Genomic DNA, 72,089 nt, shown 5'->3' on the forward strand with positions numbered 1-72,089 from the left:
GATCCACAAGGCCCTGCAGCTAGAGACCCCAGGACCCAGAAACACATACCAGTGAGCAGGAAGCAGACCCAGAACCCCTAGCTCCACTCATCACTGAGCCTGTTTTAGCCTCAGGACCAGCCTACCCCACCAGCAAGCAGACACCAGCTGCAGGACATTTGCAGCACCACAGCGTGTGGACCCAGACAACCCACCAGCAAGTCAGATCCTGACCTGGGACTGGGTGGGTCCCAATCTCACACACTAGCAGGCCAACACAAGCTCCAGGATACCATGCACCCTGCAGCCAGCTATGTCAGGAATTGGGCCCACCCTCCAGCAGGGAACCCTGGGCCCTGCAGCCAGACCCTAGGACCTAGCTCTGACTGCCAGAGAGACAGCTCTAGCCCCAGGACTGGGCTATACTCACCAGTGCATGGGCACCAGCCCCGGGGTCTCCTATACCCTGACCCCACCCACTAGTAAGCCTGCACTAGCCCTATGGCTCCCCAGCGTTCTGCAGCCAGCTCTCTCATGACCCAGCCCCTCCAAACAGCAGCCAGCAACTGGCAGGGTCTGGAAACCAACCAGACATGGGACCAACAAAGCCCACCTGACCACCCACCATAGTTAGCCTGTCACAAGAGAAGGACCCATGCAGCCCATATAGGGGTCACCCCTAGAGCATTTGGCTCTGGTGACCAGAGGAGAGTGTACTGTTGGGACACATAGGACATCTTTTACAAAAGGCCATTTCTCCAAGGTTGGGAAATGTAACCATTCTACCATCCATGTGGAAATAAAAACAGCAAGTTAGGCAAAATGAGGTGACAAAGGAACATGTTCCAGACAAAGGAACAAAACAAAACCCCAGAAGAAGAACAAAGTGAAGTGGAAATAGGCAATCTACTCAAGAAAGAGTTTGGGGTAATGATCATAAAGATAATCAAAGAACTCAGAAGAATGGATACACAGAGTGATAAGTCAGAAGTTTTTAACAGAGAATTAGAAAATATGAAGAACAATCAAACAGAGATGAAGAATATAAAAACTGAAATGAGATACACTAGAAGGAACCAACAGTAGACTAAATGATCAATGGAATGGATCAGTGAGCTGGAAGATAGAGTAGTGGAAATAATTGATGCTGAACATCAGGAAAAAAACATGAAAGGAGCATTTAAGAGACCTTTGGGACAACATCAAGCACACTAATATTCTCATTATAGGGATTCTGGAAGGAGAAGAGAGAGAGAAATAGGCCAAGAACATATTTGAATACATAATAGCTGAAAACTTCTTTAACCTGGAAGAGGAAACACACATCCAAGTCCAGGAAGTACAGAGAGTCTTAGACAGGATTAACCCAAAGAGAAACACACCGAGATGCATTGTAGTTATAATGGCAAAAATTGAAGATAAAAGAGAATATTAAAAGCAGCAAGGGAAAAGCAACAAATAACATACAAGGCAACTCCCATAAGGATATCAGCTGACTCTGCAAGCCAGAGGAGTGGCACGATATATTTAAAATGATGAAAGGGAAAACTTACAACCAGGAATGCTCTAACAGGCAAGGCTCTCATTCAGATTTGATGAAGAAGTCAAAAGTTTTACAGACAAGGAAAAGCTAAAAGAGTTCAGTACTACCAAAACAGTTTTACAACAAACGTTAAAGGAACTCCTTTAAGTAAAAAAGAAAAGGCCACAATTAGAAACATGAAAATTATGAAAGAAAAATGCTCATCAGTAAAGGCAAACATACAGTAAAGGTAAAAAATCAGACATGCACAAAGCTAGTATAGGAAGGTTAAAAGATAAAGGTAGCAAAATCATCTATATCCACATAAATAGTTAAGGGATACACAAAACAGTAATCATGAGGGAAGGAGAGTACAAAGTGAGGGTTGTTAAAATGCATTTAAAATTGAGATTATCAACATAAAACATTCATATATATATACATAGATTACTATATAGAAACTTCATGGTAACCACAAACCAAAAATCTATGATAGATAAAACAAAAAAGAGAAAGGAATTCAAACACAACACTAAAGATAGTCATCAAATCACAAGAGAACAAAAGAAGAAGAAAGGAACAAAAAAGAACTACAAAAACAACCCCAAAGCACTTAACAAAATGGCAATAAGGGCATACATATTACTAATTACTTTAAATGTAAATGGACTAAGGGCTCTAACCAAAAGACATATAGGACTGCATAGATACAAAAATAAGGCTGCCTACAAGAGATGCACTTCAGATCTAAAGGCACACACAGACTAAAAGTGAGGTGATGCAAAAAGGTATTCCATAAAAATGGAAATCAGAGGAAAACCAAGGTAGCAATACTTATATCAGACAAAGTAGACTTTAAAACAAAAACTGTTACAAGAGACAAAGAAGGATATTACATAATGATGAAGGGATCAATTCAAGAATATATGACAACTATAAATAAACATACACCCAACATATGAGCACCTAAATACATAAAGCAAATATTAGCAAACATAAAGGGAGAAATTGACAGTAACACAATAAAAGTAGGGGACTTCAACACCCTACTTACATCAATGGATAGGTCATCCAGAAAGAAAATCAATAAGGAAACAGTGGTCTTAAATGACACATTAGACTAGATAGACTTAATAGGTATATAGAACATTCGATCCTAAAGCAACAAAATACACATTCTTTTCAAGTGCACATAGAATACTCTCCAGGATAAATCACATGCTAAGACACAAAACAAACCTCGGTAAATTTAAGAAAATTGAAATCATATCAAGCATCTTTTCTGACAATGACAACTAGGTAAATACCTAGTAGTGGGATTGCAGGGTTGTATGACAATGGAGGCAAGACTATACAATGGAGAAAACACGGTCTCTTCAATAAGTGATGCTGGGAAAACTGGACAGCTACATGGAAAAGAATGAAATTAGAACATTTTCTCACACCATATACAAAAATAAACTCAAAATTGATTAAAGACTTAAATGTAAGACCTGAAACCACAAAACTCCTAGAAGAAAACATAGCCAGAACACTCTCTGACATAAATCATAGCAATATTTTTTGGATCTGCCTCCTAAGGCAAAGAAAACAAAAGTGAAAATAAACAAATGGGACCTAATCAAACTTATAAGCTTTTGCACAGCAAAGTAAACCATCAACAAAATGAAAAGATAATCTGCTGAATGGAAGAAAATATTTGCAAATTATATGACCAATAAGAGGTTAATATCCAAAATACATAAACAGCTCATACAACTCAACGTCCAAAAAACAAACACCCTGATTAAAAAATGGGCAGAAGACTCGAACAGACATTTTTCCAAAGAAACATACAGATGGTCAGCAGGCACATGAAAAGATGCTCAACATCATTAACCATCAGAGAAATGCAAGTCAAAACCAAAATGAGATATCATCTCACACCTTTCAGAATGGTTATTATCAAAAAGAAGACAAATAACAAATGTAAGGGAGGATGTGGAGAAAAAGGAATCCCTGTACATTTGTTGGTGGGAATGTGAACTGGTACAGCCACTGTAGAAACCAGTATAACGATTTCTCAAAAAGTTAAAAATAGAACTACCATATGATCCAGCAATTCCACTCCTGGGTATACATCCAAAAAAAACCCCACTAATTGGTAAAGGTACATGGCCCCCACCCCAGTGTTCATAGCAGCATTGCTTAACAATTACCAAGATATAGAAGCAGCCTAAGTGTCCATAAACAGATGAATGGATAAAGAATATGTGAGATAAATAGACAGATAGATAGATAGACACACACACACAATGGAATACTATTACTCAGCCATAAAAAGAAAGAAATTTTGCCATTTGCAACAACATGAATATATTTGCAGGGTATTATGCTTAGTGAAATAAGTCAGACAGAGAAAGACAAATAGTGTATGATATCATTTACATTTTGAATCTAAAGAAATAAAACAAACTAGTGAATATAACAGAAAAGAAACAGACTCAGAGATATAGAGAATATCTCTGAGTTGCCCAGTCTGCAGTGCCTTGTTATGGCAGTCCTAGCAAACTCATACAGACACTGAAAACAGTCTTGCACTGTTTGAAGTAAAATGGACCTTGGTGCTGCAGAAATAGTTCCACTTACATGAGCTAAGTTTATGGGAAAAGGAGGGTGACCACGATGCTAGTTGTTACCATCTTCTTATTCAAGATCTAAGTGTAGAGCCTCAGCTGAGAGAAGAGGCAGCCCAGACACGATGTTCTATTGGTCTGATCTAGCTTCTCCCTTTCTCCTTTCACTTTCTCAGCCCCAACACTCACCTTGGTTCTGCCTTTTCTTTTTTTAGCATTAAGCCATGGATCATACACTCCCCCCCACCCAATGGTTCAGGTGAATTGTTCCATGGCCTCACCTGGCTTTGGTCCCTCTCTGACCTCATCTGCCATTGCTTTCCCATTTGCTCTCTGGTGGTGTAGCTCTACAGATGCTTTTCCATTCTGTGGGCCCGCTGTTCTCTGAACCCCACACCTTACTCTTAGCTGGTTCCTTCTGATCCTGCTGACCTGGGCTTAAATATTTCTACCTTGGAGAGTCCTTCCCTGATCATCCTACAGAGTTGTTAATCTCCTTCCTCTCTCTCCTTCACCTGTACTGGACCATCACATCAGGAAGGATGGAAGAGAAGAGGGGAGGGAGGAGGTGATGATCAGAGAAAGGGAAGGATAGAAGGCAGGAAGAAGGATGGGGAAAAAGGAGGGGAGATGGGGGAGTTGTGAGGATTAAATGAGTTAATATACGTTAAGAACAAAGGAAGCAATATATTTGTCAGCAGTTTTTATCTTTCTACAAAATATGCCTCGAGTAACAGCATCTGTGCCTAAGGACTCAACGCCAGTTGTAAACACCTTGGCCTACTGAGACCTTCCACCTGGAGGTCTTCTCACCACCCTGTCAAAAGTCTGTGGCCCAGTGCAAATGCCACCTCTTCCATAGATTTCCCACTTATTCCCACCCAGAAAATGTTCTCCCTTACAATCCTGTAGAACTTCCTTTGTGCTTTTTTGGAATGTCATTCCATTCACCTTCATTCATTGTCTTTTACCTTGTTCTTGGTTCTAGTATCTGAGCGCTGGGGACCCACACACAGCCCAGTGCCCCGAGGGGCTGACCAGTGAGGCAGACTCCTGATCATTCTGCTCCAGATTTGCAGTGTGATGGGCCTGGGCTGTAGGCTGCCCAGGCTTTGCTTTCCATGGGGGCGCTCCTGGAGAAGGACACGTGATTCCAGTGAGTTTCTGTCCACCCTTCCCTCTCTCTCATTTGGCTTTACAGTGATAAGCTGATAGCTATCAGTGGTTAAAGATTTTTTAAATAGGAAGCTTTCTTGGTCAAGAATGCTCATCAAGCAAGAAATCTCTGTTGCAATAAATATAGGGCCAAAGCTTTAATCCTTGGCTCTTCTGACATGGAGGTTAAACAAATATGCAGTCAAATATGCAGTTTGGCCAAGGGCCTGCTGAGTCATTCCTCCCATCCAGACACTCTAAAGGCTTAGCAGCAATAAGTTGTCATCTTGCTGTAAGTGACCAAAAAATTATTATTTCAGGAGCAAAAATTCTTCAAAACTTTTTTTTTTCTGTAACTCTTTGTCTATGTACAGAATATAGAATTCGGTTAATTACCTTGAGGAGTGAGAAGCAAAAGGAAGATCCCTCCTTTCCATGGGGAGGTCAGAATAACTGAAGAGGATTTTTAAAATTGCACATGCTCCTTCAGTCTTTGACATAATCCCCCCAACACCTCCTTCCTGGCTTCCTAATGGGCCCCATGCCTTCAGACATTAAAGTAGAAAGAGGTCAAGAGCCAATGATTAAATAATTCAATCCCAAAGAGACCCCACTGCCAAAAGTTTCTGAATATTGAAGCAAATTTAACTCCTTGAATTAAAACTGTGATCTGCTTTTCAATTAAATGTATGACACTTAAACAACCAATAATTAGTTGTGTGAGTGTCTACATATAATTCCCCAAATTATTTGGAAATGAATAAGTATGGTACAATTGATATTTTGGTATCACAATCTCATTTCAGCCCTTGCTAAACTTATAATTCACTCACTTTCCTACACATAAAATATATTATTTTAGCAATATTAAGATGCAGGGTTTTTTGTGCAGAGTTAAGTCTGATTTTATAATAAATTCAGTTATAATTCCCCCAAACCAATCTTTTTATCCCACTGGTTACACCAACTTACAAGATCTTTCACTGATCTCTCAAAACAAAATTTTTTATTGTTGTAGAGGTTGGTATCCTTCACTCCAAAGTTGCTTTTTAAAATGATGCTTAATTTAACTCTGTTGATAATCTGAAGCCAATTTCATGAAAATCATGCAACAGTGTCGCTTTCTATTCTCAGTGGTTTACTTCTAAATAGTTTTCCTGATTTGAATTTCAAGTCAACAAGAATTATGGAGTGCCTGCTATATCCCAGACATTGGGCCAGTAGGAGGGCTGCAAAGGCATATAACTAAAAACTGTCCCTTTGACAAATGACCTCTGAAGAAAGTAAAGATGTCCTGAAGACAAGTAATTCTCACACTGTGCATTCAATGCTCTGGAGACCTGGATAAGAGAGCAATTAATTCTGCCTTAAGAGGAGATTGCAGAAAATATCATAGCAGTATGTGATGAGAAAATCTGTTAATTTATCATCGTGGAAAGAATAAAATTAAAAATAGCACATTCTACTTAGTGTAAAGAACTAAGTGCGGAGGGGGAAATGATGTTACTATAAGTGGAGATGTGAATCATGATTTTCATATTTCTTTAAACATCCATAATTCTGTTTATGAATGAAATTCACTCATCAGTGCAAAATTTTGTAAACTGAAAGTCCCATTTCCTTAACTTATATGGAAAAAGCTATCATTGGTGTCTGAGACTCCTTGCAGAAAAACCACCATTAAATGGGTAATTTTATTTTCAGGAGACTTTTAATTGCAAATTCAATTTCTTAATGATTATAAGACTATTCAGATTATCTATTTCATGTTGGTTGAGTTTTGGTAGTTGAGGTTTTTGAGGAATTGATTCATTTCTTTTAAGTTATTAAATTTACAAGTGTAAATTTACTCATAGTATTCCTTTATTATTCTTTTAATGACTGCAGAATCTGTAGTGACATACCATATTTCATTCCTGACACTGATGATTTGTGTCTTCTTTTTATTTTTGTTAATCTTACTAGAGGTTTATCAATTTTATTGATTTGTTAAGGAGCCAGCTTTATTTCATTGATTTTTCTTGTTTTCCTATTTTCAATTTCAAAGTAACTGTATTGTTTCCTTCCTTCCTTCTGCTTGCTTATTTTGCTTTTTTATTTTTTAGGTTCTTGAAGTAGAAACTTTGACTATTATTTTGAGATCTCTCCTCATTTCTAATGTAAGTATTTATGGCTATAAGTTTTCCTCTCAGTGCTTAAGCTGCGTTCTACATAGGTTTGATAGTCTGTATTTTCATTTTCATTCATCGTTTGGTTCTACATTTTTTAAAATTTCCTCTGAGATTTTGATCCATGGATTATTTAGAAATGTGTTGTCACACTGTAATTAATCTCTAATTGATTCCATTGTGGTCAAAGAACACACTCTATGATTTCAATTTTTAAAAATTCATTGATGCTTGTGTTTTACAGCCCAGAATATGGCCAGTCTTGGCAAATGTTCCATGAGCACTTGAAAAAAGTGTGTACTATATTGTTGTGTGTGGAGTGTTATACTATATATAACATTTTTATTAAGGTAATTATTTGATATGTTAGGGGTTATGTCTATTATTTGATTTTTGGAACATGGAACATTTACCAACGTAAAACACATTCTGAGTCATAAGACACACTTTAACTAATTTAAAAGAGTAGAAATCATACAAATATGTTCTCAGACAACAGTGGAAGTAAATGAGAAATCAGTAACAGAAAGGAAGATGGAAGATCTCCAATATTTGGAAATTAAACAACATACTTCTAAGTAACACATGAGTGAAGGAAGAAATCTCAAGAGAAGTTTAAAAATATTTTGAAGTAAAGGAAAATGGAAATACAACATATGACAATGTGTGGAATTCAGTGAAAACAGTGCTTAGAATATTATAATATTAAATACATATATTAAAAAAGAAGAAAATATAAAAACAATAATCTAAGTGTCCACCTTAGGAAACTAGAGAAAGAAGAACAATTAAAGTCTAAAGTAAGGAGAAAGATATAAAATTAAAGCAGAAGTAAAGAATGTGGAACACAAGAAAAAATAGAGAAAAATCAATGAATCAAAAAACTGGTTCTTTTAAAAAATCAATAAAATTGATAAAGCTTTCACCAGAATAATCAAGTGAAAAAAGAGAAAAGATAATAAGTTACCATTATCAGAAATGAAGGAGGGATCATCACTAAAGATTTCATGTATGTTGAAAACTTAATAAAGGGACACTATGAACAACTATATACCTACAAATTTGATAACTTGGATGAAATGGACCAATTTCTTGAAAGACAAAAACTGCCAGAAACTCACAGGAAGAGAAATAGATCATCTGAATGGACCTGCATCTATTAAAGAGAATGAAGCAATAACTTTCCAAAAGAGAAATCACCAGGCCCAAATGGGTTCACTGTTGACTCCTACCAGAGATTTAAGGGGGAAAAAAAATGATACCAATTCTCTACAATCTCTTCTAGAAAATAGAAGCAGAAGGAATACTTCCTCACTCATTCTATTTGGCCAACATTACCCTAATACCAAAATCAGACAAAGACATTGCAAGAAAGAAAATCTATAGCCTGATATTTCACCTATATCTATATTTGAACATAGAAAAATCAGTAAAATATTAGTAAATAAAACACAATAATGTATAGAAAAACTTTTACACCATGACCAAGAAGGATTTATGCATGACTGCTTTAACATTGGAAAATAAATAAATGTAATCCACCACATCCAAAGGCTAAAGAATAAAAATCATATGATTCATAAATTGATGCAGAAAAAAATTAGCGAAATTCAACATCTGTTCATGATAAAAACACTTAGCAAATTAGGAATAGAGAGGAACTTCCTCAATTTTATAAAGAACATCTACAGAAACCCTTCAGCTAATGTCATACTTAAAGATGAGAAATGACCCTTTCCCTCCTAAGACTGGAAACAAGGCAAGGATGTCCTCTCTCAACACAGCTGTTGAGCTAAAGACCACAAAAAGCAATGAAATACATACAGATTGTAAAGGAAGAAATAAAACTGCCATGATCGTCTATGTAGAAAATCCCTCAAATTGACAAAAATGTAATTGAAACTGATAAGCTAGTATAACAATTTGCAGTATATAAGGCTAATATACAAAAGTCAATTTCTTTCTTATATACCAGCAAAGAACAATAAAAATTTTAAATTAAAATAAACATTCACAATAGCACTCAAAAAATGAAATCATCAAGTATAAATATAACAAAAGATGTATGGGATCTAATATGAATAAAAATATAATAGTCTGATAAAAAGATATCAGCATAAGAGCTACATAAATGAAGAGATAGTCCATGTTCAAGAATTGGAAGACTCAATATTGGTAAGATGTCAATTCTTCCCAACTTGATCTAGAGATTCAATGCAATCCTAATCAAAATCCCAGAAGTGTATTTCTTAGATATCCACAAACTGGTTGTAAAGTTTATAGAAAAGGCAAAAGACCTAGAAAGCCAACATAATGCTGAAGAAGAACAAAATTGTCATACTATTAAATTTCAAGACTTACTATAAAGCTATAGTAACCAAGACACATAGATCAATCAAACAGAATAGAGAGCCCAGAAATATACCCTCACAAATATAACTGATCTTTGACAAAGAAGCAAAGGCAATCCAATAGAGAAACAAATGGTGCTGGAAACTCTACATATTAAGAAAGTGAATATAGACACAGATCTAGACCTAGACCTTACGCCTTACACAAAAATTAACTCAAAATAGATCATAGACCTAAGTGTAAAATGCAGAATTATAAAACTTCTAGAAGAAAACATTAAAAAAAAAAACTATGTGACCTTGAGTTTGGTGATGAGCTTTTAGATACTACACCAAAATCACAATTCGTAAGAGAAAAAATTGATGTGAGAATTTATTAAATCTAAAACCCTTCTCTGGGAAAGGTACTGCTAAGAAACTAAAAATACAAGGCACCGATTGGGAGACGTACAAAAACATGTATCTGGTAAAGGCCTTGTATCCATAATGTACCAAGATTTCTTAAAACTCAATGATAAGTAAACAAACAACCCAAGTAAAAATGGGTAAAAGATCTGAACAGACACCCCACTAAAGAAAATAGACTGATGGTCATTGTATAATTCCACTTATATAAAAAAAATCCAGAATAAATAAAACCATAGGAACAGAAAGGAGATTATTGGTTGCTAGGGTCTAGGGGAAATAGAGGAATTAACAGTGATTGCTTAATAGGTATAGGGTTTCTGTTTGGGGTGATGAAATGTTCTGAGACTAGATAGTAGTGATGGTTGCACAGCATTGTGAATGTACTTAATGCCACTGGATTGTACAATTTAAAATGTTTTAAAAGATAAATTTTATTTTATGTGAATTTTGTAATAAAATACATGAACCATAAAGTATATTTTTTAAAAAGTTACCAAAATAAAAATGAGAGGAAGGGAAAAAAAAAGAAAATAGACTGATGGCAAATAGGCATATGAAAAATATTCAACATCATTTGTCATTAGGAAATTGAAAACTTATACAATTAAAGTTATACACATTTAAATGGCTAAAATTTAAAAACTGACAACATCAACTACAGTTGATGTGGCAGAACAAGAGGAATTGTCGTTCATTGCTGGAGAAAATGCAAAATAGTACAGTCACTTTGGAAGACAGTTTATTGGTTTCTTATAAAACTAGAGATATTCTTACAATAAAATACAGAAATCATGCTCCTAGGTATTTACACAATTGATGTGAAATTTTATGTCTACACAAATTGCATGGGAATATTTATTCAAGATCACTCAAAACTGGAAAGCAACTGTCCTTCAGTAGGCAAATGAAAAAACAAACTGTGGCACATCATGAAATGGAATATTGTACAGTGATAAAAAGAAATTAGCTATTAAGTCATAAAAATATATAGATGAATCTTAAATGCATATTGCTAAGTGAAAGGAGTCAGTATGAAAAAAGCACATGCTGCATGATGCCAATTATATTGATATTCTGGAAAAGGCAAAACTATGAAGTTGATTTTTAAAAAGATGACTGACAAGGTTTCAAGGAAAGAAAAAGAGTTGCAGATGTAAGCACAGGAGATTTTTAAGGTGGCGAAACTATTCTGCATGATTCTGTGATGCACTATGCATTTGTCAAAACCATAGTACTTTACAACATAAATAATGAGCCACAAAGTATGGAAATTTTAAAAAATCATTTAGGATATTAGGAGAATCCCAGGTTGAAATGATAATATGACAGACAGTCTAACTGTATTACAAATATATGAAACAACCTCACTGAAGGAGTTGAGGGGAAAAGGTGCTGACTTAAGTAACTGGTAATTAGTAGAGGTTATGAGTTATCACAAAATGATCACATGCTTGTAACTACCACATTGGTCAAGAAATAGAAAATTATCAGCTCCCAGAATATTCCCTCATTTTTCTCCTGATTGCTACCCTCTCTCCCCAAAGTTAAACATTACCCTGACTTCTAACACGATGGACTAGTTTGGCCTAATGAAGAATTTTATATAAATAAAATCATATAATATGTATTCTCCTGTGTCTGGCTTTTATCATCCAGAATTACGTTTATGAGATGCATTCAAATTGCTGCATATGGCTACAGGTCATTCATTTTCATTGTATAAATGTACCACAATTTATTTACCAAAATTAGTGTTGGCAGATATATGAGTGTTTCTAGTTTAGGGCTATTAAGAATCATGCTGTCACTAAGATTTTTATACATGTTTATCTTTTGGTACATGCAATTCTGTTGGGTTTATATCTAGGAGTAAAACTGGAAGGTTACAACTAAAGTTTCATTTTCAGTTATAGTAACATTTATTGTCAACAGCTTTGCAAACTGCTTGTATTAATTTCACACTCACATTTTTTGTGAAGTGCCTGTTTAAATCTCCTACCCATTAGTTAGTTGGTTTGTCTACCATTTTCTTGATTTGGAGAAAATATATATTTTCTGGATATGAGGCATTATCAGTTGTAAGTGTTGCAAATATCTCCAAATCTGTGGTTGGCCTTTTAAACCCCTTAATGGTGGTTTTGTTTTGTTTTTGTTTTTGTTTTTTTGTGGTACGCAGGCCTCTCACTGTTGTGGCCTCTCCCGTTGCGGAGCACAGGCTCCGGACGTGCAGGCTCAGCGGCCATGGCTCACGCGCTGCTCCGCGGCACGTGGGATCTTCCTGGACTGGGGCACGAACCCGTGTCGCCTGCATCGGCAGGCAGACTTTCAACCACTGCGCCACCAGGGAAGTCCTGTTTTGTTTTCTAACATGAACTACTTCATTGTTTTCTCTTTTTAAAAATATTTATTTATTTATTTGGCTGAATTGGGTCCTAGTTTTGGCACATGGGATCTTCTTTGTGGCATGCAGGATCTTTCGTTGTGGTGCGTGGGTTTCTCTAGTTGCAGCATGCAGGCTTCTCCCTAGTTGTGGTGCATGGGCTCTGGAGCACGTGGGCTCAGTAGTTGTGGTGCACGGGTTTAGTTGCCCCGTGGCATGTGGGATCTTAGTTCCCCAATCAGGAATCAAATATGCATAACTTGCATTGGAAGGCAGATTCTTAACCACTGGACCACCAGGGAAGTGCCCCTTAATGGTGTTTTTTATTAGCAGATATTCTTAGATTTAATGTAGTTCAACGTCACAATATTTTTATGGTTAATGTTTTGTGTGTTAGTGTTTTCTGGTTAGTGTTTAAGAATTCTTCGCCTAGCTCAAGGTCATAAAGATTTTCCCCTATGTTGTCTCCTAGAAGTTTTTTGTTCATACTTTCTTATTTACACCTATCAAGTTCATGTCTGGAATTGAATTTAAGTACATAGTGTATAGTAGAACCCATTACTTTTTCTGTATAGATATCCAACTGACCCAGCAACATTTCTTAAAGTAAACACCTTTTCCCACTATGCTGGAGTGCCACCTTGTCATAAATCAGGTATCCATATAAGTCTTCTGTTTCTGGACTCCAAATTCTATATTCTGTATATTCCATATACATTTGCCAATTCTTCATTCATTGTAACCCTTTCTTAACTATAATAGCTTTATAATAAGTCTTGTTTTCTAGTAGTTTAAGCTCATCCATGTTGATATATTTTTTCAAGAGTTTATTACCTGCTTTTGTCTATTCATTTTCATATAAATGTCAAATAAGATTGTCAATTTCCAAAAATCACCATGCTGGGACTTTAGTTAGTACTATATTTAATCTATAAATCAATTTGGGGAGACTTAAATCTTTATAATGTTCATTTTCTAATCCACGAATATGGTATATTTCTCCATTTATTTAGTTTCTTCATTGATTTAATGTTTTGTAGTTCTCTGTGTAAAGGGTTAGCATAATTCTGTTAAATTTATTCCTATGTGATGTTATTATTAATGTTATATTTAACTTTTACTATGAAGATATAACTTACATATCTAATTCACCCATATGATTGTACAGTTCTGCAAGTTTGGAGAAATACACAGTCATCAATTCAGTGTACATAAAGGTGCCATCAACCAAAAAATTCCCCAAGTCCTTTTGCAGTCAACCTCTCCCACTATCACCAACCGCTAACAACCACTGATCTTTTTACTATAAAAAGATTAATTTTTCCCTTTCCAGAATGTCATATAAATGAAATCATATAGTATGGAGGCTTGAGTAAGGCTTTGTTCACTTAACATGATATATTTGAGATTTATCCATTTTGTTGCACACATCAATAGTTCATTTCCTATTTTTACTGAGATGTGTCCTATTGTACCACAGTTTGTTTATTCACTCACCACTTTAAGGGCATTTCAATTGTTTCCAGATTTAGGAGATTATGAATAAAGCCATTGTAAACATCTGAATAAAGGTTTTTTATGTGAACATAAATTATCATTTTACATGGGTAAATGCCTAATAGTGGAATTACAGGATTGTGTGACAATTATATGTTTAACTTTATGAGAAACTGCTGAACTGCTTTTCAAAGTAGCTGTATTATTTTGCACTTTCACAAACAATATATGAGAGTTGTAGTTGATCCACATTCTTACTAGCATTTGGTATTGTCACTTTTCTTTTCAAAAACATTTTAGCCATTTTTAATAGTGAAGTGGTACATCCTTGTGGTTTCACTTTGCATTTCCCTAATGACTAATGACACTGAACATCTTTTTTTGTGCTTTTGCCATTTGTGTCATCTTTTCTGCTAGTCTGTGTTTTGTCCTTTCATTTCCTTAACAGTGATTTTTTTTTTTTTTTTTTTTTTTTTGCGGTACGCGGGCCTCTCACCATCGCGGCCTCTTCCGTTGTGGAGCACAGGCTCTGGACGCGCAGGCTCAGCGGCCGTGGCTCACGGACCCAGTCGCTCGCGGCATGTGGGATCTTCGTGGACCGGGGCATGAACCCGTGTCCCCTGCATCGGCAGGCTGACTCCCAACCACTGCACCACCAGGCAAGCCCAACAGTGATTTTTAAAATGAAGAAGTTCTTAACTTTGATGAAGTCCAATTGATTAATTTTTTCCTTTTATGAATCATGCTTTTGGTGTTTTATCTAAGAAATCTTTGTCTAACTCAAGGTAACAAAATTTTTCTTCTATGTGTTCTTAAATTTTATAGTTCTAGTTTTACATTTAGGTCTATGGTCCTTATTGAGTTAATTTTTTATATGATGTGACGTATGGATCTAAGTTTGTTTGTTTATTTATTTATGCGTGTGGACATTCAATTGTTTCAGCACTATTTGCTGAAAAGACTATATTGTTTCAATTAAATTGTCTTTGTGCCTTTATAAAACATCAGTTGGTTGGGACTTCCCTGGTGGTGCAGTGGTTAAGAATCCACAGGGGACATGGGTTTGATCCCGGTCCAGAAAGATCCCACATGTCGTGGAGCAACTAAGCCTGTGCACCACAGCTACTAAGCCTGCATACTAGAGCCTGTGAGCCACAACTACTGAGCCCATGCACCACAACTACTGAAGCCCACGCACCCTAGAGCCCATGCACAGCAACTACTGAAGCACGCATGCTCTACGTCCTGCATGTTGCAACTACTGAGCCTGCATGCTGCAACTACTGAAGTCCGTGCCCCTAGAGCCCATGCTCTGAAACAAGAGAAGACACCGCAATGAGAAGCCTGTGCACCACAATGAAGGGCAGCCCCCGCTCGCCGCAACTAGAGAAAGCCTGCACGCAGCAACGATGACCCAACACAGCCACCCCCCGACACACACAAATCAGTTGGCCGTATATGTGCATGTCTATTCCTAGACTCTCTCTTTGCTGACCTTTTGCCAAAACCCCTCTGCCTCAATTACTGTAGCTATACATAAAGTCTTGAAATCAGGTAGTATGAGTTGTCCAAATCTGTTCTTTTCCAAAATTATTTTAGCTTTCCTAGTCCTTTATCTTTCACTTATAAATTTCAGAATCAGCTTGTTAATTTCTATGAAAAGTATATCTAGAAATTTAATTGGAATAACAAGAAACCTATAGATGAGATTGTGAAGAATTGACAGCTCAATCATATTGAATAATCCAATCCATAAACATGATATCTGTCCATTTATTTAGGACATCTTAAGCTTTCATCACTGACTTGCAGTTTCAACATACAGACATAGCACATACACTGTTAAATTGTTACATGATTTTTGATACAATTGTACAGGTAATATTTTACTTATCAACTTCCAGTTGTACATTGGTACTATATAGAAATGTAATTCACTTATATTGACCTTATATCCTGCAATTGTTCTAAACTCACTAGTGTTGCTAAACTCACTAGTGTTCTTTTTTAGATTCTTAGGAATTTTCTGTATAGACAATAATGTCAGCTGCTTATAGAGACAATTCTATTTCTTCCGTTCCAATCTGTATGATTTTAGTACTTTTTTTTTTTGCCTTAGTATACTAGCTAGAATCTCCGGTACAATGAAGAATAAAAATGTGAGTGCAAATATCCTTGCCTTGATACTGATCTTAGGGAGAGAGAATACCATCTTTTATCATTAAGCATAATGGAAGCTGTATGACTTTTTGTAAATGCTGTTTTTGTTAAGTTTGCACATTTTAAAAATCAAAAATGGACTTGGGTTTTATCAAATGCTTTTTCAGCATCAACTGAGATGATCATATGTATATTTTTAAGTCTGTTGACATAATGAACTACACTTATTTTTTAAAAATATTAACCAACCTTGTATTCCATGAGATATTATCCTTTTTAATTATCTTAGCTAAGTTTTTTATCTTCATGTCTATGAGGAATATTAGTCTGTAGTTATATTATAATGTCTTTGTCTAGTTTAGGTATGAGGGTAATGCTGTCCTCATGGACTGGGTCAGGAAATGTTCCCCCTCTTTAGTTCTCTGGAAGAGTCTGTGTGGAATTGACATTATTTCTTCCTTAAATGTTTAGTAGAATTCACAAGTGAAACCATGTTGGCTTAAAGGTTTTTTTGTGAGAAAGATTTTTAACTACAGATTCTATTTCTTTAATAGTCATAGGGTAATAAAAGTTATCTATTACTTTTTGGATGAGCTTTATTGCTTTGTATATTTGAAATAATTTGTTCATTTCATCTGAATCATTGAATTTATTGGCATAAAGTTGTTCATAATATTGTTAATATTTTCTTAATGTCTATAGGAGCTTAGTGATAGACTCTAATGTCTGACATTTGTAATTTTTACTTTCTCTTTCTTTCCTGATAAGTCAGGCTATGAAATTATCAATCTTATTGATCTTCTGTAAGAAGCAGCGGTAGTTTGTTTGATTTTTCTCTCTTATTTCAATTTTCTATCTCATTGATGTCTGTTCTTATCTTCCTTTCTTCACCTTAATTTGTCCTTCTTTTTCTAGTTTCTTAAGGTAGAAACTTAGATCTTTGATTTGAGATCTTCTTTCTAATACAGATTAAAGGTAAAAATTCCCTCTAAGCACTGTTTTACCTAATCTTATAAATTTTAACATGGTTTATTTTCATTTTAATTCACTTCAAAATATTTTCTAATTTCCCTTTTGATTTATTCTTTGATCCACAGGTTATATAAAACTGTGTTGTTTGTTTTCCACATATTTAGGGATTACAGGTATATTTCTGTTAATAATTTTTTATTTAATTGCATTATGGTGAGAGAATGTTCTTTGATATATTTTAAATTTGAGACTATTATGACCCAGAATGTAGCAAATTATCCACAGACATTTGAAAAGATTGTGTATTCTCCTACTTTTGAGTACAGTGTTTTATAAATGGCAATTAAGTCAAGATAGATAGTGCTGTTCATCAGTGGAACAGGATAGAAAGCCCAGAGATAAACCCCCACACCTATGGTCAACTAATCTATGACAAAGGAGGCAAGGATACACAATGGAGAAAAGATATCCTCTTCAATAAGTGGTGCTGAGAAAACTGGACAGCCACATGGAAAAGAATGAAATTAGAACACTCTTTAACACCATACACAGAAATAAACTAAAATGGAATAAAGACCTAAATGTAAGATTGGACACTATAAAACTCTTAGAGGAAAACATAGGAAGAACATTCTTTGACATAAATCACAGCAAGATCTTTTTTGATCCACCTCCTAGAGCAATGGAAATAAAAACAAAAATAAACAAATGGGACCTAATGAAACTTAAAAGCTTTTGCACAGCAAAGGAAACTACAAACAAGATGAAAAGACAACCCTCAGAATGGGAGAAAATACTTGCAAACAAATCAATGGACAGAGGATTAATTTCCAAAATATATAAACAGCTCATGCAGCTCAGTATTAAAAAACCAAAGAACCCAATCCAAAAAAGGGCAGAAGACCTAAATAGACATTTCTCCAAAGAAGATATACAGATGGCGAAGAAGCACATGAAAAGCTGTTGAACATCATTAATTATTAGGGAAATGAAAATCAAAACTAAAATGAGGTATCACCTCACACCAGTCAGAATGGCCATCATCAAAAAATCTAGAAACAGGGCTTCCCTGGTGGCGCAGTGGTTGAGAGTCCACCTGCCGATGCAGGGGATACGGGTTCGTGCTCCAGTCCGGGAAGATCCCACATGACATGGAGCGGCTGGGCCCATGAGCCATGGCCGCTAAGCCTGCGTGTCCGGAGCCTGTGCTTCGCAACAGGAGAGGCCACAACAGTGAGAGGCCCGTGTACCAAAAAAAAAAAATCTAGAAACAAGGAATGCTGCAGAGGGTGTGGAGAAAAGGGAACTCTCTTGCCCTGTTGGTGAGAATGTAAATTGATACAGCCACTATGGAGAACAGTATGGAGGTTCCTTAAAAAACCAAAAATAGAATTACCATATAACCCAGCAATCCCACTACTGGGCAGAGAAAACCATAATTCAAAAAGACACACGCATCCCAATGTTCATTGCAGCACTATTTACATTGTCAGGTCATGGAACCATCCTAAATGTTCATTGACAGACGAATGGATAAAGAGGAAGTGGTATATATATACAATGGAATATTACTCAGCCATAAAAAGAACGAAATTGAGTCATTTGTAGAGACGTGGATGGATCTAGAGACTGTCATACAGAGTGAAGTAAGTCAGAAAGAGAAAAACAAATATCATATATTAACACATATATGTGGAATCTAGAAAAATGGTACAGATTAACCAGTTTGCAAGGCAGAAATAGAGACACAGATGTAGAGAACAAACGTATGGACACCAAGGGGACAAAGTGGCAGTTGTGTGTGTGTGTGATGAATTGGGAGGTTGGGATTGACATATATACATTAATATGTAAAAAATAGATAACTAATAAGAACCTGCTGTACAAAAAATAAATTAAATTAAATTTAAAAAAGAAACCTTGCTGAGATGTCAATAATAAGTACATTAAATCTATGATCAGTTTAAGGATAATTGGCATGTTTACTATGTTGAGTCTTCCAAATCATTAAAACAATGACTCTTCATTTACTTAGATCTGCTTGGTTTCTTTCACCAGCAAGTTATAGTTTTTAGTATACAAGTTCTATATATATTTTATTAGATTTATACCTAAGTACTTCATTTTTTTCAGTCATTACAAGTGGTGTTTTTAAATTATGTTTTCTGAATATTCATTGTTATTATATAAAAATGCAGTTGATTTTTGAATGTTAATCTTGCAATGTTGCTGAACTCATTTATTAATTCTAGAAGTTTTTGTAGATTTTTTTAAATCTACATGTACATAGATAATCATGTCTCCTGCAAATAGCAATGATTTTATTCTTCCTTTAGAATTGGTGTGCCTTTCCTTTTCCTTGCCATTTTCAGTATCTATAATTTCCAGTACTATAATGAATAAGCATACTGAGAGTGAACATTCATGTCCTGCTCTCAGTCTTAGGAAGAGAGCATTCAGACTTTCATCATAAGGAATGGTGTTAACTGCAGACTTTCTATAAATGTTCTTTATCCATTTGAGTTAGTTCCTCTATAATCCAATATTGCTGGGAAAGAGTTTTTATCACAAATTTGTGTTGGGTTTGTAAAATAACATTTTTGTGTCAATTGATATGATCGTATGATTTTTCTTCTTTGCCTAGTTGGTATGGTGAATTATATTTCTTTTAGAATGCTATGACCCACTAGGTCATAGTATATAATTTCTTTCATAGGTTGCTAGATTTGGTTTGCTAATATTTTGTTGTGGTAAATTCATGAGAGATATTGTTTTGTAGTTTTTCCATTTTTAAACTGTCATTCTCTGATTTTGGTATCAGAATAATACTGACCTAATCAAATGAATTTAGGAAGTGTTCCCTCCTTTTCCATTGTCTAGAAGCACTTGTGTTAAAATTGTGTTAATTCTTGTAAGTATTTAGTAGAATTCTCCAGTGGAACACCTGGGCTTGGAGGTTTCTTTTTCAGGAGAGATTTTCAATTATGAATTCAATTTATTTAATCATTATAGAACTATTCTGACTATCTGTTTCATCTTGTTAGAGTTTTGTCAGCTTTAGGTTTTTAAGGAATTGGTCCATTTCTTCTAAATATTCAAATATTCTAAATATTCAAGTTTATAAGCATAAAGTTATTCATAGTATTTCTTTATTATCCTTATAATCCTTTTTAATGGTTGCAGGATTTTCTGTGATAGTCTCACTTCATTCCTGATATTGGTGAAACCTCTTGCTGAAGGTTTATCAATTTTACTGATTTTTTTTAAAGAATCAATCTTTAGTTTTATTAGTTTTCTCTGTTGTTTTCCTATTTTCAATTTCAGTGGTTTCTGCTCTGAACTTTATTATTTCCTCCCTTCAGCTTGCTTTCAGGTCATCTTGCTCTTTGTTTTCAGTTTCTTGAGGTATGAACTTACATTTAGATATGGGACTTTTTCTCTTCTCTAATGTAAGCATTTAGTGCTAAAAATTTCCTCTCAACACTGTTTTAGTCACATCCTATATATTTTCATATATCTTTTAAAATTAATTTATTTTTTAACATCTTTATTGGAGTATAATTGCTTTACAATGCTGTGTTAGTTTCTGCTGAATAAAAAAGTGAATCAGCTATATGTACACATATATCCCCATAACCCCTTCCTCTTACATCTCCCTCCCACCCTCCCTATCAAACACCTCTAGGTGGTCACAAAGCACCGAGCTGATCTCACTGTGCTATGAGGCTGCTTACAATCTATTTTACATTTAGTAGTGTATATATGTCAATGCCACTCTCTCACTTCGTCCCAGCTTAACCTTCCCCTTCCCCATGTCCTCAAGTCCATTCTCTAGGTCTGCGTCTTTATTCCTGTCCTGCCCCTAGGTTCTTCAGAAACGTTTTCTTTTTTTTTAGATTCCATATATGTGTGTTAACATACGGTATGTGTTTTTCTCTTTCTGACTTACTTCACTCTGTATGACAAACTCTAGGTCCATCCATGTAACTACAAAAAACTCAATTTCATTTCTTTTTATGGCTGAGTAATACTCGATTGTATATATGTGCTACATCTTCTTTATCCATTCATATTTCAATGGATGCTTAGGTTGCTTCCATGACCTGGCTATTGTAAATAGGGCTGCAATGAACATAGGGGTGCATGTGTCTTTTTGAATTATGGTTTTCTCTGGGTATATGCCCAGTAGTGGAATTGCTGGGTCGTATGGTAGTTCTATTTATAGTTTTTTAAGGAGTCTCCATATTGTTCTCCATAGTGGCTGTATTGATTTACATTTCCACCAACAGGGCAAGAGGGTTCCCTTTTCTCCACACCCTCTCCAGCATTTCTAGTTTCTAGATTTTTTGATGATGGCCATTCTGACTGGTGTGGGGTGATACCTCATTGTAGTTTTGATTTGCATTTCTCTAATGATTAGTGATGTTGAGCATCCTTTCTTGTGTTTGTTGACAATCTGTATATCTTCTTTGGAGAAATGTCTATTTAGGTCTCTGGACCATTTTTGGATTGGGTTGTTTGTGTTTTTGATATTGAGCTGCATGAGTTGCTTGTATATTTTGGATATTATTCCTTTGTCTGTTGCTTCATTTGCAAATATTTTCTCCCATTCTGAGGATTATCATTTCGTCTTGTTTATGGTTTCCTATGCTGCGCAAAAGCTTTTAAGTTTCATTAGGTCCAATTTGTTTATTTGTGTTTTTATTTCCATTTCTCTAGGAGGTGGGTCAAAAATGATCTTGCTGTTATTTATGTCATAGTGTGTTATGCCTATGTTTTCCTCTAAGAGTTTGATGGTGTCTGGCCTTACATTTAGGTCTTTAATCCATTTTGAGTTTATTTTTGTGTATGGTGTTAGGGAGTGGTCTAATTTCATTCTTTTACATGTAACTGTCCAGTTTTCCCAACACCACTTATTGAAGAGGCTGTCTTTTCTCCATTGTATATTCCTCCCTCCTTTGTCATAGATTAGTTGACCATGGGTGTGTGGGTTTATCTCCAAGCTCTCTATCCTGTTTCATTGATCTATATTTCTGTTTTTGTGCCAGTACCATACTGTCTTGATTACTGTAGCTTTTTAGTGTAGTCTGAAGTCAGGGAGCATGATTCCTTTAGCTCCATTTTTTTCCTCAAGATTGTTTGGCTATTCGGGGTCTTTTGTGTTTCCATATAAATTGTAAAATATTTTGTTCTAGTTTTGTGAAAAATGCCATTGGTAATTTGATGGGGATTGCATTGAATCTGTAGATTGCTTTGGGTAGTATAGTCATTTTCACAATATTGATTCTTCCAATCCAAGAAAACACTATATCTCTCCATCTGTTTGTGTTGCCTTTGATTTCTTTCATCAATATCTTATAGTTTCCAGGGATACAGAGGAAGATGGCGGAAGAGTAAGACGCGGAGATCACCTTCCTCTCCACAGATACACCAGAAATACATCTACACGTGGAACAACTCCTACAGAACACCTACTGAAAGCTGGCAGAAGACCTCAGACCTCCCAAAAGGCAAGAAACTCCCCATGTACCTGGGTAGGGCAAAAAAAAAAAGAAAAAAGAGACAAAAGAATAGGGACGGCACCTGCACCAGTGGGAGGCAGCTATGAAGGAGGAAAAGTTTCCACACACTAGGAAGCCCCTTCGCGGGCAGAGACTGTGGGTGGAGGAGCGGGAAAGCTTTGGCGCCACGGAGGAAAGCACAACAACAGGGGTGCGAAGGGCAAAGCAGAGAGATTCCCGCACAGAAGATCGGTGCCGACTGGCACTCACCAGCCCGAGAGGCTTGTCTGCTCACCCGCCGGGACGGGTGGGGCTGCGAGCTGAGGCTCTGAGGCTCGGGTTTCGGTTTCGGAGTGCAGGGAGAGGACTGGGATTGGCGGCTTGAACATAGCCTGAAGGGGTTAGTGCACCACAGCTAGCCGGGAGGGAGTCCGGGGAAAAGCCTGCACCTGCCGAAGAGGCAAGAGACTTTTTCTTCCCTCTTTGTTTCCTGGTGCGTGAGGAGAGGGGTTTAAGAACGCTGCTTAAAGGAACCCCAGAGACGGGCGCGAGCCGCGGCTGAAAGCGCGGACCCCAGAGACGGGCGCGAGCCGCGGCTGAAAGCGCGGACCCCAGAGACGGGCGCGAGCCGCGGCTGAGGGCGCGGACCCCAGAGACGGGCGCGAGCCGCGGCTGGAGGCGCGGACCCCAGAGGCGGGCGGGAGACGTTGGGGCTGCTGCTGCCGCCACCAAGGGGCCTGTGTGCGAGCGCAGGTCGCTCTCCACGCCCCTCTTCCGCGGAGCCTGTGCAGCCCGCCACTGCCGGGTTCCCGGGATCCGGGGACGACTTCCCCGGGAGAGCGCACGGCGGGCCTCGGGCTGGTGCAGGGTCACGCCGGACTTTGCCGCCGCAGGCCCGCCCCGCATTCCGTGCCCCTCCCTCCCCGCCGGCCTCAGTACGCCAGAACCCCCGAATCAGCGGCTCCTTTAACCCCGTCCTGTCTGAGCAAAAAGCAGACGCCCTCCAGCGACCTACACGCAGAGGCAGGGCCAAATCCAAAGCTGAGCCCCTGTGAGCTGTGAGAACAAAGAAGAGAGGGGGAGGTCTCTCCCGGCAGCCTCGGAAGCAGCGGATTGGAGCTCCACAATCAACTTGATGTACCCTGCATCTGTGGAATACATGAATAGACAGCCAATCATCCCAAATTAAGGAAGTGGACTTTGGGAGCAAGATCTATGATTTTTTTCCCTATTCCTCTTTTTGTGAATGTGTATGTGTATGCTTCTGTGTGAGATCTTGTCTGTATAGTCTTGCTTCCACCATTTGTCCTACGGTTCTATCCATCCATGGTTTTTTCTTAAAATTTTTTTCTTAATAATCAATTTTAATTTTAAGAACGTTATTATACTTTACCTTCGTCCTTTCTTTCTTTCTTTCTTTCTTTCCTTCCTTCCTTCCCTCCTTTAGACAACGAATCATCCCAAATTGAGGAGGTGGTCTCTGACAGCAAGATTTATGATTTTTCCCCCTTTACCTCTTTTTGTGAGGGTGTATGTGTACGCTTCTGTGTAAGACTTTGTCTGTATAGCTCTGCTTCCAACATTTGTCCTAAGGTTCTATCCGTCCCTTTTTTTTTTTAATTAAGAATTTTTTAATTCAATAACTTTATTATACTTTATTTTATTTTTACTGTAACTTCTTTCTTTCTGTTTTTCCTTCTTTCCCTCCTTCCTTCCTTCCTCCCTCCCTCCCTCCTTTCGTTCCTTCTTGCCTTCTTTCCTTCTTTGCTTCTTTCTTTCTTCCTTCCTTCCTTCCTTCCTTCCCTCCTTCCTTCCCTCCTTTAGACAACGAATCATCCCAAATTGAGGAGGTGGTCTCTGACAGCAAGATTTATGATTTTCCCCCTTTACCTCTTTTTGTGAGGGTGTATGTGTAAGCTTCTGTGTAAGACTTTGTCTGTATAGCTTTGCTTCCAACATTTGTCCTAAGGTTCTATCCGTCCCTTTTTTTTTTTTCCTAATTAAGAATTTTTTAATTCAATAACTTTATTATACTTTATTTTATTTTTACTGTATCTTCTTTCTTTCTGTTTTTCCTTCTTTCCCTCCTTCCTTCCTTCCTCCCTCCCTCCCTCCCTCCTTTCGTTCCTTCTTGCCTTCTTTCCTTCTTTGCTTCTTTCTTTCTTTCTTCCTTCCTTCCTTCCTTCCCTCCTTCCTTCCCTCCTTTCCTTCTTTCTTTCCTCATACTTCTACTAATTCCCTCTACTTTTTCTCCCTTTTATTCTGAGCCACGTGGATGAAAGGCTCTCGGTGCTCCAGCCAGGAGTCAGGGCTCTGCCTTTGAGGTAGGAGAGCCAACTTCAGGACACTGGTCCACAAGAGAGCTCCCAGCTCCACATAATATCAAACGGCGAAAATCTCCCAGAGACCTCCATCTTAACACCAGCACCCAGCTTCACTCAACGACCAGCAAGCCACAGTGCTGGACAACCTGTGCCAAACAACTAGAAAAACAGGAACACAACCCCACCCATTAGCAGAGAGGCTGCCTAAAATCATAAAAAGACCACAGACACCCCAAAACACACCACCAGACGTGAACCTGCCCACTAGAGAGACAAGATCCAGCCTCATCCACCACAACACAGGCACTAGTCCCCTCCACCAGGAAGCCTACACAACCCACTGAACCAACCTTAGCCACTGGAGACAGACATCAAAAACAGGAGGAACTACGAACGTGCAGCCTGCAAAAAGGAGACCCCAAACACAGTAAGATAAGCAAAATGAGAAAACAGAAAAACACACAGCAGATAAAGGAGCAAGATAAAAATGCACCAGACCTAACAAATGAAGAGGAAATAGGCAGTTTACCTGAAAAAGAATTCAGAATAATGATAGTAAGGTTGATCCGAAATGTTGGAGATAGAATGGACAATAGAATGGACAAAATGCAAGAATCAGTTAACAAGGACCTAGAAGAACTAAAGATGAAACAAGCAACAATGAACAACACAATAAATGAAATTAAAAATACTCTAGATGGGATCAATAGCAGAATAACTGAAGCAGAAGAACGGATAAGTGACCTGGAAGATAAAATAGTGGAAATAACTACTGCAGAGCAGAATAAAGAAAAAAGAATGAAAAGAACTGAGGACAGTCTCAGAGACCTCTGGGACAACATTAAACGCACCAACATTCGAATTATAGGGGTTCCAGAAGAAGAAGAGAAAAAGAAAGGGACTGAGAAAATATTTGAAGAGATTATAGTTGAAAACTTCCCTAATATGGGAAAGGAAATAGTTAATCAAGTCCAGGAAGCACAGAGAGTCCCATACAGGATAAATACAAGGAGAAATATGCCAAGACACATATTAATCAACTGTCAAAAATTAAATACAAAGAAAGCATATTAAAAGCAGCAAGGGAAAAACAACAAATAACACATAAGGGAATCCCCATAAGGTTAACAGCTGATCTCTCAGCAGAAACCCTACAAGCCAGAAGGGAGTGGCAGGACATACTGAAAGTGATGAAGGAGAAAAACCTGCAGCCAACACTACTCTACCCAGCAAGGATCTCATTCAGATTTGATGGAGAAATTAAAACCTTTACAGACAAGCAAAAGTTGAGAGAGTTCAGCACCACCAAACCAGCTTTACAACAAATGCTAAAGGATCTTCTCTAGGCAAGAAACACAAGAGAAGGAAAAGACCTATAATAACGAACCCAAAACAATATAGAAAATGGGAATAGGAACATACATATCGATAATTACCTTAAATGTAAATGGACTAAATGCTCCCACCAAAAGACACAGATTAGCTGAATGGATACAAAAACAAGACCCTTATATATGCTGTCTACAAGAGACCCACTTCAGACCTAGAGACACATACAGACTAAAAGTAAGGGGATGGAAAAAGATATTCCATGCAAATGGAAACCAAAAGAAAGCTGGAGTAGCAATTCTCATATCAGACAAAATAGACTTTAAAATAAGGACTATTAAAAGAGACAAAGAAGGACACTACATAATGATCAAGGGATCGATCCAAGAAGAAGATATAACAATTGTAAATATTTATGCACCCAACATAGGAGCACCTCAATACATAAGGCAAATACTAACAGCCATAAAAGGGGAAATCGACAGTAACACATTCATAGTAGGGGACATTAACACCCCACTTTCACCCAAGGACAGATCATCCAAAATGAAAATAAATAAGGAAACACAAGCTTTAAATGATACATTAAACAAGATGGACTTAATTGATATTTATAGGACACTCCATCCAAAAACAACAGAATACACATTTTTCTCAAGTGCTCATGGAACATTCTCCAGGATAGATCATATCTTGGGTCACAAATCAAGCCTTGGCAAATTGAAGAAAATTGAAATTGTATCAAGTATCTTTTCTGACCACAACGCCATGAGACTAGATATCAATTACAGGAAAAGATCTGTAAAAAATACAAACACATGGAGGCTAAACAATACACTACTTAATAATGAAGTGATCACTGAAGAAATCAAAGAGGAAATCCAAAAATACCTAGAAACAAATGACAATGGAGACACAACGACCCAAAACCTGTGGGATGCAGCAAAAGCAGTTCTAAGGGGGAAGTTTATAGCAATACAAGCCCACCTTAAGAAGCAGAAAACATCTCAAATAAACAACCTAACCTTGCACCTCAAGCAATTAGAGAAAGAAGAACAAAAAAACCCCAAAGCTAGCAGAAGGAAAGAAATCATAAAGATCAGACCAGAAATAAATGAAAAAGAAATGAAGGAAACAATAGCAAAGATCAATAAAACTAAAAGCTGGTTCTTTGAGAAGATAAACAAAATAGATAAACCACTAGCCAGACTCATCAAGAAAAAAAGGGAGAAGACTCAAATCAATAGAATTAGAAATGAAAAAGGAGAGGTAACAACTGACACTGCAGAAATAAAAGAGATCATGAGAGATTACTACAAGCAACTCTATGCCAATAAAATGGACAATCTGGAAGAAATGGACAAATTCTTAGAAATGCACAACCTGCCAAGACTGAATCAGGAAGAAATAGAAAATATGAACAGACCAATCACAAGCACTGAAATTGAAACTGTGATTAAAAATCTTCCAACAAACAAAAGCCCAGGACTAGATGGCTTCACAGGCGAATTCTATCAAACATTTAGAGAAGAGCTAACACCTATCCTTCTCAAACTCTTCCAAAATATAGCAGAGGGAGGAACACTCCCAAACTCATTCTACGAGGCCACCATCACCTTGATACCAAAACCAGGCAAGGATGTCACAAAGAAAGAAAACTACAGGCCAATATCACTGATGAACATAGATGCAAAAATCCTCAACAAAATACTAGCAAACAGAATCCAACAGCACATTAAAAGGATCATACACCATGATCAAGTGGGGTTTATTCCAGGAATGTAAGGATTCTTCAATATACGCAAATCTATCAATGTGATAAACCATATTAACAAATTGAAGGAGAAAAACCATATGATCATCTCAATAGATGCAGAGAAAGCTTTTGACAAAATTCAACACCCATTTATGATAAAAACCCTGCAGAAAGTAGGCATAGAGGGAACTTTCCTCAACATAATAAAGGCCATATACGACAAGCCCACAGCAAACATCACCCTCAATGGTGAAAAACTGAAAGCATTTCCACTAAGATCAGGAAGAAGACAAGGGTGCCCACTCTCACCACTCTTATTCAACATAGTTTTGGAAGTTTTAGCCACAGCAATCAGAGAAGAAAAGGAAATAAAAGGACTCCAAATCGGAAAAGAAGAAGTAAAGCTGTCACTGTTTGCAGATGACATGATCCTATACATAGAGAATCCTAAAGCTGCTACGAGAAAACTACTAGAGCTAATCAATGAATTTGGTAAAGTAGCAGGATACAAAATTAATGCACAGAAATCTCTGGCATTCCTATATACTAATGATGAAAAATCTGAAAGTGAAATCAAGAAAACACTCCCATTTACCATTGCAACAAAAAGAATAAAATATCTAGGAATAAACCTACCTAAGGAGACAAAAGACCTGTATGCAGAAAACTATAAGACACTGATGAAAGAAATTAAAGATGATACAAATAGATGGAGACATATACCATGTTCCTGGATTGGAAGAATCAACATTGTGAAAATGACTCTACTACCCAAAGCAATCTATAGATTCAATGCAATCCCTATGAAACTACCACTGGCATTTTTCACAGAACTAGAACAAAAAATTTCACAATTTGTATGGAAACACAAAAGACCCCGAATAGCCAAAGCAATCTTAAGAACAAAAAAAGGAACTGGAGGAATCAGGCTCCCTGACTTCAGACTATACTACAAAGCTACAGTTATCAAGATGGTATGGTACTGGCACAAAAACAGAAAGATAGATCAATGGAACAGGATAGAAAGCCCAGAGATAAACCCATGCACATATGGACACCTTATCTTTGATAAAGGTGGCAGGAGTGTACAGTGGAAAAAGGACAGCCTCTTCAATAAGTGGTGCTGGGAAAACTGGACAGCTACATGTAAAAGAATGAAATTAGAACACTCCCTAACACCATACACAAAAATAAGCTCAAAATGGATTAAAGACCTAAATATAAGGCCAGAAACTATCAAACTCTTAGAGGAAAACATAGGCAGAACACTCTATGACATAAATCACAGCAAGATTCTTTCTGACCCACCCCCTAGAGTAATGGAAATAAAAACAAAAATAAACAAATGGGACCTAATGAAACTTCAAAGCTTTTGCACAGCAAAGGAAACCATAAACAAGACCAAAAGACAACCCTCAGAATGGGAGAAAATATTTGCAAATGAAGCAACCGACAAAGGATTAATCTCCAAAATTTACAAGCAGCTCATGCAGCTCAACAACAAAAAAACAAACAACCCAATCCAAAAATGGGCAGAAGACCTAAATAGACATTTCTCCAAAGAAGATATACAGACTGCCAACAAACACATGAAAGAATGCTCAACATCATTAATCATTAGAGAAATGCAAATCAAAACTACAATGAGATATCATCTCACACCAGTCAGAATGGCCATCATCAAAAAATCTAGAACCAATAAGTGCTGGAGAGGGTGTGGAGAAAAGGGAACACTCTTGCACTGCTGGTGGGAATGTGAATTGGTTCAGCCACTATGGAGAACAGTATGGAGGTTCCTTAAAAAACTACAAATAGAACTACCATATGACCCAGCAATCCCACTACTGGGCATATACCCTGAGAAAACCGAAATTCAAAAAGAGTCATGTACCAAAATGTTCATCGCAGCTCTATTTACAATAGCCCGGAGATGGAAACAACCTAAGTGCCCATCATCGGATGAATGGATAAAGAAGATGTGGCACATATATACAATGGAATATTACTCAGCCATAAAAAGAAACGAAATTGAGCTATTTGTAATGAGGTGGATAGACCTAGAGTCTGTCATACACAGTGAAGTAAGTCAGAAAGAAAAAGACAAATACAGTATGCTAACACATATATATGGAATTTAAGAAAAAAAAATGTCATAAAGAACCTAGGGGTAAGGCAGGAATAAAGACACAGACCTCCTAGAGAACGGACTTGAGGTTATGGGGAGGGGGAAGGGTGAGCTGTGACGGGGCAAGAGAGAGTCATGGACATATACACACTAACAAACGTAGTAAGGTAGATAGCTAGTGGGAAGCAGCCGCATGGCACAGGGATATTGGCTCGGTGCTTTGTGACAGCCTGGAGGGGTGGGATAGGGAGGGTGGGAGGGAGGGAGACGCAAGAGGGAAGAGATATGGGAACATATGTATATGTATAACTGATTCACTTTGTTATAAAGCAGAAACTAACACACCATTGTAAAGTAATTATACCCCAATAAAGATGTTAAAAAATATATATATATCTTATAGTTTCTGTGTACAGGTCTTTTCCCTCCTTAAGTAGGTTTAGTCTCCTTAAGTCAGTATATTATCATTTTTACTACAGTGGTGAATGGGATTTTTTCTTTAATTTCTCTTTCAGATATTTCATCATTAGTGTATAGGAATGCAAGAGATTTCTGTGCATCAATTTTGTATCCTGCTACTTCACCAAATTCATTGATCAGCTCTCGTAGTTTTCGGGTAGCATCTTTAGGTTTCTCTATGTATATTATCATGTCATCTGCAAACAGTGACAGTTTTACTTCTTCTCTTCCAATTTGGATTCCTTTTATTTCTTTTTGTTCTCTGACTGCTGTGGATAAAACTTCCAAAACTATGTTGGATAATGGTGGTGAGAGTGGGCAACCTTGTCTTGTTCCTGATCTTAGTGGAAATAGCTTCAGTTTTTCACCATTGAGAATGATGTTTGCTGTGGGCTTGTCATATATGGCCTTTTTTATGTTGAGGTAAGTTCCCTCTATGCCTACTTTCTGGAGGGTTTTTAGCATAAGTGGGTGTTGAATTTTGTCGAAAGCTTTTTCTGCCTGTATTGAGATTATCATATAATTTTTCTCCTTCAATTAGTTAATATGGTGTATCACATTGATTGATTTGCATCTATTGAAGAATATTTGCATTCCTGGGATAAACCTCACTTGATCGTGGTGTGTGATCCTTTTAATGTGCTGTTGGATTCTGTTTGCTAGTATTTTGTTGAGGAGTTTTGCATCTATGTTCATCAGTGATACTGGTCTGTAGTTTTCTTTTTGTGTGACATCTTTGGTTTTGGTTTCAGGGTGATGGTGACCTCGTAGAATGTGTTTGGGAGTGTTCCTCCCTTCACTGTATTTTGGAACAGCTTGTGAAGGATAGGTTTTAACTCTTCTATAGATATTTGATAGAATTAGCCTGTGAAGCTATCTGGTCCTGGACTTTTGTTTGTTGAAAATTTTTAATCACAGTGTCAATTTCAGTACTTGTGATTGGTCTGTTTATGTTTTCTATTTCTTCCTGTTCAGTCTCAGAAGGTTGTGCTTTTCTAAGAATTTGTCCATTTCTTCCAGGTTGTACATTTTATTGGCATAGAGTTGCTTGTAATAATCTCTCATTATCCTTTGTATTTCTGCAGTGTCAGTTTTACTTCTCCTTTTTCATTTCTAATTCTGTGGATTTGAGTCTTCTCGCTTTTTTTCTTGATGAGTCTGGTTAATAGTTTATCAATTTTGTTTATCTTCTCAGAGAACCAGCCTTTAGTTTTATTGATCTTTGCTATCATTTCCTTCATCTCTTTTTCATTTATTTCTGGTCTGATCTTTATGATTTCTTTCCTTCTGCTAACTTTGGGGGGTTTTTTGTTCTTCTTTCTCTAATTGCTTTAAGCGTAAGGGTAGGTTGTTTATTTGACATTTTTCTTGTTTCTTGAAGTAGGATTGTATTACTATAAACTTCCTTCTTAGGACTATTTTTGCTGCATCCCATAGATTTTGGGTCAACATGTTTTCATTGTCATTTGTTTCTAGGTAATTTTTGATGTCCTCTTTGATTTCTTCTGTGATCTGTTGCTTATTTAGTAGTGTATTGTTTAGCCTCCATGGGTTTGTATTTTTCACAGTTTTTTTCCTGTAATTGATATCTAGTCTCATAGTGTTGTAGTCGCAAAAGATATCTGATATGGCTTCAATTTTCTTAAGTTTACCAAGGCTTGATTTGTGACTGAAGATATGATCTATCCTGGAGAATATTCCATGAGCACTTGAGAAGAAAGTGTATTCTGCTGTTTTTGGATGGAATGTCCTATAAATATCAATTAAGTCCATCTTGTTTAATGTATCATTTAAAGCTTGTGTTTCCTTATTTATTTTCATTTTTGATGATCTGTCAATTGGTGAAAGTGGGGTTTTAAAGTCCCCTACTATGATTGTATTACTGTCGATTTCCTATTTTATGGCTGTCAGCATTTGCCTTATGTATTGAGGTGCTTCTATGTTGGGTGCATAAATATTTACAATTTTTATATCTTTATATTTATAATTTTTATATCTTCTTCTTGGATTGATCCCTTGATCATTATGTTGTGTCATTCTTTGTCTCTTGTAATAGTCTTTATTTTAAAATCCATTTTTTTCTGATACAAGAATTGCTCCTCCAGCTTTCTTTTGATTTCCATTTGCATGGAATATCTTTTTTCATCTCCTCACTTGCAGTCTGTATGTGTCCCTAGGACTGAAATGGGTCTCTTGTAGACAGCATATATATGGGTCTTGTTTGTGTATCCATTCAACCAGTCTATGTCTTTTGGTTGGAGCATTTAATCCATTTACATTTAAGGTAATTATCAATATGTATGTTCCTATTAAGATTTTCTTAATTGTTTTGGGTTTGTTTTTGTAGGTCTTTTACTTCTCTTGTGTTTCCTGCCTAGAGAAGTTCCTCTAGCATGTGTTGTAAAGCTGGTTTAGTGGTGCTGAATTCTCTTAGCTTTTGCTTGTCTGTAAATGTTTTAATTTCTCCGTCGAATCTGAATGAGATCCTTGCTGAGTAGAGTAATCTTAGTTGTAGGTTTTGCCCTTTCATCACTTTAAATATGTCCTGCCACTCCCTTCTGGCTTGCAGAGTTTCTGCTGAATGATCAGCTGTTAACCTTATGGGGATTACCTTGTATGTTATGTGTTGCTTTTCCCTTGCTGCTTTTTAAAAGTTTTTTAACATCTTTCTTGGAGTATAATTGCTTTACAATGGTGTGTTATTCTCTGCTTTATAACAAAGTGAATCAGTTATACATATACATATGTTCCCATATCTCTTCCCTCTTGCGTCTGGAATCTAAAGAAAAAAAAGAAAAAGGTCATGAAGCTCCCTTGCTGCTTTTAGTATTTTTTTCTTTGTATTTAATTTTTGATAATTTGATTAATATGTGTCTTGATGTGTTTCTCCTTGGATCTATTCTGTGTGGGACTCTCTGCACTTCCTGGACTTGGGTGACTATTTCCTTTCCCATGTTAGGGAAGTTTTCAACTATAATCTCTTCAAATATTTTCTCCATCCCTTTCTTTTTCTCTTCTTCTTCTGAGACCCCTATCTTTTGAATGTTGGTGCATTTAATGTTGTCCCAGAGGTCTCTGAGACTGTCCTCAATTCTTTTCTTTCTTCTTTCTTTATTTTGCTCTGTGGTAGTTATTTCTACTATTTTATATTCCAGGTCACTTATCCATTCTTCTGCCTCAGTTATTCTGCTGTTGGTTCCTTCTAGAGAATTTTTAATTTCATTTATTGTGTGTTCAACATTGTTTGCTTGCTTTTTAGTTTTTCTGGTCATTTTTTAAATGTTTCTTGTATTTTCTTGTATTTCCTTCATTCTGTTTCCAAGATTTTGGATCATCTTTACTCTCATTACTCTGAATTCTTTTTCAGGTAGACTGCCTATTTCCTGTTCACTTGTTTGGTCTGGTGGGTTTTTACCTTGCTCCTTCATCTGCTGCATATTTCTCTGTCTTCTCATTTTGCTTAACTTACTGTGTTTGAGGTCTCCTTTTCGCAGGCTGCATGTTCGTAATTCCAGTTTCTCAGTTGCATGTTTTTGAAGGCTGCCCCAGTGATAAAGTTGTTTCAGTGGGTTGTGTAGTCTTCCTGGTTGAGGGTACTGGTGCCTGTGTTTTAATCAGTCAGGCTGGATCTTGTCTTTCTGGTGGGCAGGACTACATCTGGTGGTGTGTTTTGGGGTGTCTGTGAACTTATCATGATTTTAGGCGGCCTCTCTGCTAATGGTTGAGGTGTGTTTCCATCTTGCTATTTTTTTGACATGGGGTGTCCAGCACTGGAGCTTGCTGGTCATTGAGTAGAGCTGGGTCTTAGCATTGAGACAGAGATCTCTGGGAGAACTCTCACCAATTGATATTACGTGGGCCCAGGAGGTCTCTGTTGGTCCGATGTCTGGAACTTGGCTCTCCCACCTCAGAGGCTCAGGCCTGACACCCAGCCAGAGCAGCAAGACCCGGTCAGCCACACGGCTGTCTGAAGCGAGGTTCTAGAGTAACACCCCACTCTGTGTGGCAGATGGTGAGCAAGACCTTCATATAATTTTTTTTAATTTCATTCATCATTCGGTTATATTTTTTAAAAAGAGTCCTTCGAGACGCTCTCTTTAGTCCATGCATCATGCAGAAGCATGTTGTTTTATTTCCATATGATTAGGGATTTTCCTTTTGTCTCTGTGTTATTGACTTCTAGCTTGATTCCATTATGCCCACATAATACATTCTGTATGATTTCAATTCTTTTAAATGTTTTGATATTTGTTTTTGTTCCAAGATATGTTCTATCTTTGTGAATGTTCATGAGCACTTGAAAAAAAATGTGTATTCTGCTGCAGTTGGTTGGAGTCTTCTATATATGCCAATTAGATCCTGCTGTTAGATTCTGTTGTTCATATCTATTTCCTTGCTGATTTTCTCTCCAGTAGTTCTATTAGTTGATAAGAGGTGGACATTGAAGTTTCCAATCATTATTGTGGATTTATCTATTTATCCTTTCAGTTCTATCAGGTTCTGTTTACTTCATGTATTTTGAAGCTCTATTGTTTTTTGTGTACACAATTAGAATTATAATATCTTCCTTTTATCTTTATGTAATGTCGCCCTTTGTCTTTAGCTATTTTCTTTACTCTGGAATCTATTTTATTGGATATTAATATAGCCACTCATGGCTTTTTTTTCATTGATATTCTCATGGTATGTCTTTTTTCATTCTTTTACTTTCAGCCTACCTAGAATTGTTGAATTTGAAGTGAGTTTCTCAAACAGCAAAAGTTAGATCATTTTAATCTGCTCTTCTAATCTTGCCTTTTAATTTTAATTGCTCTGAATAGCAGTGTCTGATGCAACTCTTTGCAGTGGAATGCTGAATGTCTCCCAGTTAGGCTGTCATGTAGTTTTCAGGAAATGCCAAGGCTACCTTGAGCTGATTAGTGCTGTTTATAATCTGGCTCAGAAATGCAACCTAAGAATCTCCATCTGCTGTAGATTTGGAATTACAAGCTTTAAATGTCATGGAAATGACTTCCTTGCTCAGCCCCCACCCGCTCCCTGGTGCTGGTCTCTCTCTGAGGGAAATTTCCCCAGCACCACCAGATGGGATTCACCTTTTTTCTCTTTATTTTCCCAGGGAATAGAGCATGGGACGTATCAATTCAGATTCTGTCCTAAATCTGGAACTCATTTTATATAATCAGGCTCTCTGCTGTTTAACCCTTGAGTGCTGGCTCACATAGAGCAGTAATCCAGGGCTAACATTATCGAGAGGTTTCTGGAGACTTGCAAGGGTAACAAGGAAAAAGGGACTCACCACTTAATTTACACACTCCCTTCAAGGTCCCATATAAGTGTCCCTGATCTGGAAAAGGTTTCCTGCCCACATTGCACCAAAAACATCTCTCCCTTCTCTAAAATATTGCAGTATTTATTTATACCACTTGTTTTGGTAGACTTTTTTTTTGAATTTTTGAATTTTATTTTATTTATTTTTTTATACAGCAGGTTCTTATTAGTTTTCCATTTTATACATATTAATATATATATGTCAATCCTAATCTCCCAATTCTTCACACCACCACCACCACACTCCCTGCCACTTTTTTTTTTAAATTAAGAATCATTCATTGATGATCCTCTGGATTCTTAGTACTCTGTTAGGTGTTAAGGTTGTGGAGAACAAGTCTCTTGGCAGTGTCCTTGTGTTCCACACAGTCCAGATGAAGAGCAGGCACTCAGGTTATTCAACGGCTATAGTGAGCACTGGGCAGGTAGGTAGAATGAGGTGAGGCTTCACACTATTCTTTTAATATCCTCCCAGTGCTCTTATGATGGAATTGCAGAGTGCAGGCATACTCTGAATATTTACTGAGTGATTTGCTGAAAAGCAGCCAGCATCAGTGTCCTCCAGAGGGTCCTTTCTGATGTCTTACACCCCAGCCCACACCCCACATCAGGCATGGCACTCCAAGTCTTCCCTGCCTGCATGTCCCACTGTGGCCTAAGGTGGAGATCAGATGGAGGTGAGAGGCTGTATACAGGTACAGACCAAGCAGCCATGGGAATTGTCTCCTTGCTGCCACCAGCACTCCACCTTGAAGCTCGTCTACCCCAGCCCCCCAAAGAAGATTTCACCTCCAAAAGGGCAGAAATGTGAGAACAAAATAACTGGATGGAGTAATCAGATCAATATGTACCCCTGGTGTGGCTGACAAGTAAACAGAACTTCACCCTCACTGAACTTCACCCTTAACTCAGCCCTGGAGAGCCTGAGAGACCAGGGAAATGAAAGTTCCCATTCTCGTTACTTTCAATATAGACCAAGCCCAAACAAAAAATGAACACCCAGAAACCAGTACCTCCAAATAGGAACCAAAAAGCATTCTTGTTTTGATGGTGAGAGAGAAAAGTGTTCAGTCTCCTTATAAAGAATGCAGTGAAAACTGCTGCCTCATAAACTTAAGCCATGTATTAGAAGCCATGTATTATAAAATGATCCATACAAAATTGAATAGATGTAGCTACCATTCAGTCACTCATCCATTCAATGTATTTATTAATATTTTTTACTGTCTGGAGACAAGGTCCCAGTGCTCTAAACACAGACATGCCCTATGTGCACCCACTGTGGGTCCTGTGTTAGTTGAAGTAGCTGGTTGAGTGATGGTAGCATTGAGCATAGGGAGAGCTTTCATTTTGGCATCACCCAGCACAAGACAACCATCCCACTAACATTTTGCCCACAACAGGAAACCTGCCCACCCACCAAACAGAGACCCCAGGGTAAGACACCATTCTTGAGGAAGCATAGGCATGAGAACTTGTGTCTGTATTTTGGGGTCCAAAACCTTCCCAAAGGGGAATTTCACTGTCAAAACCTACATCAAAGAAATGGAATTTCACATCTGTATTCATATATAAAATGACAAATTAAAACAATTTTTTAAAGTTTTATATTCCAGTATTTTCAACAAGTGGTGCTGGAGTAATTGGACACTCATAGGCCAAAAAAAACACAAAAACACATTGATCTAAACCTTTCATGTTATACACACCTTAACTCAAAATGGATAATAGATTTATATGTAAAACATAAAGCTATAAAACTTTTAGAAGAAAACACAGGAGAAAATCTTCAAGGCTCAGGGGAGGTGAATGGACATGACACCAAAAGCATGATCCATCAGAGAAAAACTCAGTAAATGTGATCTTATCAACACTAAGGACTCTTGGTCTGAGAAAGCCCAGATGAAGAGGTTGAAAAGACAACCTACAGACCGGGATAGATAATTGCAAATCACACATCTGACAAAGGATTTGTACATAGAAAATTCATGGAACTCTTAAAATTAAACATTAAAAACAAAAGCAAACAATACAATAAAATATGAGCAAAGGCATGAACAGACATTTCACTGAGGAAGATACAGATGGCAAAGAAGCACATGATTTTATATATATATTATATAAATATATTTAACATATATCTCATATAATATATATGTAAATATATTATATATTTTTTATATATATCACCTATTACCACAGCTAGAATAAAAATTAGTAACAACACAAAATGCTGGCAAGGATGGGGAGAAACTGGATCTCCCATACATTGCTGGTGTGAGGTGCAGCCACCTTGGAAACAGTATGGTACTTTCTTAGAAACCTAAACATACATGTAACATACAGCCCAGCAATCCCAATTCTGGGCATTGATCCCAGAAAAATAAAAATTCCACACAGAAACTTCTGTATGAATGTTCATAGCAGCTTTATTTGTGATATCCAAAAACTGGGGGAAAAAAATCCTCAAAAGGTGATATTTAAACAATTGTGGCACTTTTCTACCATGGAATACGACTCACCAGTAAAAAGCAATGAACTATTGATACGAAATGCAGAGGGATCTCTGAGCAAAAGATCAATACTGTACCATTCTATTTATAAAGCATTTCAAAATGACACAATTACAGAGAGAGAACAGGTGTGTGGTGTCAGGTGTTAGGATGCTGTGTGGGTATGGGTATGACTATAGCAGCAGCAGGAGGGAAGAGCAGCCTGCACCTCCATTGTGGTGGTGGCTACAGGAATCTACACAGGTGATAAAATGATATCGAGCTGCACTTGTACACAGTTACCAAGGTCAGTTTCCTGGTTTTGATGCCGAACTGTAGTTTCATAAGATGTAACCTTCAAGGGAACCTGGGTGAAGGGTACATGGGGCATCTCTCTACTGTTTTTGTAACTTCCTGTGAAGCTATAACTATTTCAAAATTAAAAGTTTTCCAAAAAATCTCATATCCCGTAAGTTTCATTGAAAAGGAATTTTATCTGTTCTGAAAATGACTATAAATTGTTGAATTAAGCTTCTTTTGGTGTTTTACAACTTGTCAAGGACAGGAAGCTTAGAGTTTATAGGGCAGCGGCACCGAGTTTTCCCATTTGTTTATTCTTTAGAATTATTTTGGCAGAATTAATGTTTGAATCAGTATTATGTTTGTATGGGCAACTGCTTTCCCGGATGAATCTGGTTTATCACTTCTACAGACCTTGGGGCTGCCCCGAATAGGGTCCTAATCCTCCCCCCATCCATTGGCCAATCCAGGAAGGTACTGGGATTACCTACAAACCACACACAAGGTAGGGGCCAGTGTTGCAGAGATGCCAGTGTTGGCACTGCCTTGCACACCTGCGTTGGCATTTCACACAGGCATGGTGGGGACTGTGAGTTGAGACCAAAGACAATGCTCATGGACAAGGAAGTCAGGGGCAGTACTCTCTTCTCCCTCACCCTCTGCTAAAATAACTCCTGTTATTTCTGTGAGGGGAGAACCAGAGCACTTTCCTGGTTTCCAGTCACATTTACCAGGGCAAAGGACAGGGTGCATGGGTGGGTGGGGGCTGCCTTCAAGGCCTTCCATGCAGAATACCAAGGATGGAATGTGCAGTGGGGCATGGAGGTGAGAAAGAGAGCATTTGGGAAGGGCTTTGCAGCTGCTTCTTTCGCATGGGCAAATCAAGTCTTTAAACCTCATTTTCTGCCTAAGTGAAGGGAAGGTGTTGGAATCACAGCATGTAACCTGAAAGCATCCAACCTGAAAGGTCCTCAGGCTTGTGAATGCTCTGCTTTGTGGCCTGCAGTGGTTGGTGCCTATGGGCATCAATTTCTACCTACCTGCTACCGCTAAGGCTCTAGGCTGCTTGCCACAAGAGGTCTCCGGACCCTGACTCCCGGAAAGCAGAATAACTCTCCATTCCTCTGGGCTGGCAGAGGTGCTGGATTCCCTAGATATGAGAACGGGTTCATTGATCTTTTGTAGCAGATTCAGGAAAAGAAAAATGCTTCTGAGACAATGATATAGCAAGAAGGCAAAATAGCAGGAAATTGTGTTCAGCTTTCTGTGTGTTTATGCAAAGTTATATCGGACACCCAGAGTCAGATACAGGCGATGGAAACTGCAGAAAGGGAACCACCATTGACTGGGGGCACAGTACATGCCTATGGGGCTCTGTGTACTGACATGTAATCAGGGAAGTATCACCTCCCCACAAACAGTTTACAGGCACGGACCCAGCACTCAGATGCAGGGGTAACTAATTCAGTTAGCTCCTGGCCAGGCAGCCTTGAGGCCCAAGCTTGCCCTGCTCCTACACTGATGCCACCTTAACATGAAATACACCGTAATAACACCTAAATCAGACTTGCAGATGGGGTCCCTCTCCCAGCCTGGATTCTAACCTCACCCAGAATGGCTATTTCACTAGGACCACTTTCCATTTCCCAGCACATGCTTGCAACACAGTGGGCTGCGTAGAGACACATCCATTTCACTCCTGTCACAAGTCCTGGTTCCCAGGCACTTCCGAGATCCCTTTTTCACGTTTAGATTTCAATCCCTGCGTGGGAATATTTCAACAGAGAGCTTACAAGGAAAGCCTGACCTATAATTATGGAAACCCAAAATGGAAATGTTTCCATTAATACCGGTCCCAGATAAGCCACTTATTCTTTCAGACAAACATTATCTGGCAGAGGATGAGGTGGGCCAGAGGCACAGGGTTTGGGGCCTTCCCACACAAAATCCCAGTCCCTGTTCACTGCCGAAGTCCTGCTTTCAGCTCTTCAATCCTCAAGCTCCAGAGGGTTGGAGAAGTTCCTCGACCTAGTTTTTGCAATCGCTGGAACCCAAGTCCAGCTTCATTCTCCCTGCACATCAAAGGTTTTCCGACAGTCCAGCTCTGCTTCCAAACCAAGCAGCTCACAAAAGTGTTTACTGAAGAAGAAAAGTGAATCAGGAAACAGCTGTGCCAAAAGGCCCAGCGCCGTGTCCCCTGGGGGTCACACTTGGCCATCTGTATCTCCTCTTATGGCTAATCTCTCTGGTTCTCAGAGAAGCAACCCATTAACTCAGACAGCTGGGAAAATGATGGAAACCATCTTTTTTAAAAAAAAAAAAAAACCTCTTATTATGCAGTGTTTATGTTTCAGGATCCAGGGGGACTTTTGAACGTCGACCTTTTGTCAGCCGTCCGAGCCCAAAGGCATGGGTGCTGGGAACTTGAATGGGGCCTCACTGTTACTACACAGACCCCAGACAGGTCCACAGACAGCCGGCTTAAACCAGGGGTGTGTGTGGGCTGACTGGTGAGCGGCTTGACATACATCATTTAGTTGGTTTATAATTTAGACGCAGTGACTGCCTAAGGGCTGGTCCAGTTCCTTGAAGCAAAGTTTCCCTGCAGAGTGTCACAGAATTCAATAGGTACGGCGGGAGTTTCATCACCTCACAGCATCTAAAGCAGGTGGGAATGGGGTTCATGAGGAGACTCCAGCTCTAGAATAAGGCATTCCAAATACTGTCCCTTCCCTGGGAAGTATGTATCTTTTCCACAAGGCTCTTCATCCATCTCCCTTACTCTGAAGTTACAGTAGAGGGGGTTTCCCATAAAGCAGAAATAACGAAGCCTGTAATAAATCTGTTCTCTCCTGGCTTGGGTCAGCTACTCTGCTTTAATTCCCAGATGGACTGAGGTCTCTCTTTAAAAAAACATAAATGCAGGACAGGATGCTGGGTCATGGGGACTCTGACTGAGTATGAAATATAATAAACTTTTAAGGAAAGTCATATTTTCCCTTTCAAAGAAAATCAGTTTCACAGAAAGGTCAACCCACAATTTTTAATGTGATAACATTTGCAAAGCTGCTTCAGAACTTTTCCACTTCTATTTTGAATTTTGTGTGGAGACCTCTATCTGGGTTGCTTTCAGCATGGAAACATATTTACTTCAGAAATAATAAATCTATTCAACATATTTCACCTCTTCACACATAATGGTTTTTTTTTCAGATTTTAAAGATTTGAAAGCATGATTGACTTGTTTTAAAAGAAGCTTCATATTTATTTCTGAAAGATGATATTTTCATATGAATTTTGGCCCGTGAAGTGGTAATCAGACCTAAAAGCAGAGGGATGTGTGCATTTGCCAATCAGCTGCTCCTAAAAGAAGACTGATGTATTACTAAGTCAGTGAATGATGTGGGCCCTGTGGCCTCTTCATCTTGGGAACCTTCTCTCCTTTATTTCTGTCTCTTGCTTCTAGCTCTGTCTGAAGGAGAAGGCTAAGGCCACAGCAAAACTTTCAGTGCTGAGGCTCTTGGTGGCACCCATCTTGCCCTTGTTAACCCAGATAGGGGAGTTGACGTTGCACAGCCAAACATAAAAAATGAGCACAGCGGCTTTCAGAAGCCCACTCTTCACTGCCCAGTGAATCTCTGCTGTAAGCATTTTAATGAAAACAATATCTGGAAAGGGTCCTTAATGAGAGAAAGGCGTCATGTTCCAGGATTAAAAAAATTAAAGCGCAAAACATACTTTGAGAATTTGTTGCAGTTTTAGATGGGATGGAGATAGAGAACCATAGAATTTTATAACTGGCGAGCATATAAATTTTCTTCTCTTTCTAAAGATGAAAAGACCGGCCATCCAAGATACTAAGAGCATGAGAGTATTGGGTACTGAGAAAGAGAAAACCATGGACCTTATCCCTTCATTTAGTAGGGCAAGGCTGACAGGGGGAAATGCAATGAGCCTTTTTTATTTATGGTTCCTGACTGCACCTTGAAATCTGGATAATTTGAGGCAGATAGTATTTCTCAAAAATGGTCACAGTGGTACTTCCAGTTCAGTCCCACTCATGCTTCCAGAACCTCACTGCTCCCAGAAAAGGTGAGGCCCAAAGAGTTTATTGGGTGTGGAGTTTCTTTTTGGGAAGATGAAAGGGTTCTAGAGATGGATGGTGGTGATGGTTGCACAACAATGTGAATACGTTTAATGCCACTGAACTGTACACAGAATGTTTATGATGGTAAAGTTTATGTTATGTGTATTTTACCACAATGTAAAAAAGAGGGATGGAGTCTAAGTTCCCTTGAACCTCCCTGTTTTCCTTGAACCTGGGCAGATCTTGGTAACTGCCTCAGGGGCAGAATACAGAGAAAGAGATGCTCTGATTTCCAAAGTCCGACTCTGCCTCTCTCTCTCTCTCTCTCTCTCTCTCTCTTTCCCCTCACTCACATTGGGGAACCCTGCAGCCATGGAGTGAGGAAGCTCAGGGCACATGTGTGTAATCCTGACTGACAGCCCTGTTCATGGACACAATCCTCAATTCTGTCCCTAGCCTGGAGCTGCCCCAGGCGATGTCAAGGAGAGAAGAGACCAGCTTTCGCCTAGTCCTGTCTAGTGTTTAGAGGGCAGATCCACAGGATGAAGGATGTTGTCTTTTTTGCAGCCATCAAAGCTGGGACACTGTTGATTCAGTCCTCAGTAAGCGAATGTGCAAGACGCCCATGTGCACGAGATCAAGACACCTCAACTCTCACCCAGGTGCAAGAGTGCTCTGCAAGTGTGCTTACATGGGCACCTAGTTACACACTCTGGACTGGGTTCCTCTTGGGCACCAGGCACTCTTTAAAACTTAGACCTCAACAGAGAATGAGTAAATGTAACATTAACTGTAAAACTATAATTTAAATTGGGATGTGTATGAGGTACAAGGTGCTGTGCATGACTGTAGCTGGGAGTCCAGGAGGGCATTCCTAGAGAAGTGATCTTGGACCTCAGCCCTGAGCATGATTAGGAATTAGATGTGGAGAGGAAGGAAGAGGGTCAGAGGACAGTGTTACCACAGACCCTAACACCCAAGATCCCCTGCCCCAACCTCCCCACCCAAGGCTTCCTTGTGGCATTGCTCCCAGGAGAGAACACTCCTAACCAATCATCCTTGGGGGCTGCCGCACAGGTGGATGGCACGATGGTGAGTGAGAGACCACAGGGGCGAAGGTGGAAGCTCAGGGGGCTGGTCCACGCCAGCCATGGGGCAGAGGTGGGGACACAGGCTCAGGTCAGGAGGGTTTTGAAAGCTGCACTAAGAGGTTTCAACATCCATCCATGACCAAATGCTTTGTGGATTTGTGGTCTTCCTTTTGCAGGCTGTCAGCCCCTCTTCTCTTTAAATCCTAGTGTGAGAGTGGGACCTCCAGCAGGATGCCCCCGGGGACTCAGTGTGCCCCTCTTCTGAGTCCTGGCAGCCTCATCCTGCAGCCTGCACTGTCCAGGGCTGAGCAATTCTCCTAACCCTTCCCCTCTCAGCATGGTCTCTGCATGATGGGCTACAGGCCGTGAGGGTCCCTGCTCCCGGCCGTAAAGAGCTGCTCCCAGCCTCTGTGCTCTTGTGCAGGTGGGCGTCCCAGCCACAGCCCCCCATCTTCCCTGGTACCTCCTCCTGGCTCACTCAGCTCATCTGTAAGAAAGGAGCACTGAATATGTGCTCTCCGGAATGCTGTCCTCAGACACTCACCTGTTTTCACTATGTTGCACTCAAATTAGGCCATTTATGTCTGAGAATGTCCACTCTGAGTCCTAAAAGACTGGACCTCTGTCATTATACACTCAGCACCTAATGAGGGTACCAGCTTGACCAGATACACACACATGTGCATGCGCACGCACACACACACACACACACACAGAGGAATAATCACACATGGTACATTTCACACTTGTCAGTACGTGTCATTGGAGAGAGGGAATGTCTGAGGAATGGCTGAACTGCAGGAAAGGGCCATTAAAATTGTCTGAAAGGTCAGCCTGGGAGCTCTTCGCTGGGTGTTTGGATGTAGGACTCCTCTCTTCTGAATTCTGAAATTCTCAGGCCCCAATTTAATCTCGTGCTGGATTCTCCCGGTCAAACCCACTGGGAAGCAGAATGCAGTTGCTGGTGACAACTTCTGACGTGGAGGGCATTGGGAAGCGGGCAAGGGTCCTGAGACGTCCCGCTTCCTGATCTCTCTTCTCCTCTGTCTCCAGAGCATGTTGAGGTTGCCATGGTCACCCTGCACCATTTTTCAGAGGGGTTGGCAGAAGTTGAACTCAACACAGAACATTGGTAAATTTGAGTGTAACCTACTGAAATCAATACGACCTTGGCCTTTTTTCATAGACATAGATAAGACACATTTAAATTTTAAATTTCCAACTGAAAATAGGAATAGATTAACAGAAGAAAAGTAACTTAGACTGTTTGTTTGTTTTTAATTTCAGGTGCTCTAGAATAAGGACAGTAATAAGTATTTTCTGCTGCTTTTCATCCTGTGATTGTTCTGGTTCTCTACTGCTGCATAACTAACCACCCCCAAAACTAGTGACTTGAAACACTGACATTTTTTTCACTCACAAATCTTCAATATGAGCAGGGAAGCTTATCTATGCTTCACTTGTTTTCGGCTAGGGCAGCTTGGTGCTGGCTGCTGGAATTATCTGCAAGCTTCTCTCTCCCGTGGCCATTGGGTGGTTTTGGCTGTTGGCTAGAACCTCAGCCAGGGCTATAGGTTAGAACACAGCCTCCTCGTGTGCTGTGGGCTTCCTCACACAATGGTGGCTGGGTTCCAAGTGTGAGTGTTCAAAAGTCACATTCTATTTGTCAGAAGCAAGTTGTTGAGGCTGGCCAGCATTCACGGGGACTCCACCTTTCACTGAGAGAAACGCAAAGGATTTGTCAACATATTTCAAAATCACTGTAATGCCCGTGTCATATGTTGCTAATTAATAATGGTAGAGCCTGAACCCCACATGAGAATCCTTTCCAACACAGTGTTCCAATCAGTAACAAACCATTGACTGGCATTATTAGCACTGAAGTTGAGACCCCTCATTGCTCTAGGCCAATGATCCAGTACAGGACCAGTTGTGGTCAGCAATGACTATGAGTTCATAATAAAACCAGAAAAATATGGACAATGCATTAGTTTTTCAAAAAGACAAATTTATCTATTTAAAGACTGTTTATCATTCTGAAATTATGCACTTCCTATATTTTGGCATGTTAAACTGTCTTCTCTTAGGAACTGAGGATGATAATAAAAAGCAGTTTTGTTGCTTGAACTTTTTAAAAATTTTTAAATTTTATTTTATTATTGGCTGCGTTAGGCCTTCGTTGCTCCGTGTGGGCTTTCTCTAGTTCCAGCGAGCGGGGGCTACTCTTTGTTGTGGTATGAGGCCTTCAGTAGCTGTGGTTCGCAGGCTCTAGAGCACAGGTTCAGTAGTTGTGGTGCAGGGGCTTAGTTGCTCCAAGGCATGTGGGATCTTCCCGGACCAGGGCTCAAACCCATGTCCGCTGCATTGGCAGGCGGATTCTTAACCACTGCACCATGAGGGAAGCCCCAATGAACTTCTTTTTAAAATATTGTTGATCCATCATCACTCAACTTATATGGAAATCATTTCACAATATATGTAAGCCAAGTCATTATGCTGTACACTTTAAACTTATACAGTACTGTGTGTCAATTACATCTCAATAAAACTGAAAAAAAATTGCTGATCCATGAAACTCAAAAGTCACGACCCACTGCCCTAGCTGCTTATTGGGGTTAAAACATAACTGTTGTAAAACTTGTTTGGAGTCACACACAGACACAAAGCCTTGCACCCCTCTGTGAGGTTACCTTCTAAGACCCACTTGTCACATCCTTTGGCATCATCATGTTTCCCTGCCTGAGTCTCCAGATTAAGCTCCAGGTTTGTTTTTCTTTTCCTCTCTTTCCCACCGCTCCCTGGGCTGTCCCATAGGTCGAGTAAGTGGGAGAACCTTGATGGGTATGCACATGTGCTTTCAGTATAATCAGGTCTGTTTTCTGGTAAAGACAACTGAACACTCAGGTCTGAGTGCCTCACTCTGAGAAATCCCCATGGGCTCTTCAACTGAACCAATGGGGAAACAGCGGTTCAGTAAAATTAGGACAAGATCTATGAGTCAGTGTTGATCAAAATGACTTGGAGAGGATATTAAGTGTAGAAAGCAAACCAAAATGTTACCTTGAAAAACAAACTTTAAAGTTGACAGTATCTAGATACAAAACAACACTGGCTGGGTTTAAGCAGCTCCTCTATCCGCTCTTTCTTTGTCAATTGGAGAAATAATTGGCCATTTTAACATAGAGATGGAGCCCAGGTTAATGAAGGAAATACTGAGGCTGCATTTAATGCAAATCCTTGGAAATTTTAGAAAGGCTACAGAACGTCAAGAATTTTAAGAATTATGGAACATGGAGACGGAGAGAAAGGCAGAGGAAGGATGAGGAGGAAGGATAATGAGAGCTCATGAGAGAGCTTACAAGTTAGAAGATAGCTTTCACTAAAGTTGCAGGTTTGGTTTAGGAGAAGACAGAGCTGGGAAGGAGGCTTTGGGAGCAGGCCCTGTCCAAGTCTCACTTTGTTTGTGATCACTCATCTTTAGCACAAGGCTTTACAGAACAGGCACTAGAGAAGCACCAATCCTGACAACTACAGGGGAACTGCATTCCAGCCCTGGTCACCCCCACACAACAGAGCAAACACTACCAAGCCCACATCCCAGAGGCGGGGCCCAAGGAGGGCACCTTGGCAACCTCTCTGTATGTGCGCCATCTCGCTATGAGGAGAAAGCACAGGGTCCTTTCCAGCTCTCAGATTTCAAACCCCAAGTGAAAGTTCCTTGTTTCATGGTCTCAGAGAAGCATGGGGATGGGCTGTGGAATCACCTTCACTGCCCCCAGCTAAAGGGGTGCTGGGAGGGGTGGGGCATGGGGGTGGGGTTTGCTCACATTGGACGATGCAGCTTTCTCCCCCTAAATTAAGGCTTGAGTGTCAAAGGTGCCTCCCAGCTCTGATTCTCAAGAACACCTCACTTCTCTTCGCTTATGCAGTATCTTGCAAAGACCTCAGGATCCATCTGTCAATATCTGGCACAGCACATGCGTTGAGGCTCTTTGTCCTGCAAATACCTTCATGCACACTAGTGTCTTGTCACGACTCTTGGATGAAAATCATTGCTTGTTAACCTCTAAAAAAAACTGGAAGCGGGCTTCCCTGGTGGCGCAGTGGTTGAGAGTCCACCTGCCGATGCAGGGGACACGGGTTCGTGCCCCAGTCCGGGAAGATTCCACATGCCGCGGAGCGGCTGGGCCCGTGAGCCATGGCCACTGAGTCTGTGCGTCCGGAGCCTGTGCTCCGCAACGGAAGATGCCACAGCAGTGAGGGGCCCACGTACAGCAAAAAAAGAAAAACTAAAAAACAACTGGGGGCACAGCTTGTCCCTGGCTCTGCCTGCAGGGAGTGAGGCCCTGAGCATACCTCACCTGGGAACAAACTCCAATGTTTCCACCACCTTCCCTTGCTCCTTCGTATCTTTCCCTGTGTGCACCGCTGACTGATGCTCCAAAGCATGTTAGACACAGTGGCTTCCTTCTTCCCATGCAGATAATCGTGGGAGGAGTCTGGTGTATTTATTTTAAGAGTTGCCTTCGGAAGACAGAGGACCTCTCCTCTGTCTCACAAAATGCATGTCACAAAGAATAAACCCACCAGCAGCTGCCCTCTGGCTGTGTAATTGCTATTCTGTGCACGAGGAAATGAGTGGCCAGGGCACAGGTTACCAGTTTGGGAGTAGCCAAAGAACCCTTTCCCAACGAAGAAATTACACAGTAGCACAAAACCAGAGGCTCCCTTTCTTGAAGATCCAGGCAAAGCTACAGAGAGCAGAAACAAGGCCAGTGCGATTACCTCCAATGTATAATTACAGCCAACCATCTGAGAAGAAGGCTGAGCCCTGCCTGGCGATACTCAGGCCACTGCACATGAGCAACAAGACCACTGCCTCAGGTGTGTGTGCGAGAAGTGGCTCTGCTTCTCACCATGCCCTCCCCCTCCCAGCAAGGAACAGGGAGATGTCTTTTCCTCTGTGGCTTATCTGGATCAGGCTTGGCAAGCAGGGGCATAAAACATAAGGGTTCCGTGTCTTGGCTATTGTAAATAGAGCTGCAATGAACATTGTGGTATATAACTCTTTTTGAATTATGGTTTTCTCAGGGTATATGCCCAGTAGTGGGATTGCTAGGTCATATCCTAGAGTCTGTCATTCAGAGTGAAGTAAGTCAGAAAGAGAAAAACAAATACCATATGCTAACACATATATATGGAATATGAAAATAAAAATAATAATGGTCATGAAGAACCTAGGGGCAAGACGGAAATAAAGACGCAGACCTACTAGAGAATGGACTTGAGGATATGAGGAGGCAGAAGGGTAAGCTGGGACAAAGTGAGAGAGCGACACAGATTTATATACACTACCAAACGTGAGGTAGATAGCTAGTGGGAAGCAGCTGCATAGCATAGGGAGATCAGCTCGGTGCTTTGTGACCACCTAGAGGGGTGGGATAGGGAGGGTGGGAGGGAGGGAAGTACAAGAGGGAAGAGATATGGGGACATATGTATATGTATAACTGATTCACTTTGTTATAACGCAGAAACTAACACACCATTGTAAAGCAATTATACTCCAATAAAGATGTTAAAAAAAAAAAGCAAAACACACACAGTGCTGAGGCCGTGGTCCTCATGCCTTCAGCAGAGGCTTAGGAGACATCAGGACAAAGGACTCCTGCCTTGGGCAGTGATGTACAGGAATCCTTACTTTTTCTTCTTCCTTCACTATGGTATAAGGGACTTTGCTTTTATGAAATTCAACTCTTTAGTTAGATTGCTTAGGAAAATTGATACCAGGATCATTTTAATAGTTTTGCCTAGAGAAAGGATAGCCTTGTTTGGGAGGCTCTTCGGAAAAGAATTAACAGTCAAACCAGCAGGACTAGAGAAAACAAAACGAACCTCGCAAAAACCAAGTGGCCAGAGTGGATCTAGGGACTGCAGCCTGGGCTTCGAGGCTGCCCCACTGCACGTCCTCTGTGCTCATGGAAGCTTTTTCTGGCCTCTCAGTTAAAAGGCATCTCACATTACACTCTGTAATTCCCCTTCTGGGAATTTATCATCCTGGCCAATGAATAATTGTGCAATGACTTAATGTGGGTTTTTCACTCTGGAATTGGGCACAAGGGTCAGCCCCATGTCTAACTTCTTTGCTGCTGGATTCCCTGTGTCTAGAATAGTACTTTGCACATGGAAAGAGCTCATGTTCATTGAATAAGTAGATGGAATGGGCATGGATGGATGGATAGATGGGTGGATGGATGGATGGATGGAGCCCACAGGATCACTGAAGCATTTTGTTTTTCTCTAAGTTCAGAACTGAGCTCCAGCAGCTGTCTGGACCCAGAGCTTTCTACCAAAAGGCTAAACTTCAGGTGTGTTTGACATGAGGGAGGGCAGGTGGAATGGATGGACACAGTTGTGTGCTGTCCCTGCCCCAGCTGCACTGGGGAGCAGAGAGCTCTGTCCCTTGAGAGGGTGTTGCCCAGGGCTGTGAGGCCGCCTTCTGGACCCCCTACAGGGCTTACGCAGAACAAATCCTGGGCTGTCTCAATAGGGCATCCTCACCCTATAAACCAGGCGTGTATTTATGTAACACTTCAGGTCTGATGGAGACCAGATGTGACCAAATGGCTTGGGCTGCACTGGAATGCTGAAATACCAAGCTAGACAGCTTTTATGTCTGCTCATGTTCAGCAATCTCTCCTTAAATCTTAAGTTTGAGCCCTGATATACATCCATTAACTTCATTCTTCTGTGATACGGAAACATCTGGCAACTTCTATTTAATTTGTTATACGTACGTGAGAAACATGTCTGTGTATAATTTCTATTATCCATCAGCATAGTGCAGTAAAAAGAATACTGGGGGAGACAAGCAAACCAAGGACAAAGCTGGGTGACCTTGGACCTCTTGGTAGTCTCTGGGACCCAGTCTTCCAATTACAATTCCAAGAGTTATCATGTATTAAACACTTGCTTTGTTCTAGGCATTCTACCAGAGGCTGAGTAGAAGTTACATATCATTGCCACAACTGTTCCCTTACTCAGATGGGCAAATGGGTACCCAGGAGTGACTTTCCAATATCACAACAGTTGATAAGGGACAAGTTCTAGTCTATGTCTTCTAACTCTAAAACCCCACCTCTTTCCATTACTAAAAACTATCTGTCCTCTCCTCCCAAGCGTGGGTGGTCAGGAATACACAGACGTTCTCTGTCTGGGGCTTTGTGACACCCACCAGCACATTACAGACGCTAGGAAGACCTCAGGCAAAAACCCTGCTTACTGTTTACTCTAGTGTTCCCCAAGCTAACTGGGCTCCCAGACACCTTTGTCCTCTGAAACTCCTATTGATATCTTGAAGAACACTGATGGACAGCCAAACAAAAATGTCTGTTGAGTACCTGTTATGTGGCTGGCACGATGGTGCTCATTGCTCTACTCAGGGAGCTTTTACCTTAGTGACAGGTGAGGTTCACATTGTCTCCTGTTTAGAGAAAGCTCTTCACTTCTCCATGCAGGTACTTATAATGTAGAGATAATTTTCATATTATAAACTCCTGCTGCTTTGGAAAGGTGACCCCAAACTCTCCCTAGGGATTGTAGGCAGAGGTCAGGGATCCCCATGCAGTTTACCTGAGAATCACACAACTTGCTGCTATCGTTTTAAAGTCTCAGAAGCAATATTTGCCCTGTGCAGTTTCTCACTTGAATAGAAAAAAAAAATGTACAGAACATTATAATTAGGGTTTTGCAATAAGAAAAGTCTGCCCTGAAGTTCCTTGCACTTCACAGTTGCCCTGCTCCCTCTCCCCCCACCATCCTCCACTTCCTCCTGCAGTTTAGGACACACAAGTTGCAGAGGGGAAGGCTCCAGAGTGGGAGCCGAGCACCCTGGGTTCCCATCACAACGTGCGTGACTTTGGGCAAGTCCTTTAGTCTCTCTGTCTCCACTTTAGGATTCTTCCCCTCAGAATGCCGAGGTGGAGCATGTATGTCACACTAGGATGGATCATTTGGTCAGAACCACTTCAACAGCTAGGAAGGAGCCGCAGAGCAGAACCCGTCTCCATCTAGGGCACTGGCTGGACCAATGGTCTATGATGGCCGAGCAGGACATGTGGGAACCCAACCTCTGATTCATGTCATCCCTCCAAAGGCCCACAGGGCAGCGGATGCTTCCTGCCTCGGGAGCATCCTTCAGAGTCCTGAGTCACTTCCCAGCTCAGAGACAGTAAAACCCGCAGTGAGTCATTCTCTGCAAGAGAGCACACTGTCCACACCTACAAGTAACAAGGGATGGCCGTGTAATCTGCCGTCACCATCCAAGGTCTGTGGCCTTAAATACCAACAGTGACACACAGAGTATAGGGTTCTGCCTCCTTAAGATACCTGTTAATTTGGAAAACCAAGAAGAGAGGGGCCTCGTTGTCTCCATGTGGCACTTCTGAAAAAACAAGTAAAACATTTCAAGGGAGGGAACAGTAATCTTCTGAACACATGTAAACTACGGAGCTTTGCCCAGGCCAGAGATAATTTAATTGCTGGGCAAGTAGCACCCACACTGTCCACTATGCCCTGGCTTGTGAAGAAGGGATCCGGGGGCCCTTGTTTCTACTTACCCGTGTTGTTTTGTAATTATCTAAAACTCAAACAAACTAAAGGCCACTTTGTTCAGACAAGTTATATAGAATGTTCCCTAGTAATTGAGTCTATTTTTCTTTAATTTCTCTACTTTCTGGGACATCATGGAAAAGTGTGTTACTTTATTGAATTAAACATAGATTCAAGCTCTGTCAGATGAAATTTCATGAGTAACAAAGGACCATATATGCCTGTCTCCTACTTATTCAGATCTAATGTCCTTTTTGTTTAAATTTAGTCCTACTCTGATTATAAAAATAAGCTGTGTTTATTAAATAGAATGTGGAGAATATGGAAATTACCAAGTAAAAAAATAGAAATCACCATGATAACTCCATCATGTCATTTCTTTTTTCTGAAAGAAAGCATTATTGCCTGAAAGAAACTCTGAAGCACTATGAACCCATAATCCATTCATCTACAACATCCATGAGGTTGGCACTTTAAATATTTTCTGGCACTAAAACAGTGTTTATGATCCATGAAAGAGGAAAAATGAACACAATTTTACATGAATTTGATACCATACCCAAATCGCTACCCTCACCTACCATATCTCAGAAAACTACCTGTTTCATCATGGCTGAAACTAGTTTAGCAAAAGCATCCTTTATCCCAGCCAATGCCTAGCATGAACAGCTGCTCTACACTCCTTACCCTGCCAATGTGCATGTAGATGTCAAACCCAGGTTGAAATGCCCGGGACAAATGGGACAGTGTCACCTAAAAGACACTTGGCTTCTGCCTAGCCCTCAGACTTGCCAGGCCAGGGCCAAATAATTTGTTCTGCAACCAGAGCTGGGCTCTGGGACAACATGAGAGGGGCCAGGACAAGGGCTTCTAGGGCAGGGCGGTGGACTCAGTGCAGGTTTCTGACCCCATGGAAATCAGAATAAGTGTGAAAGCAGTGAATCTCTAACTACAAGAATGAGTAGCAAATCATCCCAGAAGAAATCTCACTGATCACCATATTGAAAATTGCAGACTCCCCAACCCAGCATGGCACTTCCTAGATGTTGCCTGCTGTATATTTCTCCACAACACTTACCTGCTTATCTGCCATTCATTTTACTTCTTCATTTATTATTTACATTTACCACTAGTAGAATGAATGGAAGGACAGAGATTTGGGCCTGTTTTATTTGCATTTTTATTCTCAGAAAGCTGCCTGACAAAACAGGTGTCAGATAAATATTTAAGAAATAAAAAAAATGATAAATGAAATACATTGTTCTTTTAGAAAGGAAAAAAAGGCAATAGAAACTCTAGGGAAAAAACAAAAGCTCTAAATATATTCATGGTCCAAATAGAAAGCAGTTGATGAGAAATAACAAAAGAAACTGCATTTGATTTTTGAGCAGGAATATTTTTCTTCTAAACAGCACACAGAATCCAACAGAGAAAAATATGTGATCTTGGCAATACCACTTGGCCTAAATAGTAAACAAAAATGCCTTAAAACTTATGATGTCAAGGCGATTGTTTTTCAAATTTTAGTGTCAATTATGGTCACACATAGAAATTTGGGCAAAACAATGTAAATGTTGCCAACTTTGATATACTAAATGTAAAAATGTAACAGACAAAAATTAGGTGGATAATGGAGCAAGGAATCAGATAAAGACACTAATGTCTTTATCTCATATTAGGTGGAGGCAAGATGCCCTGTAAAGTTGTTAAAGTAGGAAGTAGAGATTTAAGTACGTTTTTTAAAACAATCAATAAAATAACAAAATATAATATAACTATCATATTTGGCAGGAAGAATAGGAAGAGGAGGGTGGTGGAGCAAGTAGTGATAGTACAAGGGAGAAAATGCCCATAATTCATGATGGATAGTAAATAAGTACCATCTGAAACTTAAAACAGAAGGATGAGCATATCATTTAAACTGTGGGAGATAACTGCCAGCATTGTTAAAAGAAGTGGGCTGGGCAGGGAGGGACAGTACTGAGGAAGGAGGCTAACTTTTTAACATGAGCTTTTCAATATTAAAGAATCTATTACAAACACCTTACCTCTTTTAAACATTGAAGCAAATTTTTTAAATTGCTAGTTAATAACTTTCTTGCAAGAAAACTCTAAACAAGCATTTTAAAAGATAGCTCTGAGTAACAGTATCTTTCAGCTCAAAAATCAATTTTTGGAAATTATTTTTCCCATTATTCAAAGAGAAATAAGTCCCATTAGATCTGCCACGAAAGAGATTACTGGTGATTTCCAGCAAGATGGCAGATTGGGCAGATTTGGATTTCCTTCCATTATGGAGAGAGACACGATAGACTAATAGCCAACCTTTTAAAATGCACAGCCTAGCTCAAAAGAATAAAGAAGAATATTCTCAGAAAGTGGCCCAAGTCAGCCCAAGGCAGCCCAAGGCAGTCCTGGACTTGGGCCTCGGTGGGATTCACCACCATGGGAATGTGGTTAACACTCATGCAGGCTGGGGATGGAACTGAGGTGCCTAGATAAGGCCCCACGTAGTGCTAACCATCCTTTCTCACAAAGGAGAATAGAAAACTCCACCATTGGTCCAAGGAAGCAGCAAGGAAATTTGCCATGTATCCAGGACCCTGAATGGGGAAAAGTACTAAATAGAAAAAACAAATCTGGGCCAGGCAAATGTTTATATGAGCCATATAGTGCAGGTATCATAAGCTGAGAAATTAATATAAAAAACCCATGGTCCAACAAGGACCTACTATATAGCACAGGGAACTATACTCAATATTTTGTAATAACCAATAAGGGAAAAGAATCTGAAAAAGAATATGTACACACACACACACACACACGTGTGTATGTGTGTGTGTGTGTGTGTATATCTGAATCTACTGAGCTGTACACCTGAAACCAACACAACATTGTAAATCAACTATATTTCAATTTAAAAAATAATTAAATAAATAAATAAAATTTTAAACCCATGGTTACTTGGAAGAAACAAACATCAAGACTTCTGTAGGGATACCTCTCAGACTCATGGAGTTCCCATAGGAAAAAAACAACAAAAAAAACCCTGCTCCCTGCCAAGAAAGCACTCACAATTAAAAACAAAACAAGACAAAAATTGCAACATATAGCCCATTATCAATATTGACTAACATTTACTGTCCCAACACTGTTCTAAATGCTTTACTCATCTTGTCACTCTTCATGACATCCTTATGAGTTTGTATCAGGTAGCTTTTGCTGCATAACAAACCACCCCAAAACTTAAGTTTAATATGACAAACATTTATTTTTTCTCACAATTCTGTGAGTCAGCTGGGAAGTTTTTCTAGATGGGGCAGAATTAGTGGATCCCTGCTCTACTCACATACACAGTGGAAGTCAGATGCAGAGTGGCTGGGGCTGGACGACTTAGGATGGTCCCACTCACAAGTTTGGCAGTTGGCTCCAAGTCAGCTATGGTTATTAAAACTCAGATGGTGCCCTGACCATCTTCAACTTCCCCCTATAATTCTCTTCTCTCCATATATTCTTGTGCCATTTGTTTCTTGCTAGATCCAGGAGGCAGTTTGATATCCAAGTTTTTGAATGAAGTAAACCATTGTTCTTTGTACTACCTAGAATTGCTATCTCAGAAGAGCTTTGAATCCCCTTGGTCTTCACCAGAGACAAACAGCTGATAACAGAGCATCTTACAGGCAAACTTTGTATCAGCAGCTCAGGAAATGTTCTGTGGTATGTCCCTGTGAACTTGCCCTCCTGAGCTCTTCCCCCTCAGGGGCAACTTCCAGGTCTACTTGCTAATCTCTCCTCTAGTATCACTCACTATTATCTAATCCTCTCTCAACTGCATACCCTCATTGACCACTTGCCTCGCCTCTCCTCCAGAGTGAGTTAAAGAAACCCTCAGTGAGCCTTACTGCACACCTGTACCACTTCATAGGTGTGGCTGACCAGGTGCTGAGCAGGTTTTCACCTTCCTCAAGCCTGCTCCTTACCTTAACTGCCTATTGTTGCCCCAGGGACAACCACCCTGGGGTTGGACTTCACTGCAATGAGCAATTCAGGCCTTCCCATCAGCTGCTTCATGATTGGCCACCACCAGCTGTCCCTGAAGCATCCTTTCCTCCCTCTCCTGACTGAGCCAATTCAGGTGGGTGGCCACTACTTGGCATCTCCTCTTGGACTAACAGATACCCTTAACTCAATATGCCCCAAATGAAACTCAATATTCCCTGCAACCACCAATATGCCCCCATGCACCACCAGACCTTCCCTTCTCTCCCCTCCTCCATCTAGTGAAGGCCCCACAATTCACTTGCCACCAGCAGAATACCAGTATTCACCTTTTATGGGCTTTTCTTCCAAAATGGACCCCAAATGTATCCCCTTTTCCTCTTTCAAATGTCTCCAATGAGCCCCGGCCCATCACCAACACTACTGAGGATTTCACAGCCTCCACACTGGCCTCCCTCCTCCAGACTCCACACAAAATTTAGAGTGTCTCCTCCATGGGTGAATCTGATAATATTGTCCCCTGCTTAAAGCCTTCCATGGTGACCCTTTGTAATCAGTATTCAATCTAGTCTCTTCATGCTGACTCTAGGATCCCTCTGAGGTTTTCCCTGCCCATCATGGACCACTTTCCTGGGTTTCCACTATTCTCCAGACACTATGTACCTCTAGCACACTCAGGTGGTTGCCACCTCAGGACATTTGCACTTCAGTCACCATATCCTGGAATAGTGTTCTCAACGATCTGTTTGTTGGCTCCCTCTTCATGCTATTTATGGCTCCTCTCAAGGGTCAAGTCTTCAGAAAAATCTTCTCTGACATCTACTTAAAGAGGTCTGCCACTGCCAGGCCCTCTCTATTCCAGTGCTTTAGTGTTGCAAACACATTTTACTTGAAATTGTATTGATTTATGTGTATCTATGTCCTCCCACTAGATTATAAGTTAAGAGGGCAGGAAAGGATTTTTTCTGTCTTATAATGCTCCCATGGCTGGTACTTAGTACAGTGTAGATAGTAGATCACTCCATAAACACTTTGAAAAACTAAATAAACTCAACCACAACTCAACTGTAAATTTCCTTTACAACCTGGAGCACTGCAGTCACATCCTGGTTACACCACTATATTCATCTGTATGGGACTCCATGTCTGGGCAGCTTAAACAACAGAAATTTATTCTCTGACAGTTCTGGAGGCTGAAAGTCTGAGATCAAGTTGTGGATAGAGTTGGTTTCTTCTCAGGCCTCCCTCCTTGGCTTGCAAATAGCTGTCTTCTCCCTGTGTCCTCACATGGTATTCCCTCTGTGTGTGTCTTTGTCCTAATCTCCTCTTCTTGTAAGGACACTGCACATTGGATTATGGTCCATACTAATAGCCCCATTTTACCTTGGTCATCTCTTTAAACATCCCATCTCCAAACACAGTCTCATCCTGAGGTGCTGGGGGTTAGGGCTTCAATGTTAGGAGGGAAACGATTCAGCATATAACACCCACCCTGCATCCATCATGGCCCTGCAGGCTACTGATGGCTCCTTGGAAACAGGATTATTTGGAGCGAAGGATATTTATATCCCTTGTTTACACAAGAGACATGTTCACATGGTTTTGCTTCCATAGGTTTGAAAAGAAGGTTACTGTAGCAGCAACTGGTCATAGCTTCTCTCTCCCACTGTACCTTGCTCACACTACCCCTCCAGCTGGAGGGCGTCATGTGGCTAGGAGCATTTTGGGATGCAACCAATGGGAAACTGATTTGGAAGCATGCTGAATTTGAGCTTTGAAGGTATATTTTCATGATTTTAGTCACCTCCATGTATGGCTACCTTATTGCTAACCATTCCAGTGCAGGAATGATTTCCTGGAATGTCTCCCTGCCTACAGTTCCAGCCCCCTGGTGTCTTGGCAAGCAAGAGGGATCACCTCCTACAGCACTGTGTGGGGGGTGGTGAAGAGAAGCAAGGATAGAGAGACCCAGAGCCAGAAGCTATTCTCTGAAAACTCTCCCAGCCACTATGCTTTCAACCATAAGCAGGTCCCAGTGATACCTTGTCAAAAAAGAAGAGTTCTCTGGCCAGGAAAGTGCTTAAAATGCAGTACACTTAATTATAAATGCAATGTACATTTTTTTTTTTACAAGAATCACATGCAATAGCACTTATCAGAACTCCTGTTTCTTAGGGCAAAAAGCAGTAGCAGTTCTACAAATAACTACTCCATCTATAAATGAAGTCATATTTTATCCACCCCACATAGCAACTTGCAAATTAGAGATTCCAGTGAATCTTATCCTTCAGAAGTAGGTATTTCCAGACAAAATTACCACCAAGGCAAAATATATATATATATATATATATTATATATATATATATATAATATATATATATATAAATTCCTGAAGTATTTCAGAAGTGTATGAGATAATTTATAAAAATATGCTTTTTTATGATATTGTGACATATATGGTATTTATCAACTTTCAAAAATGTGTAATATTTGAAATGTGTCTACTTTTCCGAGTCTAAGAAAACTCTTACCTAAGTTTGCATGTATAGTTTTGTGTCCTGGTTGTGTTCCAGCCCTCACATTCCATCCATATGACCCTTGCCCTCAGGGAGGGAAGCCCACAGATGCCAGAGCAGTGAGAACTCAGCCAGATGTGGCCACACCCTGGACCCTGGATAGAGCGAGTGCTTCTTCCTCAAAATGACTTGTAGTGTAGTGCAATGAGCTTGTATTCAATCGATGGCTTTGCCACATCTGAAAGACACAGCCCTGGGCAAGTGTCCTTGCACCTGTGAGCCCCGTCTCCTTCTTTCTAGAATGGGCAGTGACCTTAACTTCACTGGTTTAGGTGAGGGTTAAGTGAGAATGTCACATGACTGAGCTTTGTAAACTGGGATGTGCAGACATGAAGGGTTACTTTTCCAAGTGTGGTAAGGTGTGCAAGTAAGTACATTTTTAAAACAGATTTTTAGCTGATACTTTTTGCATAGAGCACCACTAAGAAATGAGGGAGGGAAAAAAGAGACCACAATAGGCAGGAGGGAGGGACAGTGTTTCAGGGGAGTCTGGTCCTCAGACACCCCTGGGGTGCAGCCATCACAAAGAGACCTGACAAAGAGACTCCAAGCAGTGCTGAGCCATCACAGGACAGGGGACAGGTGGCCTGATGTGCCCCAGACAATGGTGTTTGTCTAGTCCCTGATATGATAAGCTTCCAAAAAGTCCCTTTAAAAATGTGTTCAGCACAAAATAAAACTCCCTCTCCTCAAGAAGAGGAGAGAGGAAGCCAGACTTTTAACTGACAAATGGATCACTTAGATTCTGACAAGGCTGATTTGAACTCATGCTATCTGGAGCACAAGTTTGGTTTTGTTTTCTCCAATTGCTGCTCAGGGTTGCAAAATGAGTGATAACTAGCAGAAATCATTCACCATTAATGAAACATACATTAAACATTTGGATTGGGGAGGTAAAGTGGAATCAGTGAAAAAGTAAAAACTTATACAAAGCTCATGTGTCTAAAAGTTGAGAGATTGTGCAGCTAAAAATGTCAGAAAGTCCCCAGTGCTCCCAATCACATAAGATAAAACTCATTTCTGGAATAATTGGGCCCATGTGTGGTTGCTATCAGAGACCTAGATCTTTTAGAGATTCTTTTCTTAAAAATGTGAAGGCCAATATTCACAAAGGAAGCATGATTGTTCGGTTTACATTTCTTTCCACACTACACTGAAGTTATTTTAACAGTAATTGGTTTAGAATGGGGGCTTGGAAAGGAGTAAAGGCTACTGGATGGTAGAAATTCAGAGTTTGCAATGCGCACATTTCTCCAACTTTCTACCCAAGACTGATGTCCTTCCTGGGAGCCCCTGAGGACAGCTGCCCTTCCCTCTGTGGGCTCTCTAGCTGCCAGCTCTTCACCATACCTGGCTCTAAGAGGTTTCCTGAGTTGACCCCAAATCAACCCCCATCTCGATATCACTCCTTTGGCTGGAAATCACCTGACTTAATCCCCGAAACATAATCACAGTTGCTAGAATATGAGTGAAGAAGAAACAGGTAAGAGAAAGCTAAAACTCCCTGCACAGACCACCAATGGCAGAATCTTCCAACACAGGTCTGTTTCCAAAAACTTTCTTGTTGTTGTTTATATTTTTGTAGAAAAGAAAACAATCAGTTTGAAAACTTTCTGGAAAAACCCTCCTACACCAGAATTTTGTGTCCAAAAGAACTTTAATATAAAAAAATCCCATTGTTGCAAAAAGATTACTAGGGGACAAAGCAAATAAACAACAACAAAAATCTCCTTATATTATCAAATTCATGAAATCCCAATACACATTAAAAATATTTCAAAATGTTGTTTCCACTCTTTCTCCTACAACTTTATGTATGGCCTAAAGCAGTCAACAGAAGCCATTTTCAGGGATCAAATCACTTGTGGAAACCCATGCTGGGTGGGCCTTGTGAAAGGCAGAAAGCAGTTACCAGTTCCAGCAGTATCCACCAGGTCACATCCTCATGCACAGGCTACAGCAATACCCGTAGTGCTTAAGGGAGGGGGCTCCAAGCCAGCCTCCCTAGCCCAACTTCTGTGAACTGGGAAGGACAAGGGAACAGGGTGTTTTGAGGATAAATAAGTTAGTCCTTATAAAGTTCTCCGAGCAGCACCTGACCCCCAGTCGTAAGTGCTAGCCATTTTCATTGTTTTTACTCATTTCAGTCCAGTTATAGACAACTGTAAATTATTCAGGAATCAATTTCTGGATTGTACTTTACTCTGGTGACATTTTCAACATTCAGTTTCACGCTTCTTGGATAAGTTTTCAGTTTTGAAAATGTCCTCTGGGACAGAGAAAAAATGAAACTAAATGCAATCCATTTTCTTCTTTCGGGAAAAAAAACAAATGGGCCAGGAATGGGGTTTCTCTAAATAAGGCCAGTGGGTGAACCATGGCTGGACAGACCTGCCAGTCACATCAAGGAGTTTGGATTTCATTTGAGGAGCACTAAGGAGCTACCAAAGGATTTTCAGCAAAGTGCACTCAGCTTTGTGTATTAGGACTAGACTGGATTTAGTGACGAAAATATGGGAAAAGGATGACACTTCCGAGATTAGGTTACTGTGGAGTCCATCCTGGATGCCTCTCTCAGTCTCTCCCATATTACACTAAGGGAAGCCAGCTGCCATTGTATGAGCTGCCCTATAGAGATCCCCATATATGAAGGAACTGATGTCTCCAGCCAGAAGTCATGTGAGTCAGCTTGGAAGTGGATCCTTCCCCAGTTGAGCCTACAGATGATGAAGCCTCTGACAATACCTATTGCAGGTTTTGAGAGACCCTGAGTCAGAGACATCCAGCTAAGACTTGCCCAGATTCCTGACTCACAGAAATGGTGAAATAACAAATGTGTGTTGTTTAAAACCACTAGGTTTTGGGCTAATTTGTCATGCAGCAGCAGCTAACTAATACAGATGATTATGATGATTATCCTTGCTAGTGTAGGTAATACATTGGGGAATAGAAGTAAGACTGGAAAGAGGAAGACCAATAAAATAGCAACCACAGTAACTGAAGCAAGGGAAGAGATGCGTCTGACCTAGAGCAATGTCAGTGATCAAGGTGATAGGTGGACAAAGAACACTGAGGTTAGGGAAAAATGAAAAGGCAGACTTGGGATGAGTATAGAAAATGCATGTGATGGGATCCCATACACTTGTTAGAAGTAAGCTCTAAGTATAACTCTAAGCTATTAAGTGGCTAATCCAAGAAGAAATTACCATTACTTACATAATTCATAAAGTTTACAGTATAAAAATGAACTGTTTTCCAAGGAGCAATCTAGTTATTCTTTATCCTAAGACCAGAGAGAAATTTTCCCATGGGTATTCCTAAGAAAGTACTGTTTAACGTAGGAAATATATCCACAAATGAAATTATCTCTTTTTTTTGCTTTCTCCCTTGATTACTTGTGGCATTAATCCAAAGTAAAATTCGGTAAAGACCCTCTGGTTCCCACGATAGTGTGATCAGGGTCACAGTTGATTTAATCCAGGCACAGATTGTTGGATATCTAGGAGAAAAGTTGAACCACATGCCCTTTCTCCACTTAGCTTTTGTCATGTGTTGAGCAGCACCAAGTTCGAGGTATGCTCCCTGGCTGGATGTGGAGGGCACTGCTTGTCTATGAACATTTGACTGTCACCCCTGGCAGAGAAAATGGTCCCTGTCACACTAGGAGGGATGTTAGAATGTAAGGAACATTCTAGAGACAGTGAACATGTAATTTTGGATTTACTCTAGCTCCCAAAGTTTTATAACATAGAGATGAGCTTAAGGTTAGCCTCAAAATATTTAAAGCAAGTGTAACAAAAGCCAAGAACATAGCTGTTGATGTGGGAACTCCTATATCTGTTCCCAGCAGAACCCAAGCTTGGTCCTCACTTGGGACCTCACAGGACAGGATGGGCAGGTCCTGTTTAAGCTGTTTCACCTTTAGTAGAATGCTCAGCATTCCTTTCTCACTTTGGAAAGCTTCACATAGGTAGCTGAATTCTACCAGAATTTGCAAATTCAAGCGATGAATAGAGAAGAAGAAAAGAAAGGAGGTAAAATAAAATATTCATGGGGGAGGAAGTAGTGCTGGAAGATGGCTATAGGTACATCCACTCCTAGCTCTAACAGCCTAGTTGTAGCAGCTTAATCCAGCTGATGTCTCTTTGGAAAAGCTGGATAAAATACCAACACATCATCTGAAGATTTTGACGACCTGGTTACTAGAACTTGACCATGATCCCAGAGAGAAGGGAAACGTATTGAGGTCAGCTGAGCAATCTACACAGCTCTGCCCCTCCAGGAATTTGTAGAATCACAAAAATCATGGAGAAAAAGACTGAGCATTCGGCAGTAACATGGAGTTGAGGAGGCAAAAGTGGGGGCTCAGGACTTCCAAAATGCCTAGGACTTGAGAGACCAGTCTCCTGGAGAGTAGAAAAATTCAGAAACATGAGCCTGACATTCTGAGCCAAGTTTTAATTTAAGGCATTTTCAGATTTTAAAACCTTGTTGATACTATGGAGTGAATTGTTTCCCCCCAAAAGTCATAATGTTGAAGCCCTAACCTCTAGTGTGATAATATTTGGAGATGGGACATTTGGGAAGTAATTAGGTTTAGATGAGGTCATAAAAGTAGGGCCATTGTGGTGGAATCAGTATACTTATAAAAAGAGATATCAGAGAGCTTGATTATTCTCTCTCTGCCATGTGAGGACACAGTGAGAAGGCAGCCATCTCCAAGACAAGCAGTGGCTCTCGCCAGAACCCAACCATGCCAGCACCCTGATCTCAGACTTCCAGCCTCCAGAACTGTGAGAAAGAAATGTTTCCTAAGCCACCCAGTCTAGGGTATTTGCTATGGCAACCCAAGCTGACTAAGACAACAAGCTAAATAGAACTTTTGATAGTCTCGCAATGCTGAGGAATTTTAGTTCTGTGTCTGTCTCTGAGCAGGAGGCCTAGTAAACTCCTTAGGCTTTCAGTGAGGACCCTTAAGAGTCTACAGTACACTCTATCAGGTCTCAAATCAGCACAATTCATAATTGAATTAATGTGATCTTCCTGTCTCCGTCAGCTTGCAAGAAAGTAGCTAATGTGAATCCTCCCTGGAGGAATATATTATCATCTGGAGGAGCTCTGTGCAGTAGAAATATAATCTGAGCTGCATATGTAATTTAAAATTTTCTGGCAGCTGTACTTAAAAAGTAAAAAGAAACTGGTGAAGTTAATGTTAATAATGTACCTTACTTAACCTATATATTTAAAATATCATTTTAAGACATAATCAATATAAAAATTATTAAGTATTTTAGATTTTTTTTAACAAGTCTTTAAAATCCAGTGAGTATTTACACAAAACTAGCCATACTTAAGGAGCTCAATAGCTACCTAGTGGCTACCTTATTGGACATCATATATAGGGCTTCTACAATTTCTTATACACAATGTCTACCATGCAATAAAAAACTCCCAGATACACTAGAAGATAGAGCCATGAGAAAAAATATATATATAATAGAAACAGATCCAGATATGAGATGATCAGGCACTGATTTTAAAATAACTGTGACTCATATGTTCAAGAAATTAAAAGCCAAAATGAGGGTAGCAAAAAGAAAGTGATAAGAAAGAAATCAAATGAAAACTCCAGTACTGAAAAAATGCAGGAGCTCAAGAATGGATTCACACTAGATTGGTTTCAGTAGAAGAAAAGATTTGGAAACAGAAAGATAGGCCAATAGAAAGGTCTAGAATGACATATAGAGAATTTAAAAGAGTATAAAATACAAAAATGTATTTCAGAAACAAATGTGATGTGATAAAATGGTCTATCATCATAAAGTGCCAGAAAGGGAGAAGAAGGAGATTATAATGGAAGCAATAGTTGTAGACAATTTCTCAAAACTCATGAAACCCACAGATGCAAGAAGTTCAGTGAACCCCAAGGTTAAACACAAAGGAAACCATACGTGGAGACCATCATGGCAAACTGCTGAAAACCAACAACAAAGAGAAAAATCTTTAGAGCAGCCAGAAAAAATGTAAAAGACAAATTAACTTCAAAGGGGCAACAGTAAGACATATAGCTGATTTTTCAGGAGAAACAGTGAAAACAGAAGACAGTGGAAATACATCTTTATGCTGCTGAAAGAAAATACCTGCACAGGACAAAAAGATGGGGAGAAATATCTGAGGCTGTTTATCTCATTTCTACAAAAGAAAAATAACCTCCTAGCTGTCCCTTGGTGACCTATACAGCTTTGATATGAGTTTTTACTATTTTATCTTCACCTTTTTGATCTATACTGCTGATTAATCTTTTGCTTTCTTTATATAGCCAAAATATAGCATTACATGAATTCAATTCCAAAATAAAGTTAATACACAGTTGATGAAATCATGAATCTCACTTTTGAAAACTGTATTTCATTAGTGGGACTTTCCTCCCATCAAATACTTATAAAATAATGAGGTCATTGCTGACTTTAGCTACACATTCTAGTGACTAATTAGAGGGTATATAGCTCCTTTCTTCCTGTCACACTAAAATCTTTCATCTACATGGCTGGTGAAGTCATTAAGGGCCCCAGGTTTTTAATTAAGGCTGTCTGAGTAGGAATCCTACATGGGGTTTCCTAGGAGTTTGTGAGAGATAGAAGAGATTATCCATTTAGCACAGTGAAGATTTTGTTTCCTCTAATAGGTACAGTATCTATGTTTCCAACAATTTGACAATGCTAGCAGAAAAAGCAAATTCTTTTCATAAGTGTGCACCCAGAATAATCAGCTGGTGGCACCTGAGACAAAGCATGTTCCTCTGGGACAGCATCATGGGGGAGCAGGATCTGCATGTCCCAGTTAACAACAGATGGTTTCTAAATGAGGGAAAGGGAAGAAAGGTTGTGAAAGCAATCACACTTTGTAAAACATTCTCACCCTCAGGTGGGCTCTGAGTAAACACTGGCTATGTCCTCCTCCCTGGGATCTCTGACACCAATAACATCTAGAAACATACAGCTGTTTTGTGGAGAATTTGTATATGTCTGTTTCTGTTTCAGTGATGTGCCTGCTGCTCCTCACTGAGTGTGGTATAGCAATATGAAAATGAAGTTTTATCTTCTGGATTTGGGTTTCTAGTCACTGGAGTCCTCCTTTGAGTCTCTTGCCTCCATCCTTAAAGCTCTATTTCTTGTCCTTGGAGAGGAGAAATGGTGAAAGCAGAGAAGTGGGGGCTGGAAGTGGTGAATTCTTAATCCCTTCAACAGCTATTCTAGAGTGGAGTGAATGGGGTCTCTAGAGTTCATTTTAGTTTCACTGGAATAATTACAGAGCTGAGAGAACCATGACATGGTTTTTTAAATAATTGTTTTCAGAAACTGATAGGCAACATGTACATTGATTAGATTTAACTTTGTGATTCTAATTTATCTAAATAAAGTGTGATCTGAAACATAAAACTGGAAATCTAGACTCAGTGTTTTTTCAAGTAGACAATGCATACTTATGTTGGCTATCTTTACTTTTTCTCTTTTAATCAATGAAGCATTTCACTCTTTTATAGAAGTATAATCTACAGTATAGAAAAAATATGAATCAAAAATGCATAGGTATTATGATGTGTGTGCACATCATAAAGGTATACCCTTGACGCGTTTTCACAAAATGAAAATGCCCATGTAGATCACAAAAAAAAGTAACCTACCAGATTGTCACATCCTTAGGCCCTGGGCTTGGAAAGCTGGGTGGGTGGGGTTCAGAGCTCAGCCTCCACCAGAAAGGGTCATCTTCTCTGTTTTCAGGATTGAGGTTGGGCAATAGATATTGTTTGTAGGGGCAGTAGTAAGAAGGCTCTGATGCTACAAACCCCAAAAGTTTTCAAGTAAAAATCTCATTCTTTGTAAAAGTGTAGCAGATGAGAACCCAGAGGTTCAGGGTTGCATTGTGTCCATAGCTCAGATTGTGGGGTGTACTGTCATGACAAAGCAGAGAAGCTAAGACCAGGAGGCAACTGTGAGCTCACCAGCAGGGCCCCAGGGGACCCCAGGACCCAACATGGGCAAGAGAGCCCCAAATGGATGCAGAGTGTGTTCCAGAGGCAGATGTGTGGGGCACCTCTGGTCAAGGGTCAAAAAAACGGACAAGGTACTAGCATTGGAGAGAACACTTGGTCTGTCGCAAGCCATATCCTCCAACAGTTGTTTGGGTTGTGCTCTTGCAAAAAGTCCTGGCCTTCTCAAGAACCAAAAGATTAAATCCATGACACGAAGTTATTAACTGAGTAAAGTCCAGACACACCATAGGTCTAGGCAATAGCTGCAGGAAGTTTCAGCTCCAGATCTCCACACAGAATTTAGCCCAAGTTCTCAGAAATGGTGCAGGTATGTCCCAGTTAATCCAAATTCTGTGCCCAGCCTCCTATAGTAAATGCCATTGTATTCTATGTCATGGAATACTATTTCACCCTTGCCCTCCGTCTCTGCATGTTAAATATCCTCATCTGCTGGTCCCTTCATAGATTTAGGAATGTGTTTCTTGGCACCAAGCCAGTTAGTCACTTCTCTTGATTTTATGCTAGGACTTCGTGAGCTCACTGTCAGTTCTTAGATTCTTAAATATACCTTTCCTCACGGGCCTCTCACAACTGCAAAAATATTCACTTAGTTGTATTATTTTTATGTTTTCCTTTCCCATAGCTTTTCCTCTCCCTTTGAGAGTAGTATCCTCTAATAAAATTTTAAGGTATCCTTTCTCTTATTTGCTTTTTAAGAAAATATTTCTGTGATTCCTTTGGAGGCTGCCATATAAAATGCATTTGTACTGTTTTTATCCTGCTGCCTCTTGCAGCAAAAACAAATCAATCATCAAATTCCACTCTGTCATTTTTTTTTTTTTTTTGAGAGACCACAGTATCCAAACACTAGAGACCTCACAGGGATAATACAAATGATAACAGGGATGAGATGTGGTCCTTGCACTTGAGTAAATGGTGAGAGAGATGGAAGGACCCAGTTGATAAATACCTTACAAGGACAGGGCTCAGCTAAGCATTTAAATCATCCCTTGAATTCCCAGAGCCTCTGAGTAACATCTACAGAAATAGTACTTTCTGCAGCCCCTGTTTATTTGAAAAAAAGTTTTCATCTCTTCTCTGGTAACTTTTAACCAGGCAGTCTTCTTACAGCCTGGGATATAGTGGAGTCTCAAGTAAATGTTTTGAGATGGATGGATGGATGGATGGATGGATGGATGGATCGATCGATCGATCGATCGATCGATGGATCGATGGAAAGATGGATGACTGGATGGACAGATGTACTACTTTATCTGACATTAGATATCCCAGTAGGGAGTTAGCTTGGTGTGGTAGCCTGGTGTGGCTATGTGAATGTGAAGAACTTCCTAACCTTCCTTTGTCTTGTGTCCTTAACTGTAAAAATGAGTGAATACAGGTCAATGATCTCTTTACCTGAAATCCCTGTGGATTTCTTAGGAGTTCAGAAGTTTCCAGAATTTAAGAAACTGGCAGGATAGTATATTACCATTCTTTTTGTGTGTGGTTTTTTTTTTTTTGAAATGGAGAGAAGGATTTTTTTGAATTTTATTTAATTTTTTTAAACAGCAAGTTCTTATTAGTTATCTATTTTATACATATTAGTGTATATATGTCAATCCCAATCTCCCAATTCATCACACCACCACCACCACCCCACCCCCGCTTCCCTCCTTGATGTCCATACATTTGTTCTCTACATCTGTGTCTCTATTTCTGCCTTGCAAACTGTTCCATCTGTACCATTTTTCTAGATTCCACATACATGCATTAATATATGATATTTGTTTTTCTCTTTCTGACTTACTTCACTCTGTATGACTGTCTCTAGATCCATCCACATCTCTACAAATGACCCAATTTCATTCCTTTTTATGGCTGTGTAATGTTCCATTGTATATATATACCACATCTTCTTTATCCATCTGTCTGTTGATGGGCATTTAGGTTGCTTCCATGACCTGGCTATTTTAATAGTGCTGCAATGAACATTGGGGTGCCTGTGTCTTTTTAAATTACGGTTTTCTCTGGGTATTTGTCCAGTAGTGGGATTGCTGGGTAATATGGTAATTCTATTTTTAGTTTTTTAAGGAACCTCCATACTGTTCTCCATAGTGGCTGTATCAATTTACATTCCCACCAACAGTGCAAGAGGGTTCCCTTTTCTCCACACCCTTTCCAGCATTTGTTGTTTGCAGATTTTCTGATGATGCCCATTCTAACTGGTGTGAGGTGATACCTCATTGTAGCTTTGATTTGCATTTCTCTAATAATTAGTGACATTCAGCACCTTTTCACATGCCTCTTGGCCATCTGTATGTCTTCTTTGGAGAAATGTCTATTTAGGTCTTTGCCCATTTTTGATTGGGTTGTTTGTTTTTTTAATTTTGAGTAGCATAAGCTGTTTATATATTTTGGAGATTAATTCTTTGTCAGTTACTTTGATTTGAAATATTTTCTCCCATTCTGAGGGTTGCCTTTCTGTCTTGTTTATTGTTCCATTTGCAAAAGCTTTTAAGTTTCATTACACCCCATTTGTTTATTTTTGTATTTATTTCCCTTACTCTAGGAGGTGGGTCAAAAAAGTTCTTGCTGTGATTTATGTCAAAGAGTGTTCTTCCTATGTTTTCCTCTAAGAATTTTGTAGTGTCTTCTCTTAATTTAGGTCTCTAAGCCATTTTGAGTTTATTTTTGTGTATGGTGTTAGGGAGTGTTATTAGTATTTCATTCTTTCATTAGTGTTTCATTATTTTCCATGTAGCTGTCCAGTTTTCCCAGCACCACATACTGAAGAGACTACCTTTTTTCCATTGTATATCCTTGCCTCCTTTGTCATAGATTAGTTGACCATAGGTGTGTGGGTTTACCTCTGGGCTTTCTATCCTTTTCCATTGATCTATATTTCTGTTTCTGTGCCAGTACCATATTGTCTTGATTACTGTAGCTTTATAGTATAGTCTGAAGTCAGGGAGTCTGATTCGTCTGGCTCTATATTTTTCCCTAAGATTGCTTTGGATACTGGGGGTCTTTTGTGTCTCCAAACAAATTTTAAGATTTTTTTGTTCTAGTTCGTAAAAAATGCCATTGGTAATTTGATAGGTGTTGCATTTAATCTGTAGATTGCTTTGGGTAGTATAGTCATTTTCACAATATTGATTTTTCCAATCAAACAACATGGTATATCTCTCCAACTTTTTCTGTTGTCTTTGATTTCTTTCATCAGTATCTTATAGTTTTCCGAGTACAGGTCTTCTACCTTCTTAGGTAGGTTTAATCCTAGGTATTTTATTCTTTTTGTTGCAAGGGTGAATGGGAATGTTTCCTTAATTTCTCTTTCTGATATTTTGTTGTTAGTATATAGGAATGCAAGAGATTTCTGTGTATTAATTTTGTATCCTTCTACTTTACAAAATTAATTGATTAGCTCTCGTAGTTTTCTGGTGGCATCTTTAGGATTCTCTATGTATAGTATCATGTCATCTGCAAACAGTGACAGCTTTACTTCTTCTTTTCTGATTTGGATTCCTTTTATTTCTTTTTATTCTCTGATTGCTGTGTCTAGGACTTCCAAAACTATGTTGAATAATAGTGAAAAGGGTGGACATCCTTGCCTTGTCCTGATATTAGAGGAAGGGTTTTCAGTTTTTCACCATTGAGAATGATGTTTGCCGCAGGTTTGTCATATATGGCCTTTTTATGTTGAGGTAGGTCCCCTCTATTCCCACATTCTGGAGGGTCTTTATCATAAATGGGGGTTGAATTTTGACAAAATCATTTTCTGCATCTATTGAGATGATCATATGGTTTTTATTCTTCAATTTGTTAATATGGTGTATCACATTACTTGATTTGCGTATATTGACGAATCCTTGCATCCCTGGGATAAATCCCACTTGATCATGTTGTATGATCCTTTTAATGTGTTGTTGGATTCTGTTTGCTAGTATTTTGTTGAGGATTTTTGCATCTATAGTCATCAGTGATATTGGTCTGTAATTTTCTTTTTTTGTAGTAACTTTGTCTGATTTTGGCATCAGAGTGATGGTGGCCTCATAGAATAAGTTTGGGAGTGTTCCTTCCTCTGCAAATTTTTGGAAGAGTTTGATAAGGATGGGTGTTAACGCTTCTCTAAATATTTGATAGAATTCACCTGTGAAGCCATCTGGTCCTACACTTTTGTTTGTTGGAAGACGTTTAATCACAGTGTCAATTTCATTACTGTAACTGGTCTGTTCATATCTTTTATTTCTTCCTGGTTCAGTCTTGGAAGTTTATACCTTTTAAGAATTAGTCCAATTCTTCCAGGTTGTCCATTTTATTGGCATAGAGTTGCCTGTAGTAGTCTCTTAGGATGCTTTGTATTTCTATGGTGTCCATTGTAACTTCTCCTTTTTCATTTCTAATTTTATTGATTTGAGTTCTCTCCCTCTTTTTCTTGATAAGTCTGGCTAAAGGTTTATCAAGTTTGTTTATCTTCTCAAAGAACAAGCTTTTAATGTTATTGATCTTGGCTATTGTCTTCTTTGTTTCTATTTCATTTATTTCTGCTCTGATTTTTATGGTTTCTTGCCTTCTTCTAACTTTGGGTTTTGTTTGTTCTTCTTTCTCTAGTTCCTTTAGGTGTAAGTTTAAATTGTTTATTTGAGATTATTCTTGTTTCTTGATGTAGGATGGTATTGTTATAAACTTCCCTCTTAGAACTGCTTTTACTGCGTCACATAGGTTTTGGATCATCGTGTTTTCATTGTCACTTTTTTCTAGGTATCTTCCAATTTCCTCTCTGATTTCTTCAGTAAGCTCCTGGTTATTTAGTAATGTATTGTTTAACCTCCATGTGTTTGTGTTCTTTACAGTTTTTTCCCTGTAATTGATTTCT

Source organism: Orcinus orca, chromosome 6 (assembly GCF_937001465.1).
Source record: "Orcinus orca chromosome 6, mOrcOrc1.1, whole genome shotgun sequence".
NCBI classification, from domain to species: domain Eukaryota; kingdom Metazoa; phylum Chordata; class Mammalia; order Artiodactyla; family Delphinidae; genus Orcinus; species Orcinus orca.